The sequence below is a fragment of the Microcebus murinus genome, chromosome 20 (genome assembly GCF_040939455.1).
Source record: "Microcebus murinus isolate Inina chromosome 20, M.murinus_Inina_mat1.0, whole genome shotgun sequence".
Taxonomy (NCBI): Eukaryota; Metazoa; Chordata; class Mammalia; order Primates; family Cheirogaleidae; genus Microcebus; species Microcebus murinus.
The window spans coordinates 39,528,786-39,600,123 of record NC_134123.1 but is presented as its reverse complement, the minus strand read 5'-3'; positions in this window follow the sequence as shown (position 1 = coordinate 39,600,123).

Here is a 71,338-nt window from a genome sequence, read left to right as displayed (position 1 = left end):
ATAGCCAGATACACACAGCACCCCCTTGCCCGTCTCCCGTGGGTGAGTGGACACAGCGAGATCCACACTGTGCCTTGCCTGCCCGTCTCCCGTGGGTGAGTGGACACATCCAGATCCGCAATGCGCCCTGCCTGCCCGTCTGCCGTGGGTGAGTGGACACAGCCAGATCCGCACTGCGCCCTGCCTGCCCGTCTGCCATGGGTCAGTGGACATAGCCAGATCCACACAGCACCCTCTCTGCCCGTCTCCCGTGTGTGAGTGGACACAGCCAGATCCACACTGCGCCTTGCCTACCCGTCTCCCGTGGGTGAGTGGACACAGCCAGATCCACACTACGCCCTGCCTGACCGTCTCCATGGGTGAGTGGACACAGCCAGATCCTCACTGCGCCCTGCCTGCCCGTCTGCCGTGGGTGATTGGACACAGCCAGATCCACACTGCGCTTTGCTGCCCGTCTGCCGTGGTTGAGTGGACACAGCCAGATCCGCACACCGCCCTGCCTGCCCGTCTGCCGTGGGTCAGTGTACATAGCCAGATCCACACAGCACCCCCTTGTCCGTCCCCGTGGGTGAGTGGACACAGCCAGATACGCACTACGCCCTGCCTACCCGTCTGCCGTGCGTCAGTGGACACAGCCTGATCCGCACTGCGCCCTGCCTGCCCGTCTGCCGTGGGTCAGTGGACATAGCCAGATCCACACAGCACCATCTCTGACCGTCTCCCGTGGGTGACTGGACATAGCCAGATCCACACTGCGCCCTGCCTGCCCGTCTGCCGTGGGTGATTGGACACAGCCAGATCCGTACTGCGCACTGCCTGCCCGTCCGCCGTGGGTCAGTGGACATAGCCAGATCCACACAGTACCGTCTCTGCCTGTCTCCCGTGGGTGAGTGGACACAGCCAGATCCACACTGCGCCTTGCCTACCCGTCTCCCGTGGGTTAGTGGACACAGCCAGATCCGCACTGCGCCCTGCCTAACCGTCTGCCGTGGGTATCTGGACACAGCCAGATCCGCACTGCGCCCTGCCTGCCCGTCTGCCGTGTGTGATTGGACACAGACAGATCCGCACTGCGCCCTGCCTGCCCGTCTGCCGTGGGTAGGTGGACATAGCCTAATCCACACAGCGCCCTTTCTGCCCATCTCGCGTGGGTGAGTGCCACAGCAAGATCCGCACTGCGCCCTGCCTGCCAGTCTGCCGTGTGTGAGTGGACACAGCCAGATCCGCACTGCGCCATTTCTGCCCGTCTGCCGTGGGTGAGTGGACATACCCAGATCCACACAGCGCCCTCTCTGCCCGTCTCCCGTGGGTGAGTGGACACAGCCAGATCCGCACGGCGCCCTGCCTGACCGTCTGGCGTGGGTGAAGGGACACAGCCAGATCCCCACTGCACCCTGCCTGGCCGTCTGCCGTGGGTCAGTGGACATAGCCAGTTCCACACGGCACCCTCTCTGCCCGTCTCCCGTTTGTGAGAGGACACCGCCATTTCCACACTGCGCTTTGCCTACCCGTCTCCCGTGGGTGAGTGGACACAGCCAGATCCGCACTGCGCCCTGCCTGCCCGTCTGCCGTGGGTGAGTGGACACAGCCAGATCCACACTGCGCCTTGCCTGCCAGTCTCCCGTGGGTGAGTGGACACAGCCGTATCCGCACTGCGCCCTTCCTGCCCGTCTGCCGTGGGTGATTGGACACAGCCAGATCCGCAGTGCGCCCTGCCTGCCCGTCTGACGTGGGTCAGTGGACATAGACAGATCCACACAGCAACCTCTCTGCCCATCACCTGTGGGTGAGTGGACACAGCCAGATCCACACTGCGCCTTGCCTGCCCGTCTCCCATGGGTGAGTGGACACAGCCAGATCCGCACTGCGCCTTGCCTGCCCGTCTGCCGTGGGTGAGTGGACACAGCCAGATCCGCACTGCGCCGTGCCTGCCCGTCTCCTGTGGGTTAATGGACACAGCCAGATCCGCACTGCGCCCTGCCTGCCCGTCTCCCGTGGGTGAGTGGACACAGCCAGATCCGCACTGCTCCCTGCCTGCCCATATGCCGTGGGTGAGTGGACACAGCCAGATCAGCACTGCGCCCTTCCTGCCCGTCTGCCGCGTGTGAGTGGACGTAGCCAGATCCACACAGCACCCTCTCTGCCCGTCTCCCGTGGGTGAGTGGACACAGCCAGATCCACACTGCGCCTTGCATACCGGTAGCCCGTGGGTGAGTGGACACAGCCAGATACGCACTGCGCCCTGCCTGACCGTCTGCCGTGGGTGAGGGGACTCAGCCACATCCGCACTGCGCCCTGCCTGCCCGTCAGCCGTGGGTCAGTGGACATAGCCAGATCCACATGGCACCCTCTCTGCCCGTCTCCCGTGGGTGAGTGGACACAGCCAGATCCGCACTGTGCCTTGCCTGCCCGTCTCCCGTGGGTGAGTGGACACATCCAGATCCGCACTGCGCCCTGCCTGCCCGTCTGCCGTAGGTCAGTGTACATAGACAGATCCACACAGCGCCCTTTCTGCCCGTCTCCCGTGGGTGAGTGGACACAGCCAGATCCACACTGCGCCTTGCATGCCCGTCTCCCGTGGGTGAGTGGACACAGCCAGATCCCAACTGCACCCTGCCTGCCCGTCTCCCGTGGGTGAGTGGACATAGCCAGATCCGCACTGCGCCCTTCCTGACCATCTGCCATGGGTGAGTGGACAGAGCCAGATCCGCACTGCGCCCTGCCTGCCCATCTGCCGTGGGTCAGTGTACATAGCCAGATCCACACAGCACCCTCTCTGCCCGTCTCCCGTGGGTGAGTGGACACAGCCAGATCCACACTGCACCCTGCCTGCCCGTCTCCCTTGGGTGAGTGGACACAGCGAGATCCGCACTGCGCCCTGCTTGCCCGTCTGCCGTGTGTGAGTGGACACAGCCAGATCCACACAGCACCCTCTCTGCCCGTCTCCCTTGGGTTAGTGGACACACCCAGATCCACACTGCGCCCTGCCTGCCCGTCTGCCGTGGGTGATTGGACACAGCCAGATCCGTACTGCGCACTGCCTAACCGTCTGCCGTGGGTGTGTGGACACAGCCAGATCCGCACTGCGCCCTGCCTGCCCGTCTGCCGTGTGTGATTGGACACAGACAGATCCGCACTGCGCCCTGCCTGCCCGTCTGCCGTGGGTAGGTGGACATAGCCTAATCCACACAGCGCCCTTTCTGCCCATCTCCCGTGAATGAGTGGACACACCCAGATCCACACTGCGCCTTGCCTGCCCGACTCCCGTGGGTGAGTGGACATAGCCAGATCCGCACTGAGCCCTTCCTGACCATCTGCCATGGGTGAGTGGACAGAGCCAGATCCGCACTGCGCCCTGCCTGCCCATCTGCCGTGGGTCAGTGTACATAGCCAGATGCACACAGCACCCTCTCTGCCCGTCTCCCGTGGGTGAGTGGACACAGCCAGATCCACACTGCGACTTGCCTGCCGTCTCCCGTGGGTGAGTGGACACAGCCAGATCCGCACTGCGCCCTTCCTGCCCGTCGGCCGTGGGTGATTGGACACAGCCAGATCCGCACTGCGCCTTGCCTGCCCGTCTGCCGTGGGTCAGTGGACATAGCCAGATCCACAAAGTACACTCTCTGCCCGTCTCCCGTGGGTGAGTGGACACAGCCAGATCCGCACTGCGCCCTGCCTGCCTGTCTGCCGTGGGTGAGTGGACACAGCCAGATCCGCACGGTGCCCTGCCTTCCCGTCTGCCGTGGGTCAGTGGACATAGCCAGATCCACACAGCACTCTCTGCCCGTCTCCCGTGGGTGAGTGGACACAGCCAGATCCACAGTGCGCCTTGCCTGCCCGTCTCCCGTGGGTGAGTGGACACAGCCATATCCGCACTGCGCCCTGCCTGCCAGTCTGCCGTGGGTGATTCTACACAGCCAGATCCGCACTGCGCCCTGCCTGCCCGTCTGCCGTGGGTCAGTGGACATAGCCAGATCCACACAGCACCCTCTCTGCCCTTCTCTTGTGGATGAGTGGACACAGCCAGATCCACACTGCGCCTTGCCTGCCCGTCTCCCATGGGTGAGTGGACACAGCCAGATCCGCACTGCGCCCTGCCTGCCCGTCTGCCGTGGGTGAGTGGACACAGCCAGATCCGCACTGCGCCCTGCCTGCCGGTCTCCCGTGGGTGAGTGGACACAGCCAGATCCGCACTGCGCCCTGCCTGCCCGTCTGCCGTGGGTCAGTGTACATAGCCAGATCCACACAGCGCCCTTTCTGCCCGTCTCCCGTGGGTGAGTGGACACTGCCAGATCCACACTGCACCTTGCCTGCCCGTCTCCCGTGGGTGAGTGGACACAGCCAGATCCGCACTGCGCCCTTCCTGCCCGTCTGCCGTGGGTGAGTGGACATAGCCAGATCCGCACTGCGCCCTTCCTGCCCGTCTGCCGTGGGTCAGTGGACATAGCCAGATCCTCACAGCACCCTCTCTGCCCGTCTCCCGTGGGTGAGAGGACACAGCCAGATCCGCACTGTGCCCTGCCTTACCGTCTGCCGTGGGTGAGGGGACACAGCCAGATCCGCACAGCGCCCTGCATGCCCGTCTGCCGTGGGTGAGTGGACATAGCCAGATCGACACGGCACCCTCTCTGCTCGTCTCCCGTGGGTGAGTGGACACAGCCAGATCCACACTGCGCATTGCCTACCCGTCTCCCGTGGGTGAGTGGACACAGCCAGATCCGCACTGCGCCCTGCATGCCCGTCTGCCGTGCGTCAGTGTACAGAGCAAGATCCACAAAGCACCCTCTCTGCCCATCTCCGGTGGGGGAGTGGACACAGCCAGATCCACACTGCGACTTGCTTGCCCGTCTCCCGTGGGTGAGTGGACACAGCCAGTTCCACACTGCGCCCTGCATGCCCGTCTGCCGTGGGTGAGTGGACAAAGCCAGATCCGCACTGCGCCCTTCCTGCCCGTCTGCCGTGGGTCAGTGTACATAGCCAGATACACACAGCACCCTCTATGCCCGTCTCCCATGGGTGAGTGGACACAGCCAGATCCGCACTGCGCCCTGCCTGCCTGTGTGCCATGGGTCAGTGTACATAGCCAGATCCACACAGCACCGTCTCTGCACGTCTTCCGTGGGTGAGTGGACACAGCCATATCCACACTGTGCCTTGCCTCCCCGTCTCCCTGGGTGAGTGGACACAGTCAGATCCGCACTGCGCCCTGCCTACCCGTCTGCCGTGAGTGAGTGGACACAGCCACATCCGCTCTGCGCCCTGCCTGCCCGTCTCCCGTGGGTGAGTGGACACAGCCAGATCCGCACTGTGCCCTTCCTGACCATCTGCCATGGGTGAGTGGACACAGTCAGATCCGCACTGCGCCCTGCCTGCCCGTCTGCCGTGGGTCAGTGTACATAGCCAGATCCACACAGGACTCTCTCTGCCCGTCTCCCATGGGTTAGTGGACACAGCCAGATCCACACAGCGCCTTGCCTACCCGTCTCTTGTGGGTGAGTGGACACAGCGAATTCCGCACTGCGCCCTGCCTGACCGTCTGCCGTGGGTGAGGGGACACAGCCAGATCCACACGGCACCCTCTCTGCCCGTGTCCCGAGGGTGAGTGGACACAGCCAGGTCCACACTGCGCTTTGCCTGCCTGTCTCCCATGGGTGAGTGGACACAGCCAGATCCCCACTGCGCCCTGCCTGACCGTCTGCCGTGGGTGAGTGGACACAGCCAGATCCGCACTGCGCCCTGCCTTCCCGTCTGCCGTGGGTCAGTGGACATAGCCAGATCCACACAGTTCCCTTTCTGCCGGTCTCCCGTGGGTGAGTGGACACAGCCAGATCCACACTGCGCCTTGCCTGCCCGTCTCCCGTGGGTGACTGGACACAGCCAGATGCACACTGCGCCCTGCCTGCCCGACTGCCTTGGGTGAGTGTACACAGCCAGATCCGCACTGCGCCCTGCCTGCCCGTCTGCCGTGGGTGAGTGGACACAGCCAGATCCGCACTGCGACCTTCCTGACCGTCTGCCTTTGGTGAGTGGACACAGCCATATCCGCACACCGCCCTGCCTGCCCGTCTGCCGTGGGACAGTGTACATAGCCAGATACACACAGCACCCCCTTGCCCGTCTCCCGTGGGTGAGTGGACACAGCGAGATCCACACTGTGCCTTGCCTGCCCGTCTCCCGTGGGTGAGTGGACACATCCAGATCCGCAATGCGCCCTGCCTGCCCGTCTGCCGTGGGTGAGTGGACACAGCCAGATCCGCACTGCGCCCTGCCTGCCCGTCTGCCATGGGTCAGTGGACATAGCCAGATCCACACAGCACCCTCTCTGCCCGTCTCCCGTGTGTGAGTGGACACAGCCAGATCCACACTGCGCCTTGCCTACCCGTCTCCCGTGGGTGAGTGGACACAGCCAGATCCACACTACGCCCTGCCTGACCGTCTCCATGGGTGAGTGGACACAGCCAGATCCTCACTGCGCCCTGCCTGCCCGTCTGCCGTGGGTGATTGGACACAGCCAGATCCACACTGCGCTTTGCTGCCCGTCTGCCGTGGTTGAGTGGACACAGCCAGATCCGCACACCGCCCTGCCTGCCCGTCTGCCGTGGGTCAGTGTACATAGCCAGATCCACACAGCACCCCCTTGTCCGTCCCCGTGGGTGAGTGGACACAGCCAGATACGCACTACGCCCTGCCTACCCGTCTGCCGTGCGTCAGTGGACACAGCCTGATCCGCACTGCGCCCTGCCTGCCCGTCTGCCGTGGGTCAGTGGACATAGCCAGATCCACACAGCACCATCTCTGACCGTCTCCCGTGGGTGACTGGACATAGCCAGATCCACACTGCGCCCTGCCTGCCCGTCTGCCGTGGGTGATTGGACACAGCCAGATCCGTACTGCGCACTGCCTGCCCGTCCGCCGTGGGTCAGTGGACATAGCCAGATCCACACAGTACCGTCTCTGCCTGTCTCCCGTGGGTGAGTGGACACAGCCAGATCCACACTGCGCCTTGCCTACCCGTCTCCCGTGGGTTAGTGGACACAGCCAGATCCGCACTGCGCCCTACCTAACCGTCTGCCGTGGGTATCTGGACACAGCCAGATCCGCACTGCGCCCTGCCTGCCCGTCTGCCGTGTGTGATTGGACACAGACAGATCCGCACTGCGCCCTGCCTGCCCGTCTGCCGTGGGTAGGTGGACATAGCCTAATCCACACAGCGCCCTTTCTGCCCATCTCGCGTGGGTGAGTGCCACAGCAAGATCCGCACTGCGCCCTGCCTGCCAGTCTGCCGTGTGTGAGTGGACACAGCCAGATCCGCACTGCGCCATTTCTGCCCGTCTGCCGTGGGTGAGTGGACATACCCAGATCCACACAGCGCCCTCTCTGCCCGTCTCCCGTGGGTGAGTGGACACAGCCAGATCCGCACGGCGCCCTGCCTGACCGTCTGGCGTGGGTGAAGGGACACAGCCAGATCCCCACTGCACCCTGCCTGGCCGTCTGCCGTGGGTCAGTGGACATAGCCAGTTCCACACGGCACCCTCTCTGCCCGTCTCCCGTTTGTGAGAGGACACCGCCATTTCCACACTGCGCTTTGCCTACCCGTCTCCCGTGGGTGAGTGGACACAGCCAGATCCGCACTGCGCCCTGCCTGCCCGTCTGCCGTGGGTGAGTGGACACAGCCAGATCCACACTGCGCCTTGCCTGCCAGTCTCCCGTGGGTGAGTGGACACAGCCGTATCCGCACTGCGCCCTTCCTGCCCGTCTGCCGTGGGTGATTGGACACAGCCAGATCCGCAGTGCGCCCTGCCTGCCCGTCTGCCGTGGGTCAGTGGACATAGACAGATCCACACAGCAACCTCTCTGCCCATCACCTGTGGGTGAGTGGACACAGCCAGATCCACACTGCGCCTTGCCTGCCCGTCTCCCATGGGTGAGTGGACACAGCCAGATCCGCACTGCGCCTTGCCTGCCCGTCTGCCGTGGGTGAGTGGACACAGCCAGATCCGCACTGCGCCGTGCCTGCCCGTCTCCTGTGGGTTAATGGACACAGCCAGATCCGCACTGCGCCCTGCCTGCCCGTCTCCCGTGGGTGAGTGGACAGAGCCAGATCCGCACTGCTCCCTGCCTGCCCATATGCCGTGGGTGAGTGGACACAGCCAGATCAGCACTGCGCCCTTCCTGCCCGTCTGCCGCGTGTGAGTGGACGTAGCCAGATCCACACAGCACCCTCTCTGCCCGTCTCCCGTGGGTGAGTGGACACAGCCAGATCCACACTGCGCCTTGCATACCGGTAGCCCGTGGGTGAGTGGACACAGCCAGATACGCACTGCGCCCTGCCTGACCGTCTGCCGTGGGTGAGGGGACTCAGCCACATCCGCACTGCGCCCTGCCTGCCCGTCAGCCGTGGGTCAGTGGACATAGCCAGATCCACATGGCACCCTCTCTGCCCGTCTCCCGTGGGTGAGTGGACACAGCCAGATCCGCACTGTGCCTTGCCTGCCCGTCTCCCGTGGGTGAGTGGACACATCCAGATCCGCACTGCGCCCTGCCTGCCCGTCTGCCGTAGGTCAGTGTACATAGACAGATCCACACAGCGCCCTTTCTGCCCGTCTCCCGTGGGTGAGTGGACACAGCCAGATCCACACTGCGCCTTGCATGCCCGTCTCCCGTGGGTGAGTGGACACAGCCAGATCCCAACTGCGCCCTGCCTGCCCGTCTCCCGTGGGTGAGTGGACATAGCCAGATCCGCACTGCGCCCTTCCTGACCATCTGCCATGGGTGAGTGGACAGAGCCAGATCCGCACTGCGCCCTGCCTGCCCATCTGCCGTGGGTCAGTGTACATAGCCAGATCCACACAGCACCCTCTCTGCCCGTCTCCCGTGGGTGAGTGGACACAGCCAGATCCACACTGCACCCTGCCTGCCCGTCTCCCTTGGGTGAGTGGACACAGCGAGATCCGCACTGCGCCCTGCTTGCCCGTCTGCCGTGTGTGAGTGGACACAGCCAGATCCACACAGCACCCTCTCTGCCCGTCTCCCTTGGGTTAGTGGACACACCCAGATCCACACTGCGCCCTGCCTGCCCGTCTGCCGTGGGTGATTGGACACAGCCAGATCCGTACTGCGCACTGCCTAACCGTCTGCCGTGGGTGTGTGGACACAGCCAGATCCGCACTGCGCCCTGCCTGCCCGTCTGCCGTGTGTGATTGGACACAGACAGATCCGCACTGCGCCCTGCCTGCCCGTCTGCCGTGGGTAGGTGGACATAGCCTAATCCACACAGCGCCCTTTCTGCCCATCTCCCGTGAATGAGTGGACACACCCAGATCCACACTGCGCCTTGCCTGCCCGACTCCCGTGGGTGAGTGGACATAGCCAGATCCGCACTGAGCCCTTCCTGACCATCTGCCATGGGTGAGTGGACAGAGCCAGATCCGCACTGCGCCCTGCCTGCCCATCTGCCGTGGGTCAGTGTACATAGCCAGATGCACACAGCACCCTCTCTGCCCGTCTCCCGTGGGTGAGTGGACACAGCCAGATCCACACTGCGACTTGCCTGCCGTCTCCCGTGGGTGAGTGGACACAGCCAGATCCGCACTGCGCCCTTCCTGCCCGTCGGCCGTGGGTGATTGGACACAGCCAGATCCGCACTGCGCCTTGCCTGCCCGTCTGCCGTGGGTCAGTGGACATAGCCAGATTTACACGGCACCCTCTCTGCCCATCTCCCTTGGGTGAGTGGACACAGCCAGATCCACTGTGCTCCTTGCCCGCCCGTCTCCCGTGGGTGAGTGCCACAGCAAAATCCGCACTGCGCTCTGCCTGCCAGTCTGCCGTGGGTGAGTGGACACAGCCAGATCCGCACTGCGCCATTTCTGCCCGTCTGCCGTGGGTGAGTGGACATAGCCAGATCCACACAGCGCCCTCTCTGCCCGTCTCCCGTGGGTGAGTGGACACAGCCAGATCCGCACGGCGCCCTGCCTGACCGTCTGGCGTGGGTGAAGGGACACAGCCAGATCCCCACTGCGCCCTGCCTGGCCATCTGCCGTGGGTCAGTGGACATAGCCAGTTCCACACGGCACCCTTTCTGCCCGTCTCCCGTTTGTGAGAGGACACCGCCATTTCCACACTGCGCTTTGCCTACCCGTCTCCCGTGGGTGAGTGGACACAGCCAGATCCGCACTGCGCCCTGCCTGCCCGTCTGCCGTGGGTGAGTGGACACAGCCAGATCCACAGTGCGCCTTGCCTGCCAGTCTCCCGTGGGTGAGTGGACACAGCCGTATCCGCACTGCGCCCTTCCTGCCCGTCTGCGGTGGGTGATTGGACACAGCCAGATCCGCAGTGCGCCCTGCCTGCCCGTCTGCCGTGGGTCAGTGGACATAGACAGATCCACACAGCAACCTCTCTGCCCATCACCTGTGGGTGAGTGGACACAGCCAGATCCACACTGCGCCTTGCCTGCCCGTCTCCCATGGGTGAGTGGACACAGCCAGATCCGCACTGCGCCTTGCCTGCCCGTCTGCCGTGGGTGAGTGGACACAGCCAGATCCGCACTGCGCCGTGCCTGCCCGTCTCCTGTGGGTTAATGGACACAGCCAGATCCGCACTGCGCCCTGCCTGCCCGTCTCCCGTGGGTGAGTGGACACAGCCAGATCCGCACTGCTCCCTGCCTGCCCATATGCCGTGGGTGAGTGGACACAGCCAGATCAGCACTGCGCCCTTCCTGCCCGTCTGCCGCGTGTGAGTGGACGTAGCCAGATCCACACAGCACCCTCTCTGCCCGTCTCCCGTGGGTGAGTGGACACAGCCAGATCCACACTGCGCCTTGCATACCGGTAGCCCGTGGGTGAGTGGACACAGCCAGATACGCACTGCGCCCTGCCTGACCGTCTGCCGTGGGTGAGGGGACTCAGCCACATCCGCACTGCGCCCTGCCTGCCCGTCAGCCGTGGGTCAGTGGACATAGCCAGATCCACATGGCACCCTCTCTGCCCGTCTCCCGTGGGTGAGTGGACACAGCCAGATCCGCACTGTGCCTTGCCTGCCCGTCTCCCGTGGGTGAGTGGACACATCCAGATCCGCACTGCGCCCTGCCTGCCCGTCTGCCGTAGGTCAGTGTACATAGACAGATCCACACAGCGCCCTTTCTGCCCGTCTCCCGTGGGTGAGTGGACACAGCCAGATCCACACTGCGCCTTGCATGCCCGTCTCCCGTGGGTGAGTGGACACAGCCAGATCCCAACTGCGCCCTGCCTGCCCGTCTCCCGTGGGTGAGTGGACATAGCCAGATCCGCACTGCGCCCTTCCTGACCATCTGCCATGGGTGAGTGGACAGAGCCAGATCCGCACTGCGCCCTGCCTGCCCATCTGCCGTGGGTCAGTGTACATAGCCAGATCCACACAGCACCCTCTCTGCCCGTCTCCCGTGGGTGAGTGGACACAGCCAGATCCACACTGCACCCTGCCTGCCCGTCTCCCTTGGGTGAGTGGACACAGCGAGATCCGCACTGCGCCCTGCTTGCCCGTCTGCCGTGTGTGAGTGGACACAGCCAGATCCACACAGCACCCTCTCTGCCCGTCTCCCTTGGGTTAGTGGACACACCCAGATCCACACTGCGCCCTGCCTGCCCGTCTGCCGTGGGTGATTGGACACAGCCAGATCCGTACTGCGCACTGCCTAACCGTCTGCCGTGGGTGTGTGGACACAGCCAGATCCGCACTGCGCCCTGCCTGCCCGTCTGCCGTGTGTGATTGGACACAGACAGATCCGCACTGCGCCCTGCCTGCCCGTCTGCCGTGGGTAGGTGGACATAGCCTAATCCACACAGCGCCCTTTCTGCCCATCTCCCGTGAATGAGTGGACACACCCAGATCCACACTGCGCCTTGCCTGCCCGACTCCCGTGGGTGAGTGGACATAGCCAGATCCGCACTGAGCCCTTCCTGACCATCTGCCATGGGTGAGTGGACAGAGCCAGATCCGCACTGCGCCCTGCCTGCCCATCTGCCGTGGGTCAGTGTACATAGCCAGATCCACACAGCACCCTCTCTGCCCGTCTCCCGTGGGTGAGTGGACACAGCCAGATCCACACTGCGACTTGCCTGCCATCTCCCGTGGGTGAGTGGACACAGCCAGATCCGCACTGCGCCCTTCCTGCCCGTCGGCCGTGGGTGATTGGACACAGCCAGATCCGCACTGCGCCTTGCCTGCCCGTCTGCCGTGGGTCAGTGGACATAGCCAGATTTACACGGCACCCTCTCTGCCCATCTCCCTTGGGTGAGTGGACACAGCCAGATCCACTGTGCTCCTTGCCCGCCCGTCTCCCGTGGGTGAGTGCCACAGCAAAATCCGCACTGCGCTCTGCCTGCCAGTCTGCCGTGGGTGAGTGGACACAGCCAGATCCGCACTGCGCCATTTCTGCCCGTCTGCCGTGGGTGAGTGGACATAGCCAGATCCACACAGCGCCCTCTCTGCCCGTCTCCCGTGGGTGAGTGGACACAGCCAGATCCGCACGGCGCCCTGCCTGACCGTCTGGCGTGGGTGAAGGGACACAGCCAGATCCCCACTGCGCCCTGCCTGGCCATCTGCCGTGGGTCAGTGGACATAGCCAGTTCCACACGGCACCCTTTCTGCCCGTCTCCCGTTTGTGAGAGGACACCGCCATTTCCACACTGCGCTTTGCCTACCCGTCTCCCGTGGGTGAGTGGACACAGCCAGATCCGCACTGCGCCCTGCCTGCCCGTCTGCCGTGGGTGAGTGGACACAGCCAGATCCACAGTGCGCCTTGCCTGCCAGTCTCCCGTGGGTGAGTGGACACAGCCGTATCCGCACTGCGCCCTTCCTGCCCGTCTGCCGTGGGTGATTGGACACAGCCAGATCCGCAGTGCGCCCTGCCTGCCCGTCTGCCGTGGGTCAGTGGACATAGACAGATCCACACAGCAACCTCTCTGCCCATCACCTGTGGGTGAGTGGACACAGCCAGATCCACACTGCGCCTTGCCTGCCCGTCTCCCATGGGTGAGTGGACACAGCCAGATCCGCACTGCGCCTTGCCTGCCCGTCTGCCGTGGGTGAGTGGACACAGCCAGATCCGCACTGCGCCGTGCCAGCTCGTCTCCCGTGGGTTAGTGGACACAGCCAGATCCACACTGCGCCCTGCTTGCCCGTCTCCCGTGGGTGAGTGGACACAGCCAGATCCGCACTGGTCCCTGCCTGCCCATATGCCGTGGGTGAGTGGACACAGCCAGATCAGCACTGCGCCCTTCCTGCCCGTCTGCCGCGTGTGAGTGGACATAGCCAGATCCACACAGCACCCTCTCTGCCCGTCTCCCGTGGGTGAGTGGACACAGCCAGATCCACACTGCGCCTTGCATACCGGTAGCCCGTGGGTGAGTGGACACAGCCAGATCCGCACTGTGCCTTGCCTGCCCGTCTCCCATGGGTGAGTGGACACAGCCAGATCCGCACTGCGCCCTGCCTGCCCGTCTGCCGTAGGTCAGTGGACATAGACAGATCCACACAGCGCCCTTTCTGCCCGTCTCCCGTGGGTGAGTGGACACAGCCAGATCCGCACTGCGCCCTGCTTGCCCGTCTGCCGTGTGTGAGTGGACACAGCCAGATCCGCACTGCGCCCTGCCTGCCCGTCTGCCGTGTGTGATTGGACACAGACAGATCCGCACTGCGCCCTGCCTGCCCGTCTGCCGTGGGTAGGTGGACATAACCAAATCCACACAGCGTCCTTTCTGCCCATCTCCCGTGGGTGAGTGGACACAGCCAGATCCACACTGCGCCTTGCCTGCCCGACTCCCGTGGGTGAGTGGACACAGCCAGATCCGCACAGCGCCCTGCCTGCCCGTCTGCCGTGGGTGAGCAGACACAGCCAGATCCCAACTGTGCCCTGCCTGCCCGTCTCCCGTGGGTGAGTGGACATAGCCAGATCCGCACTGCGCCCTTCCTGACCATCTGCCATGGGTGAGTGGACAGAGCCAGATCCGCACTGCGCCCTGCCTGCCCATCTGCCGTAGGTCAGTGTACATAGCCAGATCCACACAGCACCCTCTCTGCCCGTCTCCCGTGGGTGAGTGGAAACAGACAGATCCACACTGCGCCTTGCCTACACGTCTCCCGTGGGTGAGTGGACACAGCCAGATCCGCACTGCGCCCTGCCTGACAGTCTGCCGTGGGTGAGTGGACACAGCCAGATCCGCACTGCGCCCTGCCTGCCCATCTGCCGTGGGTGATTGGACACAGCCAGATCCGCATTGCGCCCTTCCGGACCGTCTGCCGTGGGTGAGTGGACACAGCCAGATCCGCACTGCGCCCTGCCTGCCCGTCTGCCGTGGGTCAGTGGATATTGCCAGATCCACACAACACCCTCTCTGCCCGTCTCCCGTGCGTGAGTGGACACAGTCAAATCCACACAGTGCCTTGCCTGCCCGTCTCCCGTGGGTGAGTGCACACAACCAGATCCGCACTGCGCCCTGCCTGCCCGTCTGCCGTGGGTGATTGGACACAGCCAGATCCGCACTGCGCCCTGCCTGCCCGTCTGCCGTGGGTCAGTGGACATAGCCAGATCCACACAGCACCCTCTCTGCCCGTCTCCCGTGGGTGAGTGGACACAGCCAGATCCACACTGCGCCTTGCCTGCCCCTCTCTCATGGGTAAGTGGACACAGCCAGATCCGCACTGCGCCGTGCCTGCCTGTCTGCCGTGTGTGAGTGGTCACAGCCAGATCCGCACTGCGCGCTGCCTGCCCGTCTCCCGTGGTAGAGTGGACATAGCCAGATCCGCACTGCGCCATGCCTGCCCGTCTCCCGTGAGTGAGTGGACACAGCCAGATCCGCACTGCGCCCTGCCTGCCCGTCTGCAGTGGGTGAGTGGACACAGCCAGATCCGCACTGCGCCCTGCCTGCCCGTCTGCCGTGTGTGAGTGGACACAGCCAGTTCCGCACTGCGCCCTGCCTGCCCGTCTCCCGTGGGAGTGTGGACACAGCCAGACCCGCACTGCGCCCTGCCTGCCCGTCTCCCTTGGGTCAGTGGACACCGCCATATCCGCACTGCGACCTGCCTGACCGTCTGCCGTGGGTGAGTGGACACTGCCAGATCCGCACTGCGCCCTGCCTGCCCGTCTGCCGTGGGTAAGTGTACATAGCCAGATCCACACAGCACCCTCTAGGCCCGTATCCCATGGGTGAGTGGACACAGCCAGATCCACACTGCGCCTTGCCTGCCCGTCTGCCGTGGGAGAGTGGACACAGCCAGGTCCACAGTGCGCCCTGCCTGCCCGTCTGCCGTGGGTCAATGGACATAGCCAGATCCACACAGCATCCTCTCTGCCCGTCTCCTGTGGGTCAGTGGACATAGCCAGATCCGCACTGCGCCCTGCCTGCCCGTCTGCCGTGGGTGAGTTAACACAGCCAGATCCGCACTGCGCCCTGCCTGCCCGTCTGCCGTGGGTCAGTGGACATAGCTAGATCCACACAGCACCCTCTCTGCCCGTCTCCCGTGGGTGAGTGGAGACAGCCATATCTGCACTGCGCCCTGCCTGCCCGTCTGCAGTGGGTGACTGAACACAGCCAGATCCGCACTGCACCCTGCCTGCCCTTCTGCCGTGGGTCAGTGGACAAAGCCAGATCCACACAGCACCCTCTCTGCCCGTCTCCCGTGGGTGAGTGGACACAGCCAGATCCACACTGCGCCTTGCCTGCCCGTCTCCCGTGGGTGAGTGGACACAGCCAGATCCGCACTGTGCCCTGCCTGCCCGTCTGCCGTGGGTGAGTTAACACAGCCAGATCCACACTACGCTTTGCCTACCCGTCTCCCGTGGGTGAGTGGACACAGCCAGATCCGCACTGCGCCCTGCCTGCCCGTCTGCCGTGGGTGATTGGACACAGCCAGATCCGCACTGCGCCCTGCCTGCCCGTCTGCCGTGGGTCAGTGGACATAGCCAGATCCACACAGCACCCTCTCTGCCCGTCTCCCGTGGGTGAGTGGACACAGCCAGATCCACACTGCGCCTTGCCTGCCCCTCTCTCATGGGTAAGTGGACACAGCCAGATCCGCACTGCGCCGTGCCTGCCTGTCTGCCGTGTGTGAGTGGTCACAGCCAGATCCGCACTGCGCGCTGCCTGCCCGTCTCCCGTGGTAGAGTGGACATAGCCAGATCCGCACTGCGCCATGCCTGCCCGTCTCCCGTGAGTGAGTGGACACAGCCAGATCCGCACTGCGCCCTGCCTGCCCGTCTGCAGTGGGTGAGTGGACACAGCCAGATCCGCACTGCGCCCTGCCTGCCCGTCTGCCGTGTGTGAGTGGACACAGCCAGTTCCGCACTGCGCCCTGCCTGCCCGTCTCCCGTGGGAGTGTGGACACAGCCAGACCCGCACTGCGCCCTGCCTGCCCGTCTCCCTTGGGTCAGTGGACACCGCCATATCCGCACTGCGACCTGCCTGACCGTCTGCCGTGGGTGAGTGGACACTGCCAGATCCGCACTGCGCCCTGCCTGCCCGTCTGCCGTGGGTAAGTGTACATAGCCAGATCCACACAGCACCCTCTAGGCCCGTATCCCATGGGTGAGTGGACACAGCCAGATCCACACTGCGCCTTGCCTGCCCGTCTGCCGTGGGAGAGTGGACACAGCCAGGTCCACAGTGCGCCCTGCCTGCCCGTCTGCCGTGGGTCAATGGACATAGCCAGATCCACACAGCATCCTCTCTGCCCGTCTCCTGTGGGTCAGTGGACATAGCCAGATCCGCACTGCGCCCTGCCTGCCCGTCTGCCGTGGGTGAGTTAACACAGCCAGATCCGCACTGCGCCCTGCCTGCCCGTCTGCCGTGGGTCAGTGGACATAGCTAGATCCACACAGCACCCTCTCTGCCCGTCTCCCGTGGGTGAGTGGAGACAGCCATATCTGCACTGCGCCCTGCCTGCCCGTCTGCAGTGGGTGACTGAACACAGCCAGATCCGCACTGCACCCTGCCTGCCCTTCTGCCGTGGGTCAGTGGACAAAGCCAGATCCACACAGCACCCTCTCTGCCCGTCTCCCGTGGGTGAGTGGACACAGCCAGATCCACACTGCGCCTTGCCTGCCCGTCTCCCGTGGGTGAGTGGACACAGCCAGATCCGCACTGTGCCCTGCCTGCCCGTCTGCCGTGGGTGAGTTAACACAGCCAGATCCACACTACGCTTTGCCTACCCGTCTCCCGTGGGTGAGTGGACACAGCCAGATCCGCACTGCGCCCTGCCTGCCCGTCTGCCGTGGGTGAGTTAACACAGCCATATCCGCACTGCGCCCTGCCTGCCCGTCTGCCGTGGGTGAGTGGACACAGCCAGATCCACACTGCACCCTGACTGCCCGTCTCCGGTGGGTGAGTGGACACAGCCGGATCCGCACCCCGCCCTGCCTGCCCGTCTGCCATGGGTCAGTGTACATAGCCAGATCCACACAGCACCTGCTTGCCCGTCTCCCGTGGGTGAGTGGACACAGCCAGATCCACACTGCGCCTTGTCTGACCGTCTCCCGTGGGTGAGTGGACACAGCCAGATACGCACTGCGCCCTGACTGCCCGTCTGCCGTGGGTGAGTGGACAAAGCCAGATCCGCACTGCGCCCTGCCTGCCCGTCTTCCGTGGGTGAGTGGACACACCCAGATCCGCACTGCGCCCTGCCTGACCGTCTGCCGTCGGTGAGGGGACACAGCGAGATCCGCACTGCGCCCTGCCTGCCCTTCTGCCGTCGGTCAGTGGACATAGAAAGACCACACAGCTCCCTCTCTGCCCGTCTCCCGTGGGTGAGTGGACACAGCCAGATCCGCACTGCGCCCTGCCTGCCCGTCTCCCTTGGGTGAGTGGACACCGCGAGATCCGCACTGCGCCCGGCCTGCCCGTTTGCCGTGTGTCAGTGGACAAAGCCAGATCCACACGGCACCCTCTCTGCCCGTCTACCGTTGTGAGTGGACACAGCCAGATCCACACTGCGCCCTGCCTGCCCGTCTCCCGTGGGAGAGTGGACATAGCCAGATCCGCACTGCGCCATGCCTGCCCATCTCCCGTGGGTGAGTGGACACCGCCAGATCCGCACTGCGCCCTGCCTGACCGTCTGCCGTGGGTGAGTGGACACCGCCAGATCCGCACTGCGCCCTGCCTGACCTTCTGCCGTGGGTGAGTGGACACAGTCAGATCCGCACTGCGCCCTGCCTGCCCGACTGCCGTGGGTCAGTGTACATAGCCAGATCCACACAGCACCCTCTCTGCCCGTCTCCCGTGGGTGAGTGGACACAGCCATATCGGCACTGCGCCCTGCCTGCCCGACTGCACTGGGTGAGTGGACACAGCCAGATCCGCACTGCGCCCTGCCTGCCCGTCTGCCGTGGGAGAGTGGACACAGCCAGTTCCGCACTGCGCCCTGCCTGCCCGTCTCCCGTGGGTGAGTGGACACAGCCAGATCCGCACTGCGCCCTGCCTGCCCGTCTGCCATGGGTCAGTGTACATAGCCAGATCCACACAGCACCCTCTCTGCCCGTCTCCCGTTGGTGAGTGGACACACCAGATCCGCACTGCGCCCTGCCTGCACGTCTGCCATGGATCAGTGTACATAGCCAGATACACAGCACCCTCTCTGCCTGTCTCCCGTGGGTGAGTGGACACAGCCAGATCCGCACTGCGCCCTGCCTGCCAGTCTGCCGTGGGGGAGTGGACACAGCCAGATCCACACTGCGCCTTACCTTCCCGTCTCCCGTGGGTGAGTGGACACAGCCATATCCGCACTGCGCCCTGCCTGCCCGTCTGCCGTGGGTGATTGGACACAGCCAGATCCACACTGCGCCCTGCCTGCCCGTCTCCCGTGGGTGAGTGGACACAGCCAGATCCGCACTGCGCACTGCCTGCCCGTCTCCAGTGGGTGAGTAGACACAGCGAAATCCGCACTGGGCCCTGCCTGCCCGTCTCCCATGGGTGATTGCACACAGCCAGATCCAGATTGCGCCCTGCCTGACCGTCTGTCGTGAGTGAGGGGACACAGCCAGATCCGCATTGCGCCCTGCCTGCCCGTCTGCCGTGGATCAGTGGACATAGCCAGATCCCCACAGCACCCTCTCCGCCCGTCTCCCGTGGGTGAGTGGACACAGCCAGACCTACACTGCGCCTTGCCTACCCGTCTCCCGTGGGTGAGTGGACAGAGCCAGATCCGCACTGCGCCCTGCCTGACTGTCTGCCGTGGGTGAGTGGACACAGCCAGATCCACAATGCGCCCTGCCTGCCCGTCTGCCGTGGGTCAGTGGACTTAGCAATATCCACACAGCACCCTTTCTGCCCGTCTCCCGTGGGTGAGTGGACACAGCCAAAATCGCACTGCGCCCTGCCTGCCCGTCTCCCGTGGGTGAGTGGACACGGCCAGATCCGCACTGAGCCCTGCCTGCCCGTCTCCCGTGGGTGAGTGGACACAGCCAGATCCGCACTGTGCCCTGACTGCCCGTCTCCCGTGGGTGAGTGGACACAGCCAGATCCGCACTGCGCCCTGCCTGACCGCCTGCCGTCGGTGAGTGGACACAGCCAGATCCATACTGCACCCTGCCTGCCCGTCTTCCGTGGGTCAGAGGACATAGCCAGATCCACACAGCACCGTCTCTGCCCATCTCCCGTGGGTGAGTGGACAGAGCCGGATCCGCACTGCGCCCTGCCTGCCCGTCTGCCGTGGGTGAGTGGACACAGCCAGATCCGCACTACGCCCTGCCTGACCGCCTGCCGTGGGTGAGTGGACACAGCCAGATCCGCACTGCGCCCTGCCTGACCGCCTGCCGTGGGTGAGTGGACACAGCCAGATCCGTACTGCGCCCTGCCTGCCCGTCTGCCGTGGGTCAGTGGACATAGCCAGATCCACACAGCACCGTCTCTGCCCATCTCCTGTGGGTGAGTGGACACAGCCGGATCCGCACTGTGCCCTGCCTGCCCGTCTCCCGTGGGTGAGTGGACACAGCCAGATCCGCACTGCGCCCTGCCTGCCCGTCTGCCGTGGGTGAGTGGACACAGCCAGATCCGCACTACGCCCTGCCTGACCGTCTGCCGTGGGTGAGTGGACACAGCCAGATCCGCACTGCGCCCTGCCTGCCCATCTCCCGTGGGTGAGTGGACACAGCCAGATCCGCACTACGCCCTGCCTGACCGTCTGCCGTGGGTGAGTGGACACAGCCAGATCCGCACTGCGCCCTGCCTGCCCGTCTCCCGTGGGTGAGTGGACACAGCCAGATCCACACTGCACCCTGCCTGACCGCCTGCCGTGGGTGAGTGGACTCAGCCAGCTCCGTACTGCGCCCTGCCTGCCCGTCTGCCGTGGGTCATTGGACATAGCCAGATCCACACAGCACCGTCTCTGCCCGTCTCCCGTGGGTGAGTGGACACAGCTAGATCCGCACTGCGCCTTGCCTACCCGTCTCCCGTGGGTGAGTGGACACAGCCAGATCCGCACTGGGCCCTGCCTTCCCGTCTCCCGTGGGTGAGTGGACACAGCCAGATCCGCACTGCGCCCTGCCTGACCGTTTGCCGTGGGTGAGTGGACACAACCATATCCGCACTGCGCCCTGCCTGACCGCCTGCCGTGGGTGAGTGGACACAGCCAGATCCGCACTGCGCCCTGCCTGCCTGTCTCCCGTGGGCGAGTGGACACAGCCAGATCCGCACTGCGCCCTGCCTGCCCGTCTGCCGTGGGTGAGTGGACACAGCCAGATCCGCACTGCGCCTTGCCTGCCCGTCTCCCTTCAGTGAGTGGACACAGCCAGATCCGCACTGCGCCCTGCCTGCCCGTCTCCCGTGGGTGAGTGGACACAGCCAGATCCGCACTGCGCCTTGCCTGCTCGTCTCCCGTCAGTGAGTGGACACAGCCAGATCCGCACTGCGCCCTGCCTGCCCGTCCGCCGTGGGCGAGTGGACACAGCCAGATCCGCACTGCGCCATGCCTGCCCGTCTCCCGTGGGTGAGTGGACACAGACAGATCCGCACTGCGCCCTGCCTGCCCGTCTCCCGTGGGCGAGCGGACACAGCCATATCCGTACTGGCCCTGCCTGACCGCCTGCCGTGGGTGAGTGGACACAGCCAGATCCGCACTGCGCCCTGCCTGCCCGTCTCCCGTGGGTGAGTGGACACAGCCAGATCCGCACTGCGCCCTGCCTGCCCGTCTCCCGTGGGTGAGTGGACACAGCCAGATCCGCACTGCGCCTTGCCTGCTCGTCTCCCGTCAGTGAGTGGACACAGCCAGATCTGCACTGCGCCCTGCCTGTCCGTCCGCCGTGGGCGAGTGGACACAGCCAGATCCGCACTGCGCCCTGCCTGGCCGTCTCCCGAGGGTGAGTGGACACAGCCAGATCCGCACTGCGCCCTGCCTGACCGCCTGCCGTTGGTGAGTGGACACAGCCAGATCCGCACTGCGCCCTGCCTGACCGTCTGCCGTGGGTGAGTGGACACAGCCAGATATGCACTGCGCACTGCCTGACGCCTGCCATGGGTGAGTGGACACAGCCAGATCCACACTGCGCCCTGCCTGCCCATCTCCCGTGGGCGAGTGGACACAGCCAGATCCGCACTGCGCCCTGCCTACCCGTCTGCCGTGGGTGAGTGGACACAGCCAGATCCGCACTGCGCCCTGCCTGACCATCTGCCGTGGGTGAGTGGACACAGCCAGATCCACACTGCGCCCTGCCTGCCCGTCTGCCGTGGGTGAGTGGACACAGCCAGATCCGCACTACGCCCTGCCTGACCACCTGCCGTGGGTGAGTGGACACAGCCAGATCCGCACTGCGCCCTGGCTGACCGCCTGCTGTGGGTGAGTGGACACAGCCGGATCCACACTGCGCCCTGCCTGACCGCCTGCCGTGGGTGAGTGGACACAGCCAGATCCGCACTGCGCCCTGCCTGACCGTCAGCCGTGGGTGAGTGGACACAGCCAGATCCGCACTGCGCCCTGCCTGACCGCCTGCCGTGGGTGAGTAGACACAGCCAGATCCGCACTGCGCCCTGCCTGCCCGTCTCCCGTGGGCGAGTGGACACAGCCATATCCGCACAGCGCCCTGCCTGCCCGTCTGCTGTGGGTGAGTGGACACAGCCAGATCCGCACTGCGCCCTGCCTGACCGTCTGCCGTGGGTGAGAGGACACAGCCAGATCCACACTGCGCCCTGCCTTCCCGTCTGCCGTGGGTGAGTGGACACAGCGAGATCCGCACTACGCCCTGCCTGACCGCCTGCCGTGGGTCAGTGGACATAGCCAGATCCACACAGCACCGTTCTGCCCATCTCCCGTGGGTGAGTGGACACAGCCGGATCCGCACTGCGCCTTGCCTGCCCGTCTCCCGTCGGTGAGTGGACACAGCCAGATCTGCACTGCGCCCTGCCTGCCCGTCTCCCGTGGGTGAGTGTACACAGCCAGATCCACACTGCGCCATGCCTGCCCGTCTCCCATGGGCGAGTGGACACAGCCAGATACGCACTGCACCCTGCCTGCCCGTCTCCCGTGGGTGAGTGGACACAGCCAAAATCGCACTGCGCCCTGCCTGCCCGTCTCCCGTGGGTGAGTGGACACGGCCAGATCCGCACTGCGCCCTGCCTGCCCGTCTCCCGTGGGTGAGTGGACACAGCCAGATCCGCACTGTGCCCTGACTGCCCGTCTCCCGTGGGTGAGTGGACACAGCCAGATCCGCACTGCGCCCTGCCTGACCGCCTGCCGTGGGTGAGTGGACACAGCCAGATCCATACTGCACCCTGCCTGCCCGTCTTCCGTGGGTCAGAGGACATAGCCAGATCCACACAGCACCGTCTCTGCCCATCTCCCGTGGGTGAGTGGACACAGCCGGATCCGCACTGCGCCCTGCCTGCCCGTCTGCCGTGGGTGAGTGGACACAGCCAGATCCGCACTACGCCCTGCCTGACCGCCTGCCGTGGGTGAGTGGACACAGCCAGATCCGCACTGCGCCCTGCCTGACCGCCTGCCGTGGGTGAGTGGACACAGCCAGATCCGTACTGCGCCCTGCCTGCCCGTCTGCCGTGGGTGAGTGGACACAGCCAGATCCGCACTGCGCCCTGCCTGCCCGTCTGCCGTGGGTGAGTGGACACAGCCAGATCCGCACTGCGCCCTGCCTGCCCATCTCCCGTGGGTGAGTGGACACAGCCAGATCCGCACTGTGCCCTGGCTGCCCGTCTCCCGTGGGTGAGTGGACACAGCCAGATCCGCACTGCGCCCTGCCTGCCCGTCTGCCGTGGGTGAGTGGACACAGCCAGATCCGCACTACGCCCTGCCTGACCGTCTGCCGTGGGTGAGTGGACACAGCCAGATCCGCACTGCGCCCTGCCTGCCCATCTCCCGTGGGTGAGTGGACACAGCCAGATCCGCACTACGCCCTGCCTGACCGTCTGCCGTGGGTGAGTGGACACAGCCAGATCCGCACTGCGCCCTCCCTGCCCGTCTCCCGTGGGTGAGTGGACACAGCCAGATCCACACTGCACCCTGCCTGACCGCCTGCCGTGGGTGAGTGGACTCAGCCAGCTCCGTACTGCGCCCTGCCTGCCCGTCTGCCGTGGGTCATTGGACATAGCCAGATCCACACAGCACCGTCTCTGCCCATCTCCTGTGGGTGAGTGGACACAGCCGGATCCGCACTGTGCCCTGCCTGCCCGTCTCCCGTGGGTTAGTGGACACAGCCAGATCCGCACTGCGCCCTGCCTGCCCTTCTGCCGTGGGTGAGTGGGCACAGCCAGATCCGCACTACGCCCTGCCTGACCGTCTGCCGTGGGTGAGTGGACACAGCCAGATCCGCACTGCGCCCTGCCTGCCCATCTCCCGTGGGTGAGTGGACACAGCCAGATCCGCACTACGCCCTGCCTGACCGTCTGCCGTGGGTCAGTGGACACAGCCAGATCCGCACTGCGCCCTGCCTGCCCGTCTCCCGTGGGTGAGTGGACACAGCCAGATCCACACTGCACCCTGCCTGTCCGCCTGCCGTGGGTGAGTGGACTCAGCCAGCTCCGTACTGCGCCCTGCCTGCCCGTCTGCCGTGGGTCATTGGACATAGCCAGATCCACACAGCACCGTCTCTGCCCGTCTCCCGTGGGTGAGTGGACACAGCCAGATCCGCACTGCGCCTTGCCTACCCGTCTCCCGTGGGTGAGTGGACACAGCCAGATCCGCACTGCGCCCTGCCTGCCCGTCTCCCGTGGGTGAGTGGACACAGCCAGATCCGCACTGCACCCTGCCTGACCGTCTGCCGTGGGTGAGTGGACACAGCCATATCCGCACTGCGCCCTGCCTGACCGCCTGCCGTGGGTGAGTGGACAGAGCCAGATCCGCACTGCGCCCTGCCTGCCTGTCTCCCGTAGGCGAGTGGACACAGCCAGATCCGCACTGCGCCCTGCCTGCCCGTCTGCCGTGGGTGAGTGGACACAGCCAGGTCCGCACTGCGCCTTGCCTGCCCGTCTCCCTTCAGTGAGTGGACACAGCCAGATCCGCACTGCGCCCTGCCTGCCCGTCTCCCGTGGGTGAGTGGACACAGCCAGATCCGCACTGCGCCTTGCCTGCTCGTCTCCCGTCAGTGAGTGGACACAGCCAGATCCGCACTGCGCCCTGCCTGCCCGTCCGCCGTGGGCGAGTGGACACAGCCAGATCCGCACTGCGCCCTGCCTGCCCGTCTCCCGTGGGTGAGTGGACACAGACAGATCCGCACTGCGCCCTGCCTGCCCGTCTCCCGTGGGCGAGCGGACACAGCCATATCCGTACTGGCCCTGCCTGACCGCCTGCCGTGGGTGAGTGGACACAGCCAGATCCTCACTGCGCCCTGCCTGCCCGTCTCCCGTGGGTGAGTGGACACAGCCAGATCCGCACTGCGCCTTGCCTGCTCGTCTCCCGTCAGTGAGTGGACACAGCCAGATCCGCACTGCGCCCTGCCTGCCCGTCCGCCGTGGGCGTGTGGACACAGCCAGATCCGCACTGCGCCCTGCCTGGCCGTCTCCCGTGGGTGAGTGGACACAGCCAGATCCGCACTGCGCCCTGCCTGCCCGTCTCCCGTGGGTGAGTGGACACAGCCAGATTTACACTGCAACCTGCCTGACCGCCTGCCGTGGGTGAGTGGACTCAGCCAGCTCCGTACTGCGCCCTGCCTGCCCGTCTGCCGTGGGTCAGTGGACACAGCCAGATCCGCACTGCGCCCTGCCTGCCCGTCTTCCGTGGGTGAGTGGACACAGCCAGATCCGTACTGCACCCTGCCTGCCCGTGTGCCGTGGGTCAGTGGACATAGCCAGATCCACACAGCACCGTCTCTGCCCATCTCCCGTGGGTGAGTGGACACAGCCGGATCCGCACTGCGCCCTGCCTGCCCGTCTGCCGTGGGTGAGTGGACACAGCAAGATCCGCACTACGCCCTGCCTGACCGCCTGCCGTGGGTGAGTGGAAACAGCCAGATCCGCACTGCGCCCTGCCTGACCGCCTGCCGTGGGTGAGTGGACACATCCAGATCCGTACTGAGCCCTGCCTGCCCGTCTGCCGTGGGTCAGTGGACATAGCCAGATCCACACAGCACCGTCTCTGCCCATCTCCTGTGGGTGAGTGGACACAGCCGGATCCGCACTGCGCCCTGCCTGCCCGTCTCCCGTGGGTGAGTGGACACAGCCAGATCCGCACTGCGCCCTGCCTGCCCGTCTGCCGTGGGTGAGTGGACACAGCCAGGTCCGCACTACGCCCTGCCTGATCGTCTGCCGTGGGTGAGTGGACACAGCCAGATCCGCACTGCGCCCTGCCTGACCGTCTGCATGGGTGAGTGGACACAGCCATATCCGCACTGGCCCTGCCTGACCGCCTGCCGTGGGTGAGTGGACACAGTCAGATCCGCACTGCGCCCTGGCTGACCGCCTGCTGTGGGTGCGTGGACACAGCCAGATCCGCACTGCGCCCTGCCTGACCGCCTGCCGTGGGTGAGTGGACACAGCCAGAACCGCACGGCGCCCTGCCTGACCGTCTGCCGTGGGTGAGTGGACACAGCCAGATCCGCACTGCGCCCTGCCTGACCGCCTGCCGTGGGTGAGTGGACACAGCCAGATCCGCACTGCGCCCTGCCTGAACGTCTGCCGTGGGTGAGTGGACACAGCCAGATCCACACTGGGCCCTGCCTGCCCGTCTGCCGTGGGTGAGTGGACACAGCCAGATCTGCACTGCGATCTGCCGGACCGCCTGCCGTGGGTGAGTGGACACGGCCAGATCCGCACTGCGCCCTGCCTGACCGCCTGCCGTGGGTGAGTGGACACAGCCAGATCCGTACTGCGCCCTGCCTGCCCGTCTTCCGTGGGTCAGTGGATATAGCCAGATCCACACAGCACCGTCTCTGCCCATCTCCCGTGGGTGAGTGGACACAGCCAGATCCGCACTGCGCCCTGCCTGCCCGTCTCCCGTGGGTGAGTGGACACAGCCAGATCCGCACTGCGCCCTGCCTGCCGGTCTCCCGTGGGTGAGTGGACACGGCCAGATCCGCACTGCGCCCTGCCTGCCCGTCTCCCGTGGGCGAGTGGACACGGCCAGATACGCACTGCGCCCTGCCTGCCCGTCTCCCGTGGGTGAGTGCACACAGCCAAATCCGCACTGCGCCCTGCCTGCCCGTCTCCCGTGGGTGAGTGGACACAGCCAAATCCGCACTGCGCCCTGCCTGCCCGTCTCCCGTGGGTGAGTGGACACAGCCAGATCTGCACTGCGCCCTGCCTGCCCGTCTCCCGTGGGTGAGTGGACACAGCCAGATCCGCACTGCGCCCTGCCTGCCCGTCTCCCGTGGGTGAGTGGACACAGCCAGATCCGCATTGCGCCCTGCCTGACCGTCTGCCGTGGGTGAGTGGACACAGCCAGATCCACACTGCGCCCTGCCTGACCGCCTGCCGTGGGTGAGTGGACACAGCCAGATCCGCACTGCGCCCTGCCTGCCCGTGTCCCGTGGGCGAGTGGACACAGCCAGATCCGCACTGCGCCCTGCCTGCCCGTCTGCCGTGGTTGAGTGGACACAGCCAGATCCGCACTGCGCCCTGCCTGACCGTCTGCCGTGGGTGAGTGGACACAGCCAGATCCGCACTGCGCCCTGCCTGCCCATCTGCCGTGGGTGAGTGGACACAGCCAGATCCGTACTGCGCCCTGCCTGACCGTCTGCCGTGGGTGAGTGGACACAGCGATATCCGCACTGCGCCCTGGCTAACCGCCTGCTGTTTGTGCGTGGACACAGCCAGATCCGCACTGCGCCCTGCCTGACTGCCTGCCGTGGGTGAGTGGACACAGCCAGATCCGCACTGCGCCCTGCCTACCCGTCTCCCGTGGGTGAGTGGACACAGCCAGATCCGCACTGCGCCCTGCCTGCCCGTCTCCCGTGGGTGAGTGGACACAGCCAGATCCACACTGCGCCCTGCCTGTCCGTCTGCCGTGGGTGAGTGGACACAGCCAGATCCGCACTGCGCCATGCCTGCCCGTCTGCCGTGGGCGAGTGGACACAGCCAGATCCGCACTGCGCCCTGCCTTACCGCCTGCCGTGGGTGAGTGGACACAGCCAGATTCACACTGCGCCCTGCCTGCCCGTCTCCCATGGGTGAGTGGACACAGACAGATCCGCACTGCGCCCTGCCTGCCCGTCTCCCGTGGGCGTGTGGACACAGCCATATCCGTACTGGCCCTGCCTGACCGCCTGCCGTGGGTGAGTGGACACAGCCAGATCCGCACTGCGCCCTGGCTGACCGCATGTTGTGGGTGCGTGGACACAGCCAGATCCGCACTGCGCCCTGCCTGACCGCCTGCCGTGGGTGAGTGGACACAGCCAGATCCGCACTACGCCCTGCCTGACCGCCTGTCGTGGGTGAGTGGACACGGCCAGATCCGCACTGCGCCCTGCCTGACCGCCTGCCGTGGGTGAGTGGACACAGCCAGATCCGTACTGTGCCCTGCCTGCACGTCTGCCGTGGGTGAGTGGACACAGCCAGATCCGTACTGCGCCCTGCCTGACCGCCTGCCGTGGGTGAGTGGACACAGCCAGATCCGTACTGCGCCCTGCCTTCCCGTCTGCCGTGGGTCAGTGGACATAGCCAGATCCACACAGCACCGTCTCTGCCCATCTCCCGTGGGTGAGTGGACACAGCCGGATCCGCACTGCGCCCTGCCTGCCCATCTGCCGTGGGTGAGTGGACACAGCCAGATCCGTACTGCGCCCTGACTGACCGTCTGCCGTGGCTGAGTGGACACAGCCAGATTCCGCACTGCGCCCTGGCTGACCGCCTGCTGTGGGTGCATGGACACAGCCAGATCCGCACTGCGCCCTGCCTGCCCGTCTGCCGTGGGTCAGTGGACACAGCCAGATCCGCACTGCGCCCTGGCTGACCGCCTGCTGTGGGTGAGTGGACACAGCCAGATCCGCACTGCGCCCTGCCTGCCCGTCTGCCGTGTGTGAGTGGACACAGCCAGATCCGCACTACGCCCTGCCTGACCGTCTGCCGTGGGTGAGTGGACACAGCCAGATCCGCACTGCGCCCTGCCTGCCCATCTCCCGTGGGTGAGTGGACACAGCCAGATCCGCACTACGCCCTGCCTGACCGTCTGCCGTGGGTGAGTGGACACAGCCAGATCCGCACTGCGCCCTGCCTGCCCGTCTCCCGTGGGTGAGTGGACACAGCCAGATCCACACTGCACCCTGCCTGACCGCCTGCCGTGGGTGAGTGGACTCAGACAGCTCCGTACTGCGCCCTGCCTGCCCGTCTGCCGTGGGTCATTGGACATAGCCAGATCCACACAGCACCGTCTCTGCCCGTCCCCGTGGGTGAGTGGACACAGCTAGATCCGCACTGCGCCTTGCCTACCCGTCTCCCGTGGGTGAGTGGACACAGCCAGATCCGCACTGCGCCCTGCCTGACCGCCTGCCGTGGGTGAGTGGACACATCCAGATCCGTACTGAGCCCTGCCTGCCCGTCTGCCGTGTGTCAGTGGACATAGCCATATCCACACAGCACCGTCTCTGCCCATCTCCTGTGGGTGAGTGGACACAGCCGGATCCGCACTGCGCACTGCCTGACCGTCTGCCGTGGGTGAGTGGACACAGCCAGATCCGCACTGCGCTCTGCCTGACGCCTGCCGTGGGTGAGTGGACACAGCCAGGTCCGCACTGCGCCCTGCCTGCCCATCTCCCGTGGGCGAGTGGGCACAGCCAGATCCGCACTGCGCCCTGCCTGCCCGTCTCCCGAGGGTGAGTGGACACAGCCAGATCCGCACTGTGCCCTGCCTGCCCGTCTCCCGTGGGTGAGTGGACACAGCCAGATCCGCACGCCCTGCCTGCCCGTCTCCCGTGGGTGTGTGGACACAGCCAGATCCGCACTGCGCCCTGCCTGACCGCCTGCCGTGGGTGAGTGGACACAGCCAGATCCGCACTGCGCCCTGCCTGACCGCCTGCCGTGGGTGAGTGGACACAGCCAGATCCGTACTGCGCCCTGCCTGCCCGTCTGCCGTGGGTCAGTGGACATAGCCAGATCCACACAGCACCGTCTCTGCCCATCTCCTGTGGGTGAGTGGACACAGCCGGATCCGCACTGTGCCCTGCCTGCCCGTCTCCCGTGGGTTAGTGGACACAGCCAGATCCGCACTGCGCCCTGCCTGCCCGTCTGCCGTGGGTGAGTGGGCACAGCCAGATCCGCACTACGTCCTGCCTGACCATTTGCCGTGGGTGAGTGGACACAGCCAGATCCGCACTGCGCCCTGCCTGCCCATCTCCCGTGGGTGAGTGGACACAGCCAGATCCGCACTACGCCCTGCCTGACCGTCTGCCGTGGGTCAGTGGACACAGCCAGATCCGCACTGCGCCCTGCCTGCCCGTCTCCCGTGGGTGAGTGGACACAACCAGATCCACACTGCACCCTGCCTGACCGCCTGCCGTGGGTGAGTGGACTCAGCCAGCTCCGTACTGCGCCCTGCCTGCCCGTCTGCCGTGGGTCATTGGACATAGCCAGATCCACACAGCACCGTCTCTGCCCGTCTCCCGTGGGTGAGTGGACACAGCCAGATCCGCACTGCGCCTTGCCTACCCGTCTCCCGTGGGTTAGTGGACACAGCCAGATCCGCACTGCGCCCTGCCTGCCCGTCTCCCGTGGGTGAGTGGACACAGCCAGATCCGCACTGCACCCTGCCTGACCGTCTGCCGTGGGTGAGTGGACACAGCCATATCTGCACTGCGCCCTGCCTGACCGCCTGCCGTGGGTGAGTGGACAGAGCCAGATCCGCACTGCGCCCTGCCTGCCTGACTCCCGTAGGCGAGTGGACACAGCCAGATCCGCACTGCGCCCTGCCTGCCCGTCTGCCGTGGGTGAGTGGACACAGCCAGGTCCGCACTGCGCCTTGCCTGCCCGTCTCCCTTCAGTGAGTGGACACAGTCAGATCCGCACTGCGCCCTGCCTGCCCGTCTCCCGTGGGTGAGTGGACACAGCCAGATCCGCACTGCGCCTTGCCTGCTCGTCTCCCGTCAGTGAGTGGACACAGCCAGATCCGCACTGCGCCCTGCCTGCCCGTCCGCCGTGGGCGAGTGGACACAGCCAGATCCGCACTGCGCCCTGCCTGCCCGTCTCCCGTGGGTGTGTGGACACAGACAGATCCGCACTGCGCCCTGCCTGCCCGTCTCCCGTGGGCGAGCGGACACAGCCATATCCGTACTGGCCCTGCCTGACCGCCTGCCGTGGGTGAGTGGACACAGCCAGATCCGCACTGCGCCCTGCCTGCCCGTCTCCCGTGGGTGAGTGGACACAGCCAGATCCGCACTGCGCTCTGCCTGCCCGTCTCCCGTGGGTGAGTGGACACAGCCAGATCCGCACTGCGCCTTGCCTGCTCGTCTCCCGTCAGTGAGTGGACACAGCCAGATCCGCACTGCGCCCTGCCTGCCCGTCCGCCGTGGGCGTGTGGACACAGCCAGATCCGCACTGCGCCCTGCCTGGCCGTCTCCCGTGGGTGAGTGGACACAGCCAGATCCGCACTGCGCCCTGCCTGCCCGTCTCCCGTGGGTGAGTGGACACAGCCAGATTTACACTGCAACCTGCCTGACCGCCTGCCGTGGGTGAGTGGACTCAGCCAGCTCCGTACTGCGCCCTGCCTGCCCGTCTGCCGTGGGTCAGTGGACACAGCCAGATCCGCACTGCGCCCTGCCTGCCCGTCTTCCGTGGGTGAGTGGACACAGCCAGATCCGTACTGCACCCTGCCTGCCCGTGTGCCGTGGGTCAGTGGACATAGCCAGATCCACACAGCACCGTCTCTGCCCATCTCCCGTGGGTGAGTGGACACAGCCGGATCCGCACTGCGCCCTGCCTGCCCGTCTGCCGTGGGTGAGTGGACACAGCAAGATCCGCACTACGCCCTGCCTGACCCCCTGCCGTGGGTGAGTGGAAACAGCCAGATCCGCACTGCGCCCTGCCTGACCGCCTGCCGTGGGTGAGTGGACACATCCAGATCCGTACTGAGCCCTGCCTGCCCGTCTGCCGTGGGTCAGTGGACATAGCCAGATCCACACAGCACCGTCTCTGCCCATCTCCTGTGGGTGAGTGGACACAGCCGGATCTGCACTGCGCCCTGCCTGCCCGTCTCCCGTGGGTGAGTGGACACAGCCAGATCCGCACTGCGCCCTGCCTGCCCGTCTGCCGTGGGTGAGTGGACACAGCCAGGTCCGCACTACGCCCTGCCTGATCGTCTGCCGTGGGTGAGTGGACACAGCCAGATCCGCACTGCGCCCTGCCTGCCCATCTCCCGTGGGTGAGTGGACACAGCCAGATCCGCACTGCGCCCTGCCTGCCCGTCTCCCGTGGGTGAGTGGACACAGCCAGATCCGCATTGCGCCCTGCCTGCCTGTCTGCCGTGGGTCAGTGGAAACAGCCAGATCCGCACTGCGCCCTGGCTGACTGCCTGCCGTGGGTGCGTGGACACAGCCAGATCCGCACTGCGCCCTGCCTGACCGCCTGCCGTGGGTGAGTGGACACAGCCAGATCCGCACTGCGCCCTGCCTGACCGTCTGCCGTGGGTGAGTGGACACAGCCAGATCCGCACTGTGCCCTGCCTGACCGCCTGCCGTTGGTGAGTGGACACAGCCAAATCCGCACTGCACCCTGCCTGCCCGTCTCCCGTGGGCGCGTGGACACAGCCAGATCCACACTGCGCCCTGCCTGCCCATCTCCCGTGGGTGAGTGGACACAGCCAGAACCGCACTGCGCCTTGCCTGCCCGTCTCCCGTGGGTGAGTGGACACAGCCAGATCCGCACTGCGCCCTGCCTGCCCGTCTCCCGTGGGTGAGTGGACACAGCCATATCCGCACTGCGCCCTGCCTGACCGCCTGCCGTGGGTCAGTGGACATAGCCAGATCCACACAGCACCGTCTCTGCCCGTCTCCCGTGGGTGAGTGGACACAGCCAGATCCGCACTGCCCCCTGCCTGACCGTCTGCCGTGGGTGAGTGGACACAGCCATATCCGCACTGCGCCCTCCCTGACCGCCTGCCGTGGGTGAGTGGACACAGCCAGATCCGCACTGCGCCCTGCCTGCCCGTCTGCCGTTGGTCAGTGGACATAGCCAAATCCACACAGCCCCGTCTCTGCCCGTCTCCCGTGGGTGAGTGGACACAGCCAGATCCGCACTGCGCCCTGCCTGCCCGTCTCCCGTGGGTGAGTGGACACAGCCAGATCCGCACTGCGCCCTGCCTGCCCGTCTCCCGTGGGTGAGGGGACACAGCCAGATCCGCACTGCACCCTGCCTGACCGCCTGCCGTGGGTGTGTGGACACAGCCAGATCCGTACTGCGCCCTGCCCGCCCGTCTGCCGTGGGTCAGTGGACATAGCCAGATCCACACAGCACCGTCTCTGCCCGTCTCCCGTGGGTGAGTGCACACACAAGATCCGCACTGCGCCTTGCCTGCCCGTCTCCGTGGGTGAGTGGACACAGCCAGATCCGCACTGCGCCCTGCCTGCCCGTCTCCCGTGGGTGTGTGGACACAGCCAGATCCGCACTGCGCCCTGCCTGACCGTCTGCGTGGGTGAGTGGACACAGCCATATCCGCACTGGCCCTGCCTGACCGCCTGCCGTGGGTGAGTGGACACAGTCAGATCCGCACTGCGCCCTGGCTGACCGCCTGCTGTGGGTGCGTGGACACAGCCAGATCCGCACTGCGCCCTGCCTGACCGCCTGCCGTGGGTGAGTGGACACAGCCAGATCCGCACGGCGCCCTGCCTGACCGTCTGCCGTGGGTGAGTGGACACAGCCAGATCCGCACTGCGCCCTGCCTGACCGCCTGCCGTGGGTGAGTGGACACAGCCAGATCCGCACTGCGCCCTGCCTGAAAGTCTGCCGTGGGTGAGTGGACACAGCCAGATCCACACTGGGCCCTGCCTGCCCGTCTGCCGTGGGTGAGTGGACACAGCCAGATCCGCACTGCGATCTGCCGGACCGCCTGCCGTGGGTGAGTGGACACGGCCAGATCCGCACTGCGCCCTGCCTGACCGCCTGCCGTGGGTGAGTGGACACAGCCAGATCCGTACTGCGCCCTGCCTGCCCGTCTGCCGTGGGTCAGTGGATATAGCCAGATCCACACAGCACCGTCACTGCCCATCTCCTGTGGGTGAGTGGACACAGCCGGATCCGCACTGCGCCCTGCCTGATCGTCTGCCGTGGGTGAGTGGACACAGCCAGATCCGCACTGCGCCCTGCCTGCCCATCTCCCGTGGGTGAGTGGACACAGCCAGATCCGCACTGCGCCCTGCCTGCCTGTCTGCCGTGGGTCAGTGGACACAGCAAGATCCGCACTACGCCCTGCCTGACCGCCTGCCGTGGGTGAGTGGAAACAGCCAGATCCGCACTGCGCCCTGCCTGACCGCCTGCCGTGGGTGAGTGGACACATCCAGATCCGTACTGAGCCCTGCCTGCCCGTCTGCCGTGGGTCAGTGGACATAGCCAGATCCACACAGCACCGTCTCTGCCCATCTCCTGTGGGTGAGTGGACACAGCCGGATCCGCACTGCGCCCTGCCTGCCCGTCTCCCGTGGGTGAGTGGACACAGCCAGATCCGCACTGCGCCCTGCCTGACCGTCTGCCGTGGGTGAGTGGACACAGCCAGGTCCGCACTACGCCCTGCCTGATCGTCTGCCGTGGGTGAGTGGACACAGCCAGATCCGCACTGCGCCCTGCCTGCCCATCTCCCGTGGGTGAGTGGACACAGCCAGATCCGCACTGCGCCCTGCCTGCCCGTCTCCCGTGGGTGAGTGGACACAGCCAGATCCGCACTGCGCCCTGCCTGCCTGTCTGCCGTGGGTCAGTGGACACAGCCAGATCCGCACTGCGCCCTGGCTGACTGCCTGCCGTGGGTGCGTGGACACAGCCAGATCCGCACTGCGCCCTGCCTGACCGCCTGCCGTGGGTGAGTGGACACAGCCAGATCCGCACTGCGCCCTGCCTGACCGTCTGCCGTGGGTGAGTGGACACAGCCAGATCCGCACTGTGCCCTGCCTGACCGCCTGCCGTTGGTGAGTGGACACAGCCAAATCCGCACTGCGCCCTGCCTGCCCGTCTCCCGTGGGCGCGTGGACACAGCCAGATCCACACTGCGCCCTGCCTGCCCGTCTCCCGTGGGTGAGTGGACACAGCCAGATCCGCACTGCGCCTTGCCTGCCCGTCTCCCGTGGGTGAGTGGACACAGCCAGATCCGCACTGCGCCCTGCCTGCCCGTCTCCCGTGGGTGAGTGGACACAGCCAGATCCGCACTGCCCCCTGCCTGACAGTCTGCCGTGGGTGAGTGGACACAGCCATATCCGCACTGCGCCCTGCCTGACCGCCTGCCGTGGGTCAGTGGACATAGCCAGATCCACACAGCACCGTCTCTGCCCGTCTCCCATGGGTGAGTGGACACAGCCAGATCCGTACTGCCCCCTGCCTGACCGTCTGCCGTGGGTGAGTGGACACAGCCATATCCGCACAGCGCCCTCCCTGACCGCCTGCCGTGGGTGAGTGGACACAGCCAGATCCGCACTGCGCCCTTCCTGCCCGTCTGCCGTGGGTCAGTGGACATAGCCAAATCCACACAGCCCCGTCTCTGCCCGTCTCCCGTGGGTGAGTGGACACAGCCAGATCCGCACTGCGCCCTGCCTGCCCGTCTCCCGTGGGTGAGTGGACACAGCCAGATCCGCACTGCGCCCTGCCTGCCCGTCTCCCGTGGGTGAGGGGACACAGCCAGATCCGCACTGCACCCTGCCTGACCGCCTGCCGTGGGTGTGTGGACACAGCCAGATCCGTACTGCGCCCTGCCCGCCCGTCTGCCGTGGGTCAGTGGACATAGCCAGATCCACACAGCACCGTCTCTGCCCGTCTCCCGTGGGTGAGTGCACACACAAGATCCGCACTGCGCCTTGCCTGCCCGTCTCCGTGGGTGAGTGGACACAGCCAGATCCGCACTGCGCCCTGCCTGCCCGTCTCCCGTGGGTGTGTGGACACAGCCAGATCCGCACTGCGCCCTGCCTGACCGTCTGCGTGGGTGAGTGGACACAGCCATATCCGCACTGGCCCTGCCTGACCGCCTGCCGTGGGTGAGTGGACACAGTCAGATCCGCACTGCGCCCTGGCTGACCGCCTGCTGTGGGTGCGTGGACACAGCCAGATCCGCACTGCGCCCTGCCTGACCGCCTGCCGTGGGTGAGTGGACACAGCCAGATCCGCACGGCGCCCTGCCTGACCGTCTGCCGTGGGTGAGTGGACACAGCCAGATCCGCACTGCGCCCTGCCTGACCGCCTGCCGTGGGTGAGTGGACACAGCCAGATCCGCACTGCGCCCTGCCTGAACGTCTGCCGTGGGAGAGTGGACACAGCCATATCCACACTGGGCCCTGCCTGCCCGTCTGCCGTGGGTGAGTGGACACAGCCATATCCACACTGGGCCCTGCCTGCCCGTCTGCCGTGGGTGAGTGGACACAGCCAGATCCGCACTGCGATCTGCCGGACCGCCTGCCGTGGGTGAGTGGACACGGCCAGATCCGCACTGCGCCCTGCCTGCCCGTCTCCCGTGGGTGAGTGGACACAGCCAAATCCGCACTGCGCCCTGCCTGCCCGTCTCCCGTGGGTGAGTGGACACAGCCAGATCTGCACTGCGCCCTGCCTGCCCGTCTCCCGTGGGTGAGTGGACACAGCCAGATCCGCACTGCGCCCTGCCTGCCCGTCTCCCGTGGGTGAGTGGACACAGCCAGATCCGCATTGCGCCCTGCCTGACCGTCTGCCGTGGGTGAGTGGACACAGCCAGATCCACACTGCGCCCTGCCTGACCGCCTGCCGTGGGTGAGTGGACACAGCCAGATCCGCACTGCGCCCTGCCTGCCCGTGTCCCGTGGGCGAGTGGACACAGCCAGATCCGCACTGCGCCCTGCCTGCCCGTCTGCCGTGGTTGAGTGGACACAGCCAGATCCGCACTGCGCCCTGCCTGACCGTCTGCCGTGGGTGAGTGGACACAGCCAGATCCGCACTGCGCCCTGCCTGCCCATCTGCCGTGGGTGAGTGGACACAGCCAGATCCGTACTGCGCCCTGCCTGACCGTCTGCCGTGGGTGAGTGGACACAGCGATATTCGCACTGCGCCCTGGCTAACCGCCTGCTGTTTGTGCGTGGACACAGCCAGATCCGCACTGCGCCCTGCCTGACTGCCTGCCGTGGGTGAGTGGACACAGCCAGATCCGCACTGTGCCCTGCCTGCCCGTCTCCCGTGGGTGAGTGGACACAGCCAGATCCGCACTGCGCCCTGCCTGCCCGTCTGCCGTGGGCGAGTGGACACAGCCAGATCCACACTGCGCCCTGCCTGTCCGTCTGCCGTGGGTGAGTGGACACAGCCAGATCCGCACTGCGCCATGCCTGCCCGTCTGCCGTGGGCGAGTGGACACAGCCAGATCCGCACTGCGCCCTGTCTGACCGCCTGCCGTGGGTGAGTGGACACAGCCAGATTCACACTGCGCCCTGCCTGCCCGTCTCCCATGGGTGAGTGGACACAGACAGATCCGCACTGCGCCCTGCCTGCCCGTCTCCCGTGGGCGTGTGGACACAGCCATATCCGTACTGGCCCTGCCTGACCGCCTGCCGTGGGTGAGTGGACACAGCCAGATCCGCACTGCGCCCTGGCTGACCGCATGCTGTGGGTGCGTGGACACAGCCAGATCCGCACTGCGCCCTGCCTGACCGCCTGCCGTGGGTGAGTGGACACAGCCAGATCCGCACTACGCCCTGCCTGACCGCCTGCCGTGGGTGAGTGGACACGGCCAGATCCGCACTGCGCCCTGCCTGACCGCCTGCCGTGGGCGAGTGGACACAGCCAGATCCGTACTGTGCCCTGCCTGCCCGTCTGCCGTGGGTGAGTGGACACAGCCAGATCCGTACTGCGCCCTGCCTGACCGCCTGCCGTGGGTGAGTGGACACAGCCAGATCAGTACTGCGCCCTGCCTTCCCGTCTGCCGTGGGTCAGTGGACATAGCCAGATCCACACAGCACCGTCTCTGCCCATCTCCCGTGGGTGAGTGGACACAGCCGGATCCGCACTGCGCCCTGCCTGCCCATCTGCCGTGGGTGAGTGGACACAGCCAGATCCGTACTGCGCCCTGACTGACCGTCTGCCGTGGCTGAGTGGACACAGCCAGATTCCGCACTGCGCCCTGGCTGACCGCCTGCTGTGGGTGCATGGACACAGCCAGATCCGCACTGCGCCCTGCCTGACCGCCTGCTGTGGGTGCGTGGACACAGCCAGATCCACACTGCGCCCTGCCTGACCGCCTGCCGTGGGTCGTTGGACACAGCCAGATCCGCACTGCGCCCTGCCTGACCGCCTGCTGTGGGTGCGTGGACACAGCTAGATCCGTACTGCGCCCTGCCTACCCGTCTGCCGTGGGTCAGTGGACACAGCCAGATCCGCACTGCGCCCTGGCTGACCGCCTGCTGTGGGTGCGTGGACACAGCCAGATCCACACTGCGCCCTGCCTGACCGCCTGCCGTTGGTGAGTGGACACAGCCAGATCCGCACTGCGCCCTGCCTGACCGTCTGCCGTGGGTGAGTGGAGACAGCCAGATCCGCACTGCGCTCTGCCTGACGGCCTGCCGTGGGTGAGTGGACACAGCTAGATACACACTGCGCCCTGCCTGCCCGTCTCCTGTGGGCGAGTGGACACCGCCAGATCCGCACTGCGCCCTGCCTGACCGTCTGACGTGGGTGAGTGGACACAGCCAGATCCGCACTGCCCCTGCCTGACCGCCTGCCGTGGGTGAGTGGACACAGCCAGATCCACACTGCGCCCTGCCTGCCCGTCTCCTGTGGGCGAGTGGACACAGCCAGATCCGCACTACGCCCTGCCTGACCGCCTGTTGTGGGTCAGTGGACATAGCCAGACCCACAGAGCACCGTCTCTGCCCATCTCCCGTGGGTGAGTGGACACAGCCGGATCCGCACTGCGCCCTGCCTGCCCGTCTCCCGTGGGTGAGTGGACACAGCCAGATCCGCACTGCGCCCTGCCTGCCCGACTGCCGTGGGTGAGTGGACACAGCCAGATCCGCACTGCGCCCTGCCTGCCCGTCTCCCGTGGGTGAGTGGACACAGCCAGATCCGCACTGCGCCCTGCCTGCCCGTCTCCCGTGGGTGAGGGGACACAGCCAGATCCGCACTGCACCCTGCCTGACCGCCTGCCGTGGGTGAGTGGACACAGCCAGATCCGTACTGCGCCCTGCCCGCCCGTCTGCCGTGGGTCAGTGGACATAGCCAGATCCACACAGCACCGTCTCTGCCAGTCTCCCGTGGGTGAGTGCACACACAAGATCCGCACTGCGCCTTGCCTGCCCGTCTCCGTGGGTGAGTGGACACAGCCAGATCCGCACTGCGCCCTGCCTGCCCGTCTCCCGTGGGTGTGTGGACACAGCCACATCCGCACTGCGCCCTGCCTGACCGTCTGCGTGGGTGAGTGGACACAGCCATATCCGCACTGGCCCTGCCTGACCGCCTGCTGTGGGTGAGTGGACACAGCCAGATCCGCACTGCGCCCTGGCTGACCGCCTGCTGTGGGTGCGTGGACACAGCCAGATCCGCACTGCGCCCTGCCTGACCGCCTGCCGTGGGTGAGTGGACACAGCCAGATCCGCACGGCGCCCTGCCTGACCGTCTGCCATGGGTGAGTGGACACAGCCAGATCCGCACTGCGCCCTGCCTGACCGCCTGCCGTGGGTGAGTGGACACAGCCAGATCCGCACTGCGCCCTGCCTGACTGTCTGCCGTGGGTGAGTGGACACAGCCAGATCCACACTGGGCCCTGCCTGCCCGTCTGCCGTGGGTGAGTGGACACAGCCAGATCCGCACTGCGATCTGCCTGACCGCCTGCCGTGGGTGAGTGGACACGGCCAGATCCGCACTGCGCCCTGCCTGACCGCCTGCCGTGGGTAAGTGGACACAGCCAGATCCGTACTGCGCCCTGCCTGCCCGTCTGCCGTGGGTCAGTGGACATAGCCAGATCCACACAGCACCGTCTCTGCCCATCTCCCGTGGGTGAGTGGACACAGCCGGATCCGCACTGCGCCCTGCCTGCCCGTCTCCCGTGGGTGAGTGGACACAGCCAGATCCGCACTGCGCCCTGCCTGCCGGTCTCCCGTGGGTGAGTGGACACGGCCAGATCCGCATTGCGCCCTGCCTGCCCGTCTCCCGTGGGCGAGTGGACACGGCCAGATACGCACTGCGCCCTGCCTGCCCGTCTCCCGTGGGTGAGTGGACACAGCCAAATCCGCACTGCGCCCTGCCTGCCCGTCTCCCGTGGGTGAGTGGACACAGCGAGATCTGCACTGCGCCCTGCCTGCCCATCTCCCGTGGGTGAGTGGACACAGCCAGATCCGCACTGCGCCCTGCCTGCCCGTCTCCCGTGGGTGAGTGGACACAGCCAGATCCGCACTGCGCCCTGCCTGCCCGTCTCCTGTGGGTGAGTGGACACAGCCAGATCCGCACTGCGCCCTGCCTGACCGTCTGCCGTGGGTGAGTGGACACAGCCAGATCCGCACTGCGCCCTGCCTGACCGCCTGCCGTGGGTGAGTGGACACAGCCAGATCCGCACTGCGCCCTGCCTGCCCGTCTCCCGTGGGCGAGTGGACACAGCCAGATCCGCACTGCGCCCTGCCTGCCCGTCTGCCGTGGTGGAGTGGACACAGCCAGATCCGCACTGCGCCCTGCTTGACCGTCTGCCGTGGGTGAGTGGACACAGCCAGATCCGCACTGCGCCCTGCCTGCCCATCTGCCGTGGGTGAGTGGACACAGCCAGATCCGTACTGCGCCCTGCCTGACCGTCTGCCGTGGGTGAGTGGACACAGCGATATCCGCACTGCGCCCTGGCTGACCGCCTGCTGTGGGTGCGTGGACACAGCCAGATCCGCACTGCGCCCTGCCTGACCGCCTGCCGTGGGTGAGTGGACACAGCCAGATCCGCACTGTGCCCTGCCTGCCCGTCTCCCGTGGGTGAGTGGACACAGCCAGATCCGCACTGCGCCCTGCCTGCCCGTCTGCCATGGGCGAGTGGACACAGCCAGATCCACACTGCGCCCTGCCTGTCCGTCTACCGTGGGTGAGTGGACACAGCCAGATCCACACTGCGCCCTGCCTGCCCGTCTACCGTGGGTGAGTGGACACAGCCAGATCCGCACTGCGCCATGCCTGCCCGTCTGCCGTGGGCGAGTGGACACAGCCAGATCCGCACTGCGCCCTGCCTGACCGCCTGCCGTGGGTGAGTGGACACAGCCAGATCCACACTGCGCCCTGCCTGCCAGTCTGCCGTGGGTGAGTGGACACAGCCAGATCCGCACTGCGCCCTGCCTGCCCGTCTGCCGTGGGTTAGTGGACATAGCCATATCCACACAGCACCCTCTCTGCCCGTCTCCCGTGGGTGAGTGGACACAGCCAGATCCGCACTGCGCCCTGCCTGCCCGTCTCCCGTGGGTGAGTGGACACAGCCAGATCCGCACTGCGCCCTGCCTGCCCGTCTGCCGTGGGTTAGTGGACATAGCCATATCCACACAGCACCCTCTCTGCCCGTCTCCCCTGGGTGAGGGGACACAGCCAGATCCGCACTGCGCCCTGCCAGCCCGTCTCCCATGGGTGAGTGGACACAGCCAGATAGGCACTGCGCCCTGCCTGCCCGTCTCCCGTGGGTGAGTGGACACAGCCAGATCCGCACTGCGCCTTGCCTGCCCGTCTCCCGTCAGTGAGTGGACACAGGCAGATCCGCACTGCGCCCTGCCTGCCCGTCTCCCGTGGGTGAGCGGACACAGCCAGATCCGCACTCCGCCTTGCCTGCTCGTCTCCCGTCAGTGAGTGGACACAGCCAGATCCGCACTGCGCCCTGCCTGCCCGTCCGCCGTGGGCGAGTGGACACAGCCAGATCCGCACTGCGCCCTGCATGCCCGTCTCCCGTGGGTGAGTGGACACAGCCAGATCCGCACTGCGCCCTGCCTGCCCGTCTCCCGTGGGTGAGTGGACACAGCCAGATCGGCACTGCGCCCTGCATGTCCGTCTCCCGTGGGTGAGTGGACACAGCCAGATCCGCACTGCGCCCTGCCTGCCCGTCTCCCGTGGGTGAGTGGACACAGCCAGATCCACACTGCACCCTGCCTGACCGCCTGCCGTGGGTGAGTGGACTCAGCCCGCTCTGTACTGCGCCCTGCCTGCCCGTCTGCCGTGGGTCATTGGACATAGCCAGATCCACACAGCACCGTCTCTGCCCGTCTCCCGTGGGTGAGTGGACACAGCCAGATCCGCACTGCGCCTTGCCTGCCCGTCTCCCGTGGGTGAGTGGACACAGCCAGATCCGCACTGTGCCCTGCCTGACCGTCTGCCGTGGGTGAGTGGACACAGCCAGATCCGCACTGCGCCCTGCCTGACCGCCTGCCGTGGGTGAGTGGACACAGCCAGATCCGCACTGCGCCCTGCCTGCCCGTCTCCCGTGGGCGAGTGGACACAGCCAGATCCGCACTGCGCCCTGCCTGCCCGTCTGCCGTGGTTGAGTGGACACAGCAGATCCGCACTGCGTCCTGCCTGACCGTCTGCCGTGGGTGAGTGGACACAGCCAGATCCGCACTGCGCCCTGCCTGCCCATCTTCCGTGGGTGAGTGGACACAGCCAGATCCGTACTGCGCCCTGCCTGACCGTCTGCCGTGGGTGAGTGGACACAGCGATATCCGCACTGCGCCCTGGCTGACCGCCTGCTGTGGGTGCGTGGACACAGCCACATCCGCACTGCGCCCTGCCTGACCGCCTGCTGTGGGTGAGTGGACATAGCCAGATCCGCACTGTGCCCTGCCTGCCCGTCTCCCGTGGGTGAGTGTACACAGCCAGATCCGCACTGCGCCCTGCCTGCCCGTCTGCCGTGGGCGAGTGGACACAGCCAGATCCACACTGCGCCCTGCCTGTCCGTCTGCCGTGGGTGAGTGGACACAGCCAGATCCGCACTGCGCCATGCCTGCCCGTCTGCCGTGGGCGAGTGGACACAGCCAGATCCGCACTGCGCCCTGCCTGACCCCCTGCCGTGAGTGAGTGGACACAGCCAGATCCACACTGCGCCCTGCCTGCCAGTCTGCCGTGGGTGAGTGGACACAGCCAGATCCGCACTGCGCCCTGCCTGCCCGTCTGCCGTGGGTTAGTGGACATAGCCATATCCACACAGCACCCTCTCTGCCCGTCTCCCGTGGGTGAGTGGACACAGCCAGATCCACACTGCGCCCTACCTGCCCGTCTCCCCTGGGTGAGGGGACACAGCCAGATCCGCACTGCGCCCTGCCTGCCCGTCTCCCGTGGGTGAGTGGACACAGCCAGATCCGCACTGCGCCCTGCCTGCCCGTCTCCCGTGGGTGAGTGGACACAGCCAGATCCGCACTGCGCCCTGCCTGCCCGTCTCCCGTGGGTGAGTGGACACAGCCAGATCCGCACTGCGCCCTGCCTGCCCGTCTCCCGTGGGTGAGCGGACACAGCCAGATCCGCACTCCGCCTTGCCTGCTCGTCTCCCGTCAGTGAGTGGACACAGCCAGATCCGCACTGCGCCCTGCCTGCCCGTCCGCCGTGGGCGAGTGGACACAGCCAGATCCGCACTGCGCCCTACCTGCCCGTCTCCCGTGGGCGAGTGGACACAGCCTTATCCGTACTGGCCCTGCCTGACCGCCTGCCGTGTGTGAGTGGACACAGCCGGATCCGCACTGCGCCCTGCCTGCCCGTCTCCCGTGGGTGAGTGGACACAGCCAGATCCGCACTGCACCCTGCCTGACCGCCTGCCGTCGGTGAGTGGACACAGCCAGATCCGTACTGTGCCCTGCCTGCCTGTCTGCCGTGGGTGAGTGGACACAGCCAGATCCGTACTGCTCCCTGCCTGACCGCCTGCCGTGGGTGAGTGGACACAGCCAGATCCGTACTGCGCCCTGCCTTCCCGTCTGCCGTGGGTCAGTGGACATAGCCAGATCCACACACACCGTCTCTGCCCATCTCCCGTGGGTGAGTGGACACAGCCGGATCCGCACTGCGCCCTGCCTGCCCGTCTGCCGTGGGTGAGTGGACACAGCCAGATACATACTGCGCCCTGCCTGACCGTCTGCCGTGGCTGAGTGGACACAGCCAGATTCCGCACTGCGCCCTGGCTGACCGCCTGCTGTGGGTGCATGGACACAGCCAGATCCGCACCGCGCCCTGCCTGACCGCCTGCCGTGGGTGAGTGGACACAGCCAGATCCGCACTGTACCCTGCCTGACCGTCTGCCGTGGGTGAGTGGACACAGCCAGATCCGCACTGCGCCCTGCCTGACCGCCTGCCGTGGGTGAGTGGACACAGCCAGATCGGCACTGCGCCCTGCCTGTCCATCTCCCGTGGGCGAGAGGACACAGCCAGATCCGCACTGCGCCCTGCCTGACAGTCTGCCGTGGGTGAGTGGACACAGCCAGATCCGCACTGCGCCCTGCCTGCCCGTCCGCCGTGGGTGAGTGGACACAGCTAGATCCGTACTGCGCCCTGCCTACCCGTCTGCCGTGGGTCAGTGGACACAGCCAGATCCGCACTGCGCCCTGGCTGACTGCCTGCTGTGGGTGCGTGGACACAGCCAGATCCACACTGCGCCCTGCCTGACCGCCTGCCGTTGGTGAGTGGACACAGCCAGATCCGCACTGCGCCCTGCCTGACCGTCTGCCGTGGGTGAGTGGACACAGCCAGATCCGCACTGCGGCCTGCCTGACCGCCTGCCGTGGGTGAGTGGACACAGCCAAATCCACACTGCGCCCTGCCTGCCCGTCTCCTGTGGGCGAGTGGACACAGCCAGATCCGCACTACGCCCTGCCTGACCTCCTGCCGTGGGTCAGTGGACATAGCCAGATCCACACAGCGCCGTCTCTGCCCATCTCCCGTGGGTGAGTGGACACAGCCGGATCCGCACTGCGCCCTGCCTGCCCGTCTCCCGTGGGTGAGTGGACACAGCCAGATCCGCACTGCGCCCTGCCTGCCCGTCTCCCGTGGGTGAGTGGACACAGCCAGATCCGAACTGCGCCCTGCCTGACCGTCTGCCGTGGGTGAGTGGACACAGCCAGATCCACACTGCGCCCTGCCTGACCGCCTGCCGTGTGTGAGTGGACACAGCCAAATCCGCACTGCGCCTTGCCTGCCCGTGTCTCGTGGGTGAGTGGACACAGCCAGATCCGCACTGCGCCCTGCCTGCCCGTCTCCCGTGGGTGAGTGGACACAGCCAGATCCGCACTGCGCCCTGCCTGCCCGTCTCCCGTGGGTGAGTGGACACAGCCAGATCCGCACTGCGCCCTGCCTGCCCGTCTCCCGTGGGTGATTGGACACAGCCAGATCCGCACTGCACCCTGCCTGACAGCCTGCCGTGGGTGAGTGGACACAGCCAGATCCGTACTGCGCCCTGCCCGCCCGTCTGCCGTGGGTCAGTGGACATAGCCAGATCCACACAGCACCGTCTCTGCCCGTCTCCCGTGGGTGAGTGCACACACAAGATCCGCACTGCGCCTTGCCTGCCCGTCTCCCGTGGGTGAGTGGACACAGCCAGATCCGCACTGCGCCCTGCCTGCCCGTCTCCCGTGGGTGTGTGGACACAGCCAGATACGCACTGCGCCCTGCCTGACCGTCTGCCGTGGGTGAGTGGACACAGCCATATCCGTACTGGCCCTGCCTGACTGCCGGCCGTGGGTGAGTGGACACAGCCAGATCCGCACTGCGCCCTGGCTGACCGCCTGCAGTGGGTGCGTGGACACAGCCAGATCCGCACTGCGCCCTGCCTGACCACCTGCCGTGGGTGAGTGGAGACAGCCAGATCCGCACTACGCCCTGCCTGACCGCCTGCCGTGGGTGAGTGGACACGGCCAGATCCGCACTGCGCCCTGCCTGACCGCCTGCCGTGGGTGAGTGGACACAGGCAGATCCGCACTGCGCCCTGCCTGCCCGTCTCCCGTGGGTGAGTGGACACAGCCAGATCCACACTGCACCCTGCCTGACCGCCTGCCGTGGGTGAGTGGACTCAGCCCGCTCTGTACTGCGCCCTGCCTGCCCGTCTGCCGTGGGTCATTGGACATAGCCAGATCCACACAGCACCGTCTCTGCCCGTCTCCCGTGGGTGAGTGGACACAGCCAGATCCACACTGCGCCCTGCCTGCCAGTCTGCCGTGGGTGAGTGGACACAGCCAGATCCGCACTGCGCCCTGCCTGCCCGTCTGCCGTGGGTTAGTGGACATAGCCATATCCACACAGCACCCTCTCTGCCCGTCTCCCGTGGGTGAGTGGACACAGCCAGATCCACACTGCGCCTTACCTGCCCGTCTCCCCTGGGTGAGGGGACACAGCCAGATCCGCACTGCGCCCTGCCAGCCCGTCTCCCGTGGGTGAGTGGACACAGCCAGATAGGCACTGCGCCCTGCCTGCCCGTCTCCCGTGGGTGAGTGGACACAGCCAGATCCGCACTGCGCCTTGCCTGCCCGTCTCCCGTCAGTGAGTGGACACAGGCAGATCCGCACTGCGCCCTGCCTGCCCGTCTCCCGTGGGTGAGCGGACACAGCCAGATCCGCACTCCGCCTTGCCTGCTCGTCTCCCGTCAGTGAGTGGACACAGCCAGATCCGCACTGCGCCCTGCCTGCCCGTCTCCCGTGGGTGAGTGGACACAGCCAGATCGGCACTGCGCCCTGCATGTCCGTCTCCCGTGGGTGAGTGGACACAGCCAGATCCGCACTGCGCCCTGCCTGCCCGTCTCCCGTGGGTGAGTGGACACAGCCAGATCCACACTGCACCCTGCCTGACCGCCTGCCGTGGGTGAGTGGACTCAGCCCGCTCTGTACTGCGCCTTGCCTGCCCGTCTGCCGTGGGTCATTGGACATAGCCAGATCCACACAGCACCGTCTCTGCCCGTCTCTCGTGGGTGAGTGGACACAGCCAGATCCGCACTGCGCCTTGCCTGCCCGTCTCCCGTGGGTGAGTGGACACAGCCAGATCCGCACTGTGCCCTGCCTGACCGTCTGCCGTGGGTGAGTGGACACAGCCAGATCCGCACTGCGCCCTGCCTGACCGCCTGCCGTGGGTGAGTGGACACAGCCAGATCCGCAATGCGCCCTGCCTGCCCGTCTCCCGTGGGCGAGTGGACACAGCCAGATCCGCACTGCGCCCTGCCTGCCCGTCTGCCGTGGTTGAGTGGACACAGCAGATCCGCACTGCGTCCTGCCTGACCGTCTGCCGTGGGTGAGTGGACACAGCCAGATCCGCACTGCGCCCTGCCTGCCCATCTGCCGTGGGTGAGTGGACACAGCCAGATCCGTACTGCGCCCTGCCTGACCGTCTGCCGTGGGTGAGTGGACACAGCAATATCCGCACTGCGCCCTGCCTGACCGCCTGCCGTGGGTGAGTGGACATAGCCAGATCCGCACTGTGCCCTGCCTGCCCGTCTCCCGTGGGTGAGTGGACACAGCCAGATCCGCACTGCGCCCTGCCTGCCCGTCTGCCGTGGGCGAGTGGACACAGCCAGATCCACACTGCGCCCTGCCTGTCCGTCTGCCGTGGGTGAGTGGACACAGCCAGATCCGCACTGCGCCATGCCTGCCCGTCTGCCGTGGGCGAGTGGACACAGCCAGATCCGCACTGCGCCCTGCCTGACCCCCTGCCGTGAGTGAGTGGACACAGCCAGATCCACACTGCGCCCTGCCTGCCAGTCTGCCGTGGGTGAGTGGACACAGCCAGATCCGCACTGCGCCCTGCCTGCCCGTCTGCCGTGGGTTAGTGGACATAGCCATATCCACACAGCACCCTCTCTGCCCGTCTCCCGTGGGTGAGTGGACACAGCCAGATCCACACTGCGCCTTACCTGCCCGTCTCCCCTGGGTGAGGGGACACAGCCAGATCCGCACTGCGCCCTGCCTGCCCGTCTCCCGAGGGTGAGTGGACACAGCCAGATCCGCACTGCGCCCTGCCTGCCCGTCTCCCGTGGGTGAGTGGACACAGCCAGATCCGCACTGCGCCCTGCCTGCCCGTCTCCCGTGGGTGAGTGGACACAGCCAGATCCGCACTGCGCCCTGCCTGCCCGTCTCCCGTGGGTGAGCGGACACAGCCAGATCCGCACTCCGCCTTGCCTGCTCGTCTCCCGTCAGTGAGTGGACACAGCCAGATCCGCACTGCGCCCTGCCTGCCCGTCCGCCGTGGGCGAGTGGACACAGCCAGATCCGCACTGCGCCCTGCCTGCCCGTCTCCCGTGGGCGAGTGGACACAGCCAGATCCGCACTGCGGCCTGCCTGACCGCCTGCCGTGGGTGAGTGGACACAGCCAAATCCACACTGCGCCCTGCCTGCCCGTCTCCTGTGGGCGAGTGGACACAGCCAGATCCGCACTACGCCCTGCCTGACCTCCTGCCGTGGGTCAGTGGACATAGCCAGATCCACACAGCCCCGTCTCTGCCCATCTCCCGTGGGTGAGTGGACACAGCCGGATCCGCACTGCGCCCTGCCTGCCCGTCTCCCGTGGGTGAGTGGACACAGCCAGATCCGCACTGCGCCCTGCCTGCCCGTCTCCCGTGGGTGAGTGGACACAGCCAGATCCGCACTGCGCCCTGCCTGACCGTCTGCCGTGGGTGAGTGGACACAGCCAGATCCACACTGCGCCCTGCCTGACCGCCTGCCGTGTGTGAGTGGACACAGCCAAATCCGCACTGCGCCTTGCCTGCCCGTGTCCCGTGGGTGAGTGGACACAGCCAGATCCGCACTGCGCCCTGCCTGCCCGTCTCCCGTCGGTGAGTGGACACAGCCAGATCCGCACTGCGCCCTGCCTGCCCGTCTCCCGTGGGTGAGTGGACACAGCCAGATCCGCACTGCGCCCTGCCTGCCCGTCTCCCGTGGGTGATTGGAGACAGCCAGATCCGCACTGCACCCTGCCTGACAGCCTGCCGTGGGTGAGTGGACACAGCCAGATCCGTACTGCGCCCTGCCCGCCCGTCTGCCGTGGGTCAGTGGACATAGCCAGATCCACACAGCACCGTCTCTGCCCGTCTCCCGTGGGTGAGTGCACACACAAGATCCGCACTGCGCCTTGCCTGCCCGTCTCCCGTGGGTGAGTGGACACAGCCAGATCCGCACTGCGCCCTGCCTGCCCGTCTCCCGTGGGTGTGTGGACACAGCCAGATACGCACTGCGCCCTGCCTGACCGTCTGCCGTGGGTGAGTGGACACAGCCATATCCGTACTGGCCCTGCCTGACTGCCGGCCGTGGGTGAGTGGACACAGCCAGATCCGCACTGCGCCCTGGCTGACCGCCTGCAGTGGGTGCGTGGACACAGCCAGATCCGCACTGCGCCCTGCCTGACCACCTGCCGTGGGTGAGTGGAGACAGCCAGATCCGCACTACGCCCTGCCTGACCGCCTGCCGTGGGTGAGTGGACACGGCCAGATCCGCACTGCGCCCTGCCTGACCGCCTGCCGTGGGTGAGTGGACACAGGCAGATCCGCACTGCGCCCTGCCTGCCCGTCTCCCGTGGGTGAGTGGACACAGCCAGATCCACACTGCACCCTGCCTGACCGCCTGCCGTGGGTGAGTGGACTCAGCCCGCTCTGTACTGCGCCCTGCCTGCCCGTCTGCCGTGGGTCATTGGACATAGCCAGATCCACACAGCACCGTCTCTGCCCGTCTCCCGTGGGTGAGTGGACACAGCCAGATCCACACTGCGCCCTGCCTGCCAGTCTGCCGTGGGTGAGTGGACACAGCCAGATCCGCACTGCGCCCTGCCTGCCCGTCTGCCGTGGGTTAGTGGACATAGCCATATCCACACAGCACCCTCTCTGCCCGTCTCCCGTGGGTGAGTGGACACAGCCAGATCCACACTGCGCCTTACCTGCCCGTCTCCCCTGGGTGAGGGGACACAGCCAGATCCGCACTGCGCCCTGCCAGCCCGTCTCCCGTGGGTGAGTGGACACAGCCAGATAGGCACTGCGCCCTGCCTGCCCGTCTCCCGTGGGTGAGTGGACACAGCCAGATCCGCACTGCGCCTTGCCTGCCCGTCTCCCGTCAGTGAGTGGACACAGGCAGATCCGCACTGCGCCCTGCCTGCCCGTCTCCCGTGGGTGAGCGGACACAGCCAGATCCGCACTCCGCCTTGCCTGCTCGTCTCCCGTCAGTGAGTGGACACAGCCAGATCCGCACTGCGCCCTGCCTGCCTGTCTCCCGTGGGTGAGTGGACACAGCCAGATCGGCACTGCGCCCTGCATGTCCGTCTCCCGTGGGTGAGTGGACACAGCCAGATCCGCACTGCGCCCTGCCTGCCCGTCTCCCGTGGGTGAGTGGACACAGCCAGATCCACACTGCACCCTGCCTGACCGCCTGCCGTGGGTGAGTGGACTCAGCCCGCTCTGTACTGCGCCTTGCCTGCCCGTCTGCCGTGGGTCATTGGACATAGCCAGATCCACACAGCACCGTCTCTGCCCGTCTCTCGTGGGTGAGTGGACACAGCCAGATCCGCACTGCGCCTTGCCTGCCCGTCTCCCGTGGGTGAGTGGACACAGCCAGATCCGCACTGTGCCCTGCCTGACCGTCTGCCGTGGGTGAGTGGACACAGCCAGATCCGCACTGCGCCCTGCCTGACCGCCTGCCGTGGGTGAGTGGACACAGCCAGATCCGCAATGCGCCCTGCCTGCCCGTCTCCCGTGGGCGAGTGGACACAGCCAGATCCGCACTGCGCCCTGCCTGCCCGTCTGCCGTGGTTGAGTGGACACAGCAGATCCGCACTGCGTCCTGCCTGACCGTCTGCCGTGGGTGAGTGGACACAGCCAGATCCGCACTGCGCCCTGCCTGCCCATCTGCCGTGGGTGAGTGGACACAGCCAGATCCGTACTGCGCCCTGCCTGACCGTCTGCCGTGGGTGAGTGGACACAGCGATATCCGCACTGCGCCCTGCCTGACCGCCTGCCGTGGGTGAGTGGACATAGCCAGATCCGCACTGTGCCCTGCCTGCCCGTCTCCCGTGGGTGAGTGGACACAGCCAGATCCGCACTGCGCCCTGCCTGCCCGTCTGCCGTGGGCGAGTGGACACAGCCAGATCCACACTGCGCCCTGCCTGTCCGTCTGCCGTGGGTGAGTGGACACAGCCAGATCCGCACTGCGCCATGCCTGCCCGTCTGCCGTGGGCGAGTGGACACAGCCAGATCCGCACTGCGCCCTGCCTGACCCCCTGCCGTGAGTGAGTGGACACAGCCAGATCCACACTGCGCCCTGCCTGCCAGTCTGCCGTGGGTGAGTGGACACAGCCAGATCCGCACTGCGCCCTGCCTGCCCGTCTGCCGTGGGTTAGTGGACATAGCCATATCCACACAGCACCCTCTCTGCCCGTCTCCCGTGGGTGAGTGGACACAGCCAGATCCACACTGCGCCTTACCTGCCCGTCTCCCCTGGGTGAGGGGACACAGCCAGATCCGCACTGCGCCCTGCCTGCCCGTCTCCCGAGGGTGAGTGGACACAGCCAGATCCGCACTGCGCCCTGCCTGCCCGTCTCCCGTGGGTGAGTGGACACAGCCAGATCCGCACTGCGCCCTGCCTGCCCGTCTCCCGTGGGTGAGTGGACACAGCCAGATCCGCACTGCGCCCTGCCTGCCCGTCTCCCGTGGGTGAGCGGACACAGCCAGATCCGCACTCCGCCTTGCCTGCTCGTCTCCCGTCAGTGAGTGGACACAGCCAGATCCGCACTGCGCCCTGCCTGCCCTTCCGCCGTGGGCGAGTGGACACAGCCAGATCCGCACTGCGCCCTGCCTGCCCGTCTCCCGTGGGCGAGTGGACACAGCCATATCCGTACTGGCCCTGCCTGACCGCCTGCCGTGGGTGAGTGGACACAGCCGGATCCGCACTGCGCCCTGCCTGCCCGTCTCCCGTGGGTGAGTGGACACAGCCAGATCCGCACTGCACCCTGCCTGACCGCCTGCCGTCGGTGAGTGGACACAGCCAGATCCGTACTGTGCCCTGCCTGCCTGTCTGCCGTGGGTGAGTGGACACAGCCAGATCCGTACTGCTCCCTGCCTGACCGCCTGCCGTGGGTGAGTGGACACAGCCAGATCCGTACTGCGCCCTGCCTGCCCGTCTGCCGTGGGTCAGTGGACATAGCCAGATCCACACAGCACCGTCTCTGCCCATCTCCCGTGGGTGAGTGGACACAGCCGGATCCGCACTGCGCCCTGCCTGCCCGTCTGCCGTGGGTGAGTGGACACAGCCAGATACATACTGCGCCCTGCCTGACCGTCTGCCGTGGCTGAGTGGACACAGCCAGATTCCGCACTGCGCCCTGGCTGACCGCCTGCTGTGGGTGCATGGACACAGCCAGATCCGCACTGCGCCCTGCCTGACCGCCTGCCGTGGGTGAGTGGACACAGCCAGATCCGCACTGTACCCTGCCTGACCGTCTGCCGTGGGTGAGTGGACACAGCCAGATCCGCACTGCGCCCTGCCTGACCGCCTGCCGTGGGTGAGTGGACACAGCCAGATCGGCACTGCGCCCTGCCTGTCCATCTCCCGTGGGCGAGAGGACACAGCCAGATCCGCACTGCGCCCTGCCTGACAGTCTGCCGTGGGTGAGTAGACACAGCCAGATCCGCACTGCGCCCTGCCTGACCGTCTGCCGTGGGTGAGTGGACACAGCCAGATCCACACTGAGCCCTTCCTGCCCGTCTGCCGTGGGTGAGTGGACACAGCCAGATCCGCACTACGCCCGGCCTGACCGCCTGCCGTGGGTGAGTGGACACGGCCAGATCCGCACTGTGCCCTGCCTGACCGCCTGCCGTGGGTGAGTGGACACAGCTAGATCCGTACTGCGCCCTGCCTTCCCGTCTGCCGTGGGTCAGTGGACACAGCCAGATCCGCACTGCGCCCTGGCTGACTGCCTGCTGTGGGTGCGTGGACACAGCCAGATCCACACTGCGCCCTGCCTGACCGCCTGCCGTTGGTGAGTGGACACAGCCAGATCCGCACTGCGCCCTGCCTGACCGTCTGCCGTGGGTGAGTGGACACAGCCAGATCCGCACTGCGCCCTGCCTGACCGCCTGCCGTGGGTGAGTGGACACAGCCAAATCCACACTGCGCCCTGCCTGCCCGTCTCCTGTGGGCGAGTGGACACAGCCAGATCCGCACTGCGCCCTGCCTGACCGTCTGCCGTGGGTGAGTGGACACAGCCAGATCCGCACTGTGCCCTGCCTGACCGCCTGCCGTGGGTGAGTGGACACAGCCAGATCCACACTGCGCCCTGCCTGCCCGTCTCCTGTGGGCGAGTGGACACAGCCAGATCCGCACTACGCCCTGCCTGACCTCCTGCCGTGGGTCAGTGGACATAGCCAGATCCACACAGCGCCGTCTCTGCCCATCTCCCGTGGGTGAGTGGACACAGCCGGATCCGCACTGCGCCCTGCCTGCCCGTCTCCCGTGGGTGAGTGGACACAGCCAGATCCGCACTGCGCCCTGCCTGCCCGTCTCCCGTGGGTGAGTGGACACAGCCAGATCCGCACTGCACCCTGCCTGACCGCCTGCCGTCGGTGAGTGGACACAGCCAGATCCGTACTGTGCCCTGCCTGCCTGTCTGCCGTGGGTGAGTGGACACAGCCAGATCCGTACTGCTCCCTGCCTGACCGCCTGCCGTGGGTGAGTGGACACAGCCAGATCCGTACTGCGCCCTGCCTGCCCGTCTGCCGTGGGTCAGTGGACATAGCCAGATCCACACAGCACCGTCTCTGCCCATCTCCCGTGGGTGAGTGGACACAGCCGGATCCGCACTGCGCCCTGCCTGCCCGTCTGCCGTGGGTGAGTGGACACAGCCAGATACATACTGCGCCCTGCCTGACCGTCTGCCGTGGCTGAGTGGACACAGCCAGATTCCGCACTGCGCCCTGGCTGACCGCCTGCTGTGGGTGCATGGACACAGCCAGATCCGCACTGCGCCCTGCCTGACCGCCTGCCGTGGGTGAGTGGACACAGCCAGATCCGCACTGTACCCTGCCTGACCGTCTGCCGTGGGTGAGTGGACACAGCCAGATCCGCACTGCGCCCTGCCTGACCGCCTGCCGTGGGTGAGTGGACACAGCCAGATCGGCACTGCGCCCTGCCTGTCCATCTCCCGTGGGCGAGAGGACACAGCCAGATCCGCACTGCGCCCTGCCTGACAGTCTGCCGTGGGTGAGTAGACACAGCCAGATCCGCACTGCGCCCTGCCTGACCGTCTGCCGTGGGTGAGTGGACACAGCCAGATCCACACTGAGCCCTTCCTGCCCGTCTGCCGTGGGTGAGTGGACACAGCCAGATCCGCACTACGCCCGGCCTGACCGCCTGCCGTGGGTGAGTGGACACGGCCAGATCCGCACTGTGCCCTGCCTGACCGCCTGCCGTGGGTGAGTGGACACAGCTAGATCCGTACTGCGCCCTGCCTTCCCGTCTGCCGTGGGTCAGTGGACACAGCCAGATCCGCACTGCGCCCTGGCTGACTGCCTGCTGTGGGTGCGTGGACACAGCCAGATCCACACTGCGCCCTGCCTGACCGCCTGCCGTTGGTGAGTGGACACAGCCAGATCCGCACTGCGCCCTGCCTGACCGTCTGCCGTGGGTGAGTGGACACAGCCAGATCCGCACTGCGCCCTGCCTGACCGCCTGCCGTGGGTGAGTGGACACAGCCAAATCCACACTGCGCCCTGCCTGCCCGTCTCCTGTGGGCGAGTGGACACAGCCAGATCCGCACTGCGCCCTGCCTGACCGTCTGCCGTGGGTGAGTGGACACAGCCAGATCCGCACTGTGCCCTGCCTGACCGCCTGCCGTGGGTGAGTGGACACAGCCAGATCCACACTGCGCCCTGCCTGCCCGTCTCCTGTGGGCGAGTGGACACAGCCAGATCCGCACTACGCCCTGCCTGACCTCCTGCCGTGGGTCAGTGGACATAGCCAGATCCACACAGCGCCGTCTCTGCCCATCTCCCGTGGGTGAGTGGACACAGCCGGATCCGCACTGCGCCCTGCCTGCCCGTCTCCCGTGGGTGAGTGGACACAGCCAGATCCGCACTGCGCCCTGCATGCCCGTCTCCCGTGGGTGAGTGGACACAGCCAGATCCGCACTGCGCCCTACCTGACCGTCTGCCGTGGGTGAGTGGACACAGCCAGATCCACACTGCGCCCTGCCTGACCGCCTGCCGTGTGTGAGTGGACACAGCCAAATCCGCACTGCACCCTGACTGCCCGTCTCCCGTGGGCGAGTGGACACAGCCAAATCCACACTGCGCCCTGCCTGCCCATCTCCCGTGGGTGAGTGGACACAGCCAGATCCGCACTGCGCCTTGCCTGCCCGTCTCCCGTGGGTGAGTGGACACAGCCAGATCCGCACTGCGCCCTGCCTGCCCGTCTCCTGTGGGTGAGTGGACACAGCCAGATCCGCACTGCGCCCTGCCTGCCCGTCTCCCGTGGGTGATTGGACACAGCCAGATCCGCACTGCACCCTGCCTGACAGCCTGCCGTGGGTGAGTGGACACAGCCAGATCCGTACTGCGCCCTGCCCGCCCGTCTGCCGTGGGTCAGTGGACATAGCCAGATCCACACAGCACCGTCTCTGCCCGTCTCCCGTGGGTGAGTGCACACACAAGATCCGCACTGCGCCTTGCCTGCCCGTCTCCCGTGGGTGAGTGGACACAGCCAGATCCGCACTGCGCCCTGCCTGCCCGTCTCCCGTGGGTGTGTGGACACAGCCAGATACGCACTGCGCCCTGCCTGACCGTCTGCCGTGGGTGAGTGGACACAGCCATATCCGTACTGGCCCTGCCTGACTGCCGGCCGTGGGTGAGTGGACACAGCCAGATCCGCACTGCGCCCTGGCTGATCGCCTGCAGTGGGTGCGTGGACACAGCCAGATCCGCACTGCGCCCTGCCTGACCACCTGCCGTGGGTGAGTGGAGACAGCCAGATCCGCACTACGCCCTGCCTGACCGCCTGCCGTGGGTGAGTGGACACGGCCAGATCCGCACTGCGCCCTGCCTGACCGCCTGCCGTGGGTGAGTGGACACAGGCAGATCCGCACTGCGCCCTGCCTGCCCGTCTCCCGTGGGTGAGTGGACACAGCCAGATCCACACTGCACCCTGCCTGACCGCCTGCCGTGGGTGAGTGGACTCAGCCCGCTCTGTACTGCGCCCTGCCTGCCCGTCTGCCGTGGGTCATTGGACATAGCCAGATCCACACAGCACCGTCTCTGCCCGTCTCCCGTGGGTGAGTGGACACAGCCAGATCCGCACTGCGCCTTGCTTGCCCGTCTCCCGTGGGTGAGTGGACACAGCCAGATCCGCACTGTGCCCTGCCTGACCGTCTGCCGTGGGTGAGTGGACACAGCCAGATCCGCACTGCGCCCTGCCTGACCGCCTGCCGTGGGTGAGTGGACACAGCCAGATCCGCACTGCGCCCTGCCTGCCCGTCTCCCGTGGGCGAGTGGACACAGCCAGATCCGCACTGCGCCCTGCCTGCCCGTCTGCCGTGGTTGAGTGGACACAGCAGATCCGCACTGCGTCCTGCCTGACCGTCTGTCGTGGGTGAGTGGACACAGCCAGATCCGCACTGCGCCCTGCCTGCCCATCTGCCGTGGGTGAGTGGACACAGCCAGATCCGTACTGCGCCCTGCCTGACCGTCTGCCGTGGGTGAGTGGACACAGCGATATCCGCACGGCGCCCTGGCTGACCGCCTGCTGTGGGTGCGTGGACACAGCCAGATCCGCACTGCGCCCTGCCTGACCGCCTGCCGTGGGTGAGTGGACATAGCCAGATCCGCACTGTGCCCTGCCTGCCCGTCTCCCGTGGGTGAGTGGACACAGCCAGATCCGCACTGCGCCCTGCCTGCCCGTCTGCCGTGGGCGAGTGGACACAGCCAGATCCACACTGCGCCCTGCCTGTCCGTCTGCCGTGGGTGAGTGGACACAGCCAGATCCGCACTGCGCCATGCCTGCCCGTCTGCCGTGGGCGAGTGGACACAGCCAGATCCGCACTGCGCCCTGCCTGACCCCCTGCCGTGAGTGAGTGGACACAGCCAGATCCACACTGCGCCCTGCCTGCCAGTCTGCCGTGGGTGAGTGGACACAGCCAGATCCGCACTGCGCCCTGCCTGCCCGTCTGCCGTGGGTTAGTGGACATAGCCATATCCACACAGCACCCTCTCTGCCCGTCTCCCGTGGGTGAGTGGACACAGCCAGATCCACACTGCGCCTTACCTGCCCGTCTCCCCTGGGTGAGGGGACACAGCCAGATCCGCACTGCGCCCTGCCTGCCCGTCTCCCGTGGGTGAGTGGACACAGCCAGATCCGCACTGCGCCCTGCCTGCCCGTCTCCCGTGGGTGAGTGGACACAGCCAGATCCGCACTGCGCCCTGCCTGCCCGTCTCCCGTGGGTGAGTGGACACAGCCAGATCCGCACTGCGCCCTGCCTGACCGTCTGCCGTGGGTGAGTGGACACAGCCAGATCCACACTGTGCCCTTCCTGCCCGTCTGCCGTGGGTGAGTGGACACAGCCAGATCCGCACTACGCCCGGCCTGACCGCCTGCCGTGGGTGAGTGGACACGGCCAGATCCGCACTGCGCCCTGCCTACCCGTCTCCCGTGGGCGAGTGGACAAAGCCATATCCGTACTGGCCCTGCCTGACCGCCTGCCGTGGGTGAGTGGACACAGCCAGATCCGCACTGCGCCCTGCCTGCCCGTCTCCCGTGGGTGAGTGGACACAGCCAGATCGGCACTGCGCCCTGCATGTATGTCTCCCGTGGGTGAGTGGACACAGCCAGATCCGCACTGCGCCCTGCCTGCCCGTCTCCCGTGGGTAAGTGGACACAGCCAGATCCACACTGCACCCTGCCTGACCGCCTGCCGTGGGTGAGTGGACTCAGCCCGCTCTGTACTGCGCCCTGCCTGCCCGTCTGCCGTGGGTCATTGGACATAGCCAGATCCACACAGCACCGTCTCTGCCCGTCTCCCGTGGGTGAGTGGACACAGCCAGATCCGCACTGCGCCTTGCCTGCCCGTCTCCCGTGGGTGAGTGGACACAGCCAGATCCGCACTGTGCCCTGCCTGACCGTCTGCCGTGGGTGAGTGGACACAGCCAGATCCGCACTGCGCCCTGCCTGACCGCCTGCCGTGGGTGAGTGGACACAGCCAGATCCGCACTGCGCCCTGCCTGCCCGTCTCCCGTGGGCGAGTGGAAACAGCCAGATCCGCACTGCGCCCTGCCTGCCCGTCTGCCGTGGTTGAGTGGACACAGCAGATCCGCACTGCGTCCTGCCTGACCGTCTGCCGTGGGTGAGTGGACACAGCCAGATCCGCACTGCGCCCTGCCTGCCCATCTGCCGTGGGTGAGTGGACACAGCCAGATCCGTACTGCGCCCTGCCTGACCGTCTGCCGTGGGTGAGTGGACACAGCGATATCCGCACTGCGCCCTGCCTGACCGCCTGCCGTGGGTGAGTGGACATAGCCAGATCCGCACTGTGCCCTGCCTGCCCGTCTCCCGTGGGTGAGTGGACACAGCCAGATCCGCACTGCGCCCTGCCTGCCCGTCTGCAGTGGGCGAGTGGACACAGCCAGATCCACACTGCGCCCTGCCTGTCCGTCTGCCGTGGGTGAGTGGACACAGCCAGATCCGCACTGCGCCATGCCTGCCCGTCTGCCGTGGGCGAGTGGACACAGCCAGATCCGCACTGCGCCCTGCCTGACCCCCTGCCGTGAGTGAGTGGACACAGCCAGATCCGCACTACGCCCGGCCTGAACGCCTGCCGTGGGTGAGTGGACACGGCCAGATCCGCACTGCGCCCTGCCTGACCGCCTGCCATCGGTGAGTGGACACAGCTAGATCCGTACTGCGCCCTGCCTACCCGTCTGCCGTGGGTCAGTGGACACAACCAGATCCGCACTGCGCCCTGGCTGACTGCCTGCTGTGGGTGCGTGGACACAGCCAGATCCACACTGCGCCCTGCCTGACCGCCTGCCGTTGGTGAGTGGACACAGCCAGATCCGCACTGCGCCCTGCCTGACCGTCTGCCGTGGGTGAGTGGACACAGCCAGATCCGCACTGCGCCCTGCCTGACCGCCTGCCGTGGGTGAGTGGACACAGCCAAATCCACACTGCGCCCTGCCTGCCCGTCTCCTGTGGGCGAGTGGACACAGCCAGATCCGCACTGCGCCCTGCCTGACCGTCTGCCGTGGGTGAGTGGACACAGCCAGATCCGCACTGCGCCCTGCCTGACCGCCTGCCGTGGGTGAGTGGACACAGCCAGATCCACACTGCGCCCTGCCTGCCCGTCACCTGTGGGCGAGTGGACACAGCCAGATCCGCACTACGCCCTGCCTGACCTCCTGCCGTGGGTCAGTGGACATAGCCAGATCCACACAGCGCCGCCTCTGCCCATCTCCCGTGGGTGAGTGGACACAGCCGGATTCGCACTGCGCCCTGCCTGCCCGTCTACCGTGGGTGAGTGGACACAGCCAGATCCGCACTGCGCCCTGCCTGCCCGTCTCCCGTGGGTGAGTGGACACAGCCAGATCCGCACTGCGCCCTGCCTGTCCATCTCCCGTGGGCGAGAGGACACAGCCAGATCCGCACTGCGCCCTGCCTGACAGTCTGCCGTGGGTGAGTAGACACAGCCAGATCCGCACTGCGCCCTGCCTGACCGTCTGCCGTGGGTGAGTGGACACAGCCAGATCCACACTGAGCCCTTCCTGCCCGTCTGCCGTGGGTGAGTGGACACAGCCAGATCCGCACTACGCCCGGCCTGACCGCCTGCCGTGGGTGAGTGGACACGGCCAGATCCGCACTGTGCCCTGCCTGACCGCCTGCCGTGGGTGAGTGGACACAGCTAGATCCGTACTGCGCCCTGCCTTCCCGTCTGCCGTGGGTCAGTGGACACAGCCAGATCCGCACTGCGCCCTGGCTGACTGCCTGCTGTGGGTGCGTGGACACAGCCAGATCCACACTGCGCCCTGCCTGACCGCCTGCCGTTGGTGAGTGGACACAGCCAGATCCGCACTGCGCCCTGCCTGACCGTCTGCCGTGGGTGAGTGGACACAGCCAGATCCGCACTGCGCCCTGCCTGACCGCCTGCCGTGGGTGAGTGGACACAGCCAAATCCACACTGCGCCCTGCCTGCCCGTCTCCTGTGGGCGAGTGGACACAGCCAGATCCGCACTGCGCCCTGCCTGACCGTCTGCCGTGGGTGAGTGGACACAGCCAGATCCGCACTGTGCCCTGCCTGACCGCCTGCCGTGGGTGAGTGGACACAGCCAGATCCACACTGCGCCCTGCCTGCCCGTCTCCTGTGGGCGAGTGGACACAGCCAGATCCGCACTACGCCCTGCCTGACCTCCTGCCGTGGGTCAGTGGACATAGCCAGATCCACACAGCGCCGTCTCTGCCCATCTCCCGTGGGTGAGTGGACACAGCCGGATCCGCACTGCGCCCTGCCTGCCCGTCTCCCGTGGGTGAGTGGACACAGCCAGATCCGCACTGCGCCCTGCATGCCCGTCTCCCGTGGGTGAGTGGACACAGCCAGATCCGCACTGCGCCCTACCTGACCGTCTGCCGTGGGTGAGTGGACACAGCCAGATCCACACTGCGCCCTGCCTGACCGCCTGCCGTGTGTGAGTGGACACAGCCAAATCCGCACTGCACCCTGACTGCCCGTCTCCCGTGGGCGAGTGGACACAGCCAAATCCACACTGCGCCCTGCCTGCCCATCTCCCGTGGGTGAGTGGACACAGCCAGATCCGCACTGCGCCTTGCCTGCCCGTCTCCCGTGGGTGAGTGGACACAGCCAGATCCGCACTGCGCCCTGCCTGCCCGTCTCCTGTGGGTGAGTGGACACAGCCAGATCCGCACTGCGCCCTGCCTGCCCGTCTCCCGTGGGTGATTGGACACAGCCAGATCCGCACTGCACCCTGCCTGACAGCCTGCCGTGGGTGAGTGGACACAGCCAGATCCGTACTGCGCCCTGCCCGCCCGTCTGCCGTGGGTCAGTGGACATAGCCAGATCCACACAGCACCGTCTCTGCCCGTCTCCCGTGGGTGAGTGCACACACAAGATCCGCACTGCGCCTTGCCTGCCCGTCTCCCGTGGGTGAGTGGACACAGCCAGATCCGCACTGCGCCCTGCCTGCCCGTCTCCCGTGGGTGTGTGTACACAGCCAGATACGCACTGCGCCCTGCCTGACCGTCTGCCGTGGGTGAGTGGACACAGCCATATCCGTACTGGCCCTGCCTGACTGCCGGCCGTGGGTGAGTGGACACAGCCAGATCCGCACTGCGCCCTGGCTGATCGCCTGCAGTGGGTGCGTGGACACAGCCAGATCCGCACTGCGCCCTGCCTGACCACCTGCCGTGGGTGAGTGGAGACAGCCAGATCCGCACTACGCCCTGCCTGACCGCCTGCCGTGGGTGAGTGGACACGGCCAGATCCGCACTGCGCCCTGCCTGACCGCCTGCCGTGGGTGAGTGGACACAGGCAGATCCGCACTGCGCCCTGCCTGCCCGTCTCCCGTGGGTGAGTGGACACAGCCAGATCCACACTGCACCCTGCCTGACCGCCTGCCGTGGGTGAGTGGACTCAGCCCGCTCTGTACTGCGCCCTGCCTGCCCGTCTGCCGTGGGTCATTGGACATAGCCAGATCCACACAGCACCGTCTCTGCCCGTCTCCCGTGGGTGAGTGGACACAGCCAGATCCGCACTGCGCCTTGCTTGCCCGTCTCCCGTGGGTGAGTGGACACAGCCAGATCCGCACTGTGCCCTGCCTGACCGTCTGCCGTGGGTGAGTGGACACAGCCAGATCCGCACTGCGCCCTGCCTGACCGCCTGCCGTGGGTGAGTGGACACAGCCAGATCCGCACTGCGCCCTGCCTGCCCGTCTCCCGTGGGCGAGTGGACACAGCCAGATCCGCACTGCGCCCTGCCTGCCCGTCTGCCGTGGTTGAGTGGACACAGCAGATCCGCACTGCGTCCTGCCTGACCGTCTGTCGTGGGTGAGTGGACACAGCCAGATCCGCACTGCGCCCTGCCTGCCCATCTGCCGTGGGTGAGTGGACACAGCCAGATCCGTACTGCGCCCTGCCTGACCGTCTGCCGTGGGTGAGTGGACACAGCGATATCCGCACGGCGCCCTGGCTGACCGCCTGCTGTGGGTGCGTGGACACAGCCAGATCCGCACTGCGCCCTGCCTGACCGCCTGCCGTGGGTGAGTGGACATAGCCAGATCCGCACTGTGCCCTGCCTGCCCGTCTCCCGTGGGTGAGTGGACACAGCCAGATCCGCACTGCGCCCTGCCTGCCCGTCTGCCGTGGGCGAGTGGACACAGCCAGATCCACACTGCGCCCTGCCTGTCCGTCTGCCGTGGGTGAGTGGACACAGCCAGATCCGCACTGCGCCATGCCTGCCCGTCTGCCGTGGGCGAGTGGACACAGCCAGATCCGCACTGCGCCCTGCCTGACCCCCTGCCGTGAGTGAGTGGACACAGCCAGATCCACACTGCGCCCTGCCTGCCAGTCTGCCGTGGGTGAGTGGACACAGCCAGATCCGCACTGCGCCCTGCCTGCCCGTCTGCCGTGGGTTAGTGGACATAGCCATATCCACACAGCACCCTCTCTGCCCGTCTCCCGTGGGTGAGTGGACACAGCCAGATCCACACTGCGCCTTACCTGCCCGTCTCCCCTGGGTGAGGGGACACAGCCAGATCCGCACTGCGCCCTGCCTGCCCGTCTCCCGTGGGTGAGTGGACACAGCCAGATCCGCACTGCGCCCTGCCTGCCCGTCTCCCGTGGGTGAGTGGACACAGCCAGATCCGCACTGCGCCCTGCCTGCCCGTCTCCCGTGGGTGAGTGGACACAGCCAGATCCGCACTGCGCCCTGCCTGACCGTCTGCCGTGGGTGAGTGGACACAGCCAGATCCACACTGTGCCCTTCCTGCCCGTCTGCCGTGGGTGAGTGGACACAGCCAGATCCGCACTACGCCCGGCCTGACCGCCTGCCGTGGGTGAGTGGACACGGCCAGATCCGCACTGCGCCCTGCCTACCCGTCTCCCGTGGGCGAGTGGACAAAGCCATATCCGTACTGGCCCTGCCTGACCGCCTGCCGTGGGTGAGTGGACACAGCCAGATCCGCACTGCGCCCTGCCTGCCCGTCTCCCGTGGGTGAGTGGACACAGCCAGATCGGCACTGCGCCCTGCATGTATGTCTCCCGTGGGTGAGTGGACACAGCCAGATCCGCACTGCGCCCTGCCTGCCCGTCTCCCGTGGGTAAGTGGACACAGCCAGATCCACACTGCACCCTGCCTGACCGCCTGCCGTGGGTGAGTGGACTCAGCCCGCTCTGTACTGCGCCCTGCCTGCCCGTCTGCCGTGGGTCATTGGACATAGCCAGATCCACACAGCACCGTCTCTGCCCGTCTCCCGTGGGTGAGTGGACACAGCCAGATCCGCACTGCGCCTTGCCTGCCCGTCTCCCGTGGGTGAGTGGACACAGCCAGATCCGCACTGTGCCCTGCCTGACCGTCTGCCGTGGGTGAGTGGACACAGCCAGATCCGCACTGCGCCCTGCCTGACCGCCTGCCGTGGGTGAGTGGACACAGCCAGATCCGCACTGCGCCCTGCCTGCCCGTCTCCCGTGGGCGAGTGGACACAGCCAGATCCGCACTGCGCCCTGCCTGCCCGTCTGCCGTGGTTGAGTGGACACAGCAGATCCGCACTGCGTCCTGCCTGACCGTCTGCCGTGGGTGAGTGGACACAGCCAGATCCGCACTGCGCCCTGCCTGCCCATCTGCCGTGGGTGAGTGGACACAGCCAGATCCGTACTGCGCCCTGCCTGACCGTCTGCCGTGGGTGAGTGGACACAGCGATATCCGCACTGCGCCCTGCCTGACCGCCTGCCGTGGGTGAGTGGACATAGCCAGATCCGCACTGTGCCCTGCCTGCCCGTCTCCCGTGGGTGAGTGGACACAGCCAGATCCGCACTGCGCCCTGCCTGCCCGTCTGCAGTGGGCGAGTGGACACAGCCAGATCCACACTGCGCCCTGCCTGTCCGTCTGCCGTGGGTGAGTGGACACAGCCAGATCCGCACTGCGCCATGCCTGCCCGTCTGCCGTGGGCGAGTGGACACAGCCAGATCCGCACTGCGCCCTGCCTGACCCCCTGCCGTGAGTGAGTGGACACAGCCAGATCCGCACTACGCCCGGCCTGAACGCCTGCCGTGGGTGAGTGGACACGGCCAGATCCGCACTGCGCCCTGCCTGACCGCCTGCCGTCGGTGAGTGGACACAGCTAGATCCGTACTGCGCCCTGCCTACCCGTCTGCCGTGGGTCAGTGGACACAACCAGATCCGCACTGCGCCCTGGCTGACTGCCTGCTGTGGGTGCGTGGACACAGCCAGATCCACACTGCGCCCTGCCTGACCGCCTGCCGTTGGTGAGTGGACACAGCCAGATCCGCACTGCGCCCTGCCTGACCGTCTGCCGTGGGTGAGTGGACACAGCCAGATCCGCACTGCGCCCTGCCTGACCGCCTGCCGTGGGTGAGTGGACACAGCCAAATCCACACTGCGCCCTGCCTGCCCGTCTCCTGTGGGCGAGTGGACACAGCCAGATCCGCACTGCGCCCTGCCTGACCGTCTGCCGTGGGTGAGTGGACACAGCCAGATCCGCACTGCGCCCTGCCTGACCGCCTGCCGTGGGTGAGTGGACACAGCCAGATCCACACTGCGCCCTGCCTGCCCGTCACCTGTGGGCGAGTGGACACAGCCAGATCCGCACTACGCCCTGCCTGACCTCCTGCCGTGGGTCAGTGGACATAGCCAGATCCACACAGCGCCGCCTCTGCCCATCTCCCGTGGGTGAGTGGACACAGCCGGATCCGCACTGCGCCCTGCCTGCCCGTCTCCCGTGGGTGAGTGGACACAGCCAGATCCGCACTGCGCCCTGCCTGCCCGTCTCCCGTGGGTGAGTGGACACAGCCAGATCCGCACTGCGCCCTGCCTGACCGTCTGCCGTGGGTGAGTGGACACAGCCAGATCCACACTGCGCCCTGCCTGACCGCCTGCCGTGTGTGAGTGGACACAGCCAAATCCGCACTGCACCCTGACTGCCCGTCTCCCGTGGGCGAGTGGACACAGCCAAATACACACTGCGCCCTGCCTGCCCATCTCCCGTGGGTGAGTGGACACAGCCAGATCCGCACTGCGCCTTGCCTGCCCGTCTCCCGTGGGTGAGTGGACACAGCCAGATCCGCACTGCGCCCTGCCTGCCCGTCTCCCGTGGGTGAGTGGACACAGCCAGATCCGCACTGCGCCCTGCCTGCCCGTCTCCCGTGGGTGATTGGACACAGCCAGATCCGCACTGCACCCTGCCTGACAGCCTGCCGTGGGTGAGTGGACACAGCCAGATCCGTACTGCGCCCTGCCCGCCCGTCTGCCGTGGGTCAGTGGACATAGCCAGATCCACACAGCACCGTCTCTGCCCGTCTCCCGTGGGTGAGTGCACACACAAGATCCGCACTGCGCCTTGCCTGCCCGTCTCCCGTGGGTGAGTGGACACAGCCAGATCCGCACTGCGCCCTGCCTGCCCGTCTCCCGTGGGTGTGTGGACACAGCCAGATACGCACTGCGCCCTGCCTGACCGTCTGCCGTGGGTGAGTGGACACAGCCATATCCGTACTGGCCCTGCCTGACTGCCGGCCGTGGGTGAGTGGACACAGCCATATCCGCACTGCGCCCTGGCTGACCGCCTGCAGTGGGTGCGTGGACACAGCCAGATCCGCACTGCGCCCTGCCTGACCACCTGCCGTGGGTGAGTGGAGACAGCCAGATCCGCACTACGCCCTGCCTGACCGCCTGCCGTGGGTGAGTGGACACGGCCAGATCCGCACTGCGCCCTGCCTGACCGCCTGCCGTGGGTGAGTGGACACAGGCAGATCCGCACTGCGCCCTGCCTGCCCGTCTCCCGTGGGTGAGTGGACACAGCCAGATCCACACTGCACCCTGCCTGACCGCCTGCCGTGGGTGAGTGGACTCAGCCCGCTCTGTACTGCGCCCTGCCTGCCCGTCTGCCGTGGGTCATTGGACATAGCCAGATCCACACAGCACCGTCTCTGCCCGTCTCCCGTGGGTGAGTGGACACAGCCAGATCCGCACTGCGCCTTGCCTGCCCGTCTCCTGTGGGTGAGTGGACACAGCCAGATCCGCACTGTGCCCTGCCTGACCGTCTGCCGTGGGTGAGTGGACACAGCCAGATCCGCACTGCGCCCTGCCTGACCGCCTGCCGTGGGTGAGTGGACACAGCCAGATCCGCACTGCGCCCTGCCTGCCCGTCTCCCGTGGGTGAGTGGACACAGCCAGATCCGTACTGCGCCCTGCCTGACCGTCTGCCGTGGGTGAGTGGACACAGCGATATCCGCACGGCGCCCTGGCTGACCGCCTGCTGTGGGTGCGTGGACACAGCCAGATCCGCACTGCGCCCTGCCTGACCGCCTGCCGTGGGTGAGTGGACATAGCCAGATCCGCACTGTGCCCTGCCTGCCCGTCTCCCGTGGGTGAGTGGACACAGCCAGATCCGCACTGCGCCCTGCCTGCCCGTCTGCCGTGGGCGAGTGGACACAGCCAGATCCACACTGCGCCCTGCCTGTCCGTCTGCCGTGGGTGAGTGGACACAGCCAGATCCGCACTGCGCCATGCCTGCCCGTCTGCCGTGGGCGAGTGGACACAGCCAGATCCGCACTGCGCCCTGCCTGACCCCCTGCCGTGAGTGAGTGGACACAGCCAGATCCACACTGCGCCCTGCTTGCCAGTCTGCCGTGGGTGAGTGGACACAGCCAGATCAGCACTGCGCCCTGCCTGCCCGTCTGCCGTGGGTTAGTGGACATAGCCATATCCACACAGCACCCTCTCTGCCCGTCTCCCGTGGGTGAGTGGACACAGCCAGATCCACACTGCGCCTTACCTGCCCGTCTCCCCTGGGTGAGGGGACACAGCCAGATCCGCACTGCGCCCTGCCTGCCCGTCTCCCGTGGGTGAGTGGACACAGCCAGATCCGCACTGCGCCCTGCCTGCCCGTCTCCCGTGGGTGAGTGGACACAGCCAGATCCGCACTGCGCCCTGCCTGCCCGTCTCCCGTGGGTGAGTGGACACAGCCAGATCCGCACTGCGCCCTGCCTGCCCGTCTCCCGTGGGTGAGCGGACACAGCCAGATCCGCACTCCGCCTTGCCTGCTCGTCTCCCGTCAGTGAGTGGACACAGCCAGATCCGCACTGCGCCCTGCCTGCCCGTCCACCGTGGGCGAGTGGACACAGCCAGATCCGCACTGCGCCCTGCCTGCCCGTCTCCCGTGGGCGAGTGGACACAGCCATATCCGTACTGGCCCTGCCTGACCGCCTGCCGTGGGTGAGTGGACACAGCCGGATCCGCACTGCGCCCTGCCTGCCCGTCTCCCGTGGGTGAGTGGACACAGCCAGATCCGCACTGCACCCTGCCTGACCGCCTGCCGTCGGTGAGTGGACACAGCCAGATCCGTACTGTGCCCTGCCTGCCTGTCTGCCGTGGGTGAGTGGACACAGCCAGATCCGTACTGCTCCCTGCCTGACCGCCTGCCGTGGGTGAGTGGACACAGCCAGATCCGTACTGCGCCCTGCCTTCCCGTCTGCCGTGGGTCAGTGGACATAGCCAGATCCACACAGCACCGTCTCTGCCCATCTCCCGTGGGTGAGTGGACACAGCCGGATCCGCACTGCGCCCTGCCTGCCCGTCTGCCGTGGGTGAGTGGACACAGCCAGATACATACTGCGCCCTGCCTGACCGTCTGCCGTGGCTGAGTGGACACAGCCAGATTCCGCACTGCGCCCTGGCTGACCGCCTGCTGTGGGTGCATGGACACAGCCAGATCCGCACTGCGCCCTGCCTGACCGCCTGCCGTGGGTGAGTGGACACAGCCAGATCCGCACTGTACCCTGCCTGACCGTCTGCCGTGGGTGAGTGGACACAGCCAGATCCGCACTGCGCCCTGCCTGACCGCCTGCCGTGGGTGAGTGGACACAGCCAGATCGGCACTGCGCCCTGCCTGTCCATCTCCCGTGGGCGAGAGGACACAGCCAGATCCGCACTGCGCCCTGCCTGACAGTCTGCCGTGGGTGAGTGGACACAGCCAGATCCGCACTGCGCCCTGCCTGACCGTCTGCCGTGGGTGAGTGGACACAGCCAGATCCACACTGTGCCCTTCCTGCCCGTCTGCCGTGGGTGAGTGGACACAGCCAGATCCGCACTACGCCCGGCCTGACCGCCTGCCGTGGGTGAGTGGACACGGCCAGATCCGCACTGCGCCCTGCCTACCCGTCTCCCGTGGGCGAGTGGACACAGCCATATCCGTACTGGCCCTGCCTGACCGCCTGCCGTGGGTGAGTGGACACAGCCAGATCCGCACTGCGCCCTGCCTGCCCGTCTCCCGTGGGTGAGTGGACACAGCCAGATCGGCACTGCGCCCTGCATGTCCGTCTCCCGTGGGTGAGTGGACACAGCCAGATCCGCACTGCGCCCTGCCTACCCGTCTCCCGTGGGTAAGTGGACACAGCCAGATCCACACTGCACCCTGCCTGACCGCCTGCCGTGGGTGAGTGGACTCAGCCCGCTCTGTACTGCGCCCTGCCTGCCCGTCTGCCGTGGGTCATTGGACATAGCCAGATCCACACAGCACCGTCTCTGCCCGTCTCCCGTGGGTGAGTGGACACAGCCAGATCCGCACTGCGCCTTGCCTGCCCGTCTCCCGTGGGTGAGTGGACACAGCCAGATCCGCACTGTGCCCTGCCTGACCGTCTGCCGTGGGTGAGTGGACACAGCCAGATCCGCACTGCGCCCTGCCTGACCGCCTGCCGTGGGTGAGTGGACACAGCCAGATCCGCACTGCGCCCTGCCTGCCCGTCTCCCGTGGGCGAGTGGACACAGCCAGATCCGCACTGCGCCCTGCCTGCCCGTCTGCCGTGGTTGAGTGGACACAGCAGATCCGCACTGCGTCCTGCCTGACCGTCTGCCGTGGGTGAGTGGACACAGCCAGATCCGCACTGCGCCCTGCCTGCCCATCTGCCGTGGGTGAGTGGACACAGCCAGATCCGTACTGCGCCCTGCCTGACTGTCTGCCGTGGGTGAGTGGACACAGCGATATCCGCACTGCGCCCTGCCTGACCGCCTGCCGTGGGTGAGTGGACATAGCCAGATCCGCACTGTGCCCTGCCTGCCCGTCTCCCGTGGGTGAGTGGACACAGCCAGATCCGCACTGCGCCCTGCCTGCCCGTCTGCCGTGGGCGAGTGGACACAGCCAGATCCACACTGCGCCCTGCCTGTCCGTCTGCCGTGGGTGAGTGGACACAGCCAGATCCGCACTGCGCCATGCCTGCCCGTCTGCCGTGGGCGAGTGGACACAGCCAGATCCGCACTGCGCCCTGCCTGACCCCCTGCCGTGAGTGAGTGGACACAGCCAGATCCGCACTACGCCCGGCCTGACCGCCTGCCGTGGGTGAGTGGACACGGCCAGATCCGCACTGCGCCCTGCCTGACCGCCTGCCGTGGGTGAGTGGACACAGCTAGATCCGTACTGCGCCCTGCCTACCCGTCTGCCGTGGGTCAGTGGACACAGCCAGATCCGCACTGCGCCCTGGCTGACTGCCTGCTGTGGGTGCGTGGACACAGCCAGATCCACACTGCGCCCTGCCTGACCGCCTGCCGTTGGTGAGTGGACACAGCCAGTTCCGCACTGCGCCCTGCCTGACCGTCTGCCGTGGGTGAGTGGACACAGCCAGATCCGCACTGCGCCCTGCCTGACCGCCTGCCGTGGGTGAGTGGACACAGCCAAATCCACACTGCGCCCTGCCTGCCCGTCTCCTGTGGGCGAGTGGACACAGCCAGATCCGCACTGCGCCCTGCCTGACCGTCTGCCGTGGGTGAGTGGACACAGCCAAATCCGCACTACGCCCTGCCTGACCTCCTGCCGTGGGTCAGTGGACATAGCCAGATCCACACAGCGCCGTCTCTGCCCATCTCCCGTGGGTGAGTGGACACAGCCGGATCCGCACTGCGCCCTGCCTGCCCGTCTCCCGTGGGTGAGTGGACACAGCCAGATCCGCACTGCGCCCTGCCTGCCCGTCTCCGGTGGGTGAGTGGACACAGCCAGATCCGCACTGCGCCCTGCCTGACCGTCTGCCGTGGGTGAGTGGACACAGCCAGATCCACACTGCGCCCTGCCTGACCGCCTGCCGTGTGTGAGTGGACACAGCCAAATCCGCACTGCACCCTGACTGCCCGTCTCCCGTGGGCGAGTGGACACAGCCAAATCCACACTGCGCCCTGCCTGCCCATCTCCCGTGGGTGAGTGGACACAGCCAGATCCGCACTGTGCCTTGCCTGCCCGTCTCCCGTGGGTGAGTGGACACAGCCAGATCCGCACTGCGCCCTGCCTGCCCGTCTCCCGTGGGTGAGTGGACACAGCCAGATCCGCACTGCGCCCTGCCTGCCCGTCTCCCGTGGGTGATTGGACACAGCCAGATCCGCACTGCACCCTGCCTGACAGCCTGCCGTGGGTGAGTGGACACAGCCAGATCCGTACTGCGCCCTGCCCGCCCGTCTGCCGTGGGTCAGTGGACATAGCCAGATCCACACAGCACCGTCTCTGCCCGTCTCCCGTGGGTGAGTGCACACACAAGATCCGCACTGCGCCTTGCCTGCCCGTCTCCCGTGGGTGAGTGGACACAGCCAGATCCGCACTGCGCCCTGCCTGCCCGTCTCCCGTGGGTGTGTGGACACAGCCAGATACGCACTGCGCCCTGCCTGACCGTCTGCCGTGGGTGAGTGGACACAGCCATATCCGTACTGGCCCTGCCTGACTGCCGGCCGTGGGTGAGTGGACACAGCCAGATCCGCACTGCGCCCTGGCTGACCGCCTGCAGTGGGTGCGTGGACACAGCCAGATCCGCACTGCGCCCTGCCTGACCACCTGCCGTGGGTGAGTGGAGACAGCCAGATCCGCACTACGCCCTGCCTGACCGCCTGCCGTGGGTGAGTGGACACGGCCATATCCGCACTGCGCCCTGCCTGACCGCCTGCCGTGGGTGAGTGGACACAGGCAGATCCGCACTGCGCCCTGCCTGCCCGTCTCCCGTGGGTGAGTGGACACAGCCAGATCCACACTGCACCCTGCCTGACCGCCTGCCGTGGGTGAGTGGACTCAGCCCGCTCTGTACTGCGCCCTGCCTGCCCGTCTGCCGTGGGTCATTGGACATAGCCAGATATACACAGCACCGTCTCTGCCCGTCTCCCGTGGGTGAGTGGACACAGCCAGATCCGCACTGCGCCTTGCCTGCCCGTCTCCTGTGGGTGAGTGGACACAGCCAGATCCGCACTGTGCCCTGCCTGACCGTCTGCCGTGGGTGTGTGGACACAGCCAGATCCGCACTGCGCCCTGCCTGACCGCCTGCCGTGGGTGAGTGGACACAGCCAGATCCGCACTGCGCCCTGCCTGCCCGTCTCCCGTGGGCGAGTGGACACAGCCAGATCCGCACTGCGCCCTGCCTGCCCGTCTGCCGTGGTTGAGTGGACACAGCAGATCCGCACTGCGTCCTGCCTGACCGTCTGTCGTGGGTGAGTGGACACAGCCAGATCCGCACTGCGCCCTGCCTGCCCATCTGCCGTGGGTGAGTGGACACAGCCAGATCCGTACTGCGCCCTGCCTGACCGTCTGCCGTGGGTGAGTGGACACAGCGATATAAGCACGGCGCCCTGGCTGACCGCCTGCTGTGGGTGCGTGGACACAGCCAGATCCGCACTGCGCC